Raw genomic sequence first — 64,442 nt, forward strand, 5'->3', positions numbered from 1 at the left:
TCCCCCACAATAAGGCAATGAGAAGGCTTGGATTCGGTTTGCCTGATAGGTCTTGTAAGTCCCCTGCAGGCAGAGCAGAGCATGCGCTGCAGGGCACCGAACACAGGCACGCATCAGCGCCTAAAAACCTCCTCACAACATGGCGAAGAGAGGACCCGGATTCGGTTTGCCTGATAGGACTTGTAAGAGCCTGTGGCAACTCTAGCAAGTAGAGCAGAGTGTGTGCTGCGGGACACCGAAGACAGGCGCGTATCAACGCCAAAAATAAAAAGAAAGGGGGATCTGTGGGGAGCAATCCGGACTAGACTAAGTTACTCGAATTAAGACTTATTCTATGCATCTGCTCTCCCACAATATGGCGCTGGGAGAGAAGTAAACAGCTTCCGCACAGCTGCCTCCAGTTCAACCAATAAACTGTAGGACTTGCTACTGATTGGAGGAGAGCAGCGTACTCGGCGTGTGGGCAGCCGAGTTGAGATTGGCAGAGGAGGACTATAAAGGAGGAGAGAGACGGCATGCATCAGGAACATCTATGGGGAACATCTAAGGGAACCCGTGCAGCCCCCGAGAGAACCGGCCGGCGGTGTGCCGCTCCCCTGCGGAAGTGGGGAATGTGGCCAGGGGGAACTGCCCTTCCACGGAGGTGGAAGGGATAGTAGCCAACCCGGGAAGAACCAGCAGCAAACCCGGGGTGGGCCGAGCAGACGAAAGAACAGCGCAGGGTCCTGTGTCGTTCCTCCACGAAGAGGGGGAGCGACATCCAGGTATCCTGCAAGTGGCAAGAGGCAGCTAGACCCACGTCAGGGCCAGCAGCAAATACCCAATACCCTTACTGTGAGCCCCCAACTTCCAGGTAAACCCTGACTCTCTCGCAGTCTCACTGTGTTGCTGCACCTTGGACAAGGCTGGACACCGTCCACTCTCACTCTGGACTTTGGCCTGGGACACTCCCTTGTATCCATGGGGCAGCACTTTCTGTAGTTGTTGGACTGAGAGAACAAACCAGGTTTCAAATCTTCTTTGGGCCAGAGGAATATGGAGGAGCAGCAGATGAGAGAGAGTGCAGGGAGAAGTGAGGACCAGGCTCTGGAGTCAGGTAGCAGGGAGCTGTGTTCTCACTGCCTCTGTTCCACACAGGGACATGCAGACGGCCCCTGTCCCCATCCCAGCCCAGAAAGCACAGTACACGTTGCTGTGGCAAGGGGAGGTTTGCATGTGGCAGTCAGCGCTGGGCTGAACGCCGCATGATCTGTTTCTTGCTCAAGTCCTACCTGGCCAGCAGGGGGCAGCAGGGGGCTCTGCGCCACACAGTCATTCAAAGGCGCAGGCTGATGGGGGAGCCACCATATCTGGCTGCGCTGTTGGAAGCTGTGGCCTTCTCAGTCACCTGGCAAGGGAGGAAAGAGCTAAGACGGGTCTGCCCTGACAACTGATCACTGAAGATGAGAAGGGACACTGTCACCGTCTGTTACACAGACATCCTCAGTTATCACCTGCGTACAGGACAGAACCAGATGTGGCCAGCACTGGAAAAGACTTTATTTAGGAGGTAGAGTTACAGGCAGAGAGAGGGAGGTCTTCCACCTACTGGTTCACTCCCCAGATGGCCACAATAGCCGGAGCTGCGCCAAGCCAAAGCCAGAAGCCAGGAGCTTCCTCTGGGTCTCCCATGCGGGTGCAGGGGCTCAAGGACTTGGGCCATCTTCTACTGCTTTCCCAGGCTGCAGCAGAAAGCTGGAACGGAAGTCGGGCAACCGAGAGTCGAACCATACAGGCAGAGGCACAACCCACTGTGCCACAGCGCCAGCCCCAAACTGTATTCATTTCTTCCTATGTATTCATTGCACCAAAATGTTGTAACCATACAAGGGAACTTCAGGCAGTTCATGGGGGCAGAAATGGAATTAAAAGACAAGTTTATTCTGATGCCAAAAAATGTCCTCCAAGCACAGTTTTGTGCATAATACACATTTTCATAAGCTTTTTGAAGACCCAGTATATGCGTGGATTTAAAATTTTTTGCACCAAAATATTTGTCATTTAATTTCATTTTTTCTGATCTTTTTGAGGCATTCTTGTCTAAGAAATGCAAGTGGGAAAGACGGCCTGGCACAGTCCCGTCAAGCAAACAAATCAACAGTTTATGTTTGCATTTTGTTCTCTCTCATTCTCTGTGTCAGTAGCCATGCATGGCCCATGTCTTTCCCCAACGTTGTTTGCCAGACCCTGCCCACGTGGCTTCCTGACATGCAGTAGCCTTACTCCAGTGACTGTCACCATTTCAATGGAGGGCTCCTCCTTCCATGACTTAACCGCCCCCGTACTTCCGGCACCGAGGGTTCGCTATCTACCAGGTGCAGCGCTAAGAGTTTTCCATCCAGGCTTCCCCTAACCATAAACACCATTTCACCCTGGCTTACAGGAGAGGCACCTGAGACTCAGAGATGGTGACGCAAGAGCCCAGCCTCTGGTTTATGAACGAGGAGCAGTGTACCAGCTTCTCTCTACCACGGATCATGCTACCCACCCAGCGTCACAGGCCACCAGCACCTCTCCCCTCGCTCTGCAGCCCCACAGGATCCCCACGCCCTGGCACAGGCAGAGCCTCCCTGGAGCACCAACAGCACCACGGGTCTTTCTGCAGGACTTCCTACAAGCGTGCTTAAATGAGTCTGTCTCTCCTCGCAAACCGTTAGCCTTCCTGGCAGCTGCCTGAAGTCCCCTGCCAACTCCCCCTTGCCTCTGCTTGCTCCCTCTGCCCCCCACCTCTGCTCTTCTCTGGCTACAGCCCTGAAACTGCCTGCAGAGTCCTTGCTCCTGACAGCCTGTTCGCCTCTGCTCCCCAGCCCCGCCCCTTGCTGCACCTGCATCCCAGTCTCTGCAGAGCAGCTTGCCCTTCTCTGGGCTCTCGTGCGCTCCTCTGCACTCCTCACTGGGTCTACACCCCACATGCCGGCCAGCTCTGAGCCCTTTCTCTGTGCTCCCTTGAGCTCAGACCCTGATACTTGGCTGTAGTCCCTTGGGACATATCTGAAACAGCTGGACACAGGCAGCACCCCCTTCCGTGGGTGACTGCAAGTGTGAGAGAGAGTGCCCTGGGCCAAGCTGACCCCTGCTCCCTGGACCCCTGTCTTGTCGGGTCTTGCTCCTTTGTACGCAGGCTCTTGGCGACCCAAAGCAGGCTCTCTTAAGCACTCTCTGCCAGCAGCCAAATGCCCTTAGTTCTCAGCTTGGCAGAACCCAGGGCAATGTTATACCAGGGGGCCAGCCACTCGGCCAAGAGTCCCAAGAATGTGACAATGTGACAGTGTGCTACGTCGGGCAGCTGGAGGTGGCAGAAACCACACCAGAGGAGGCGTAGGTGCTCGTTCTGGGAGTTGGGTCCCAAGTCCCAAGACGTTGAATGAGCTGCTTCCCTGGGCTCTGGGGCTGTTTCCCCATCTGCACACCAGGTCCCACGCTCTGCCCCCAAGACGACGAGGAAGACCTATGCCAGTGTGAGCTCGAGCAGCTTGCCCAGCTCACCTCCCTCCCTCGAGTGTCTTTGCTTAGGGCTAGGTCATCCATCAGCCCTCCCCAAAACACAAAGAGGGAACCAGCTCTCTCCAATGTCTGGGCTGCCCCACCACCGACCCTTCCAGCCCCCTGAGGCTGTGACTCAGCCTGGAGACCCTGGCCTGCCACACAGCGAAGAGACAGGAGGAGGAGCGACCCACAGGGGCCGCTGTGTGCTGTGTGCTGTGTCATCGGCGGAGGCAGGGAGCCCAGAGCGCAGGCATCCACAGCACCTCGATGTCAACAACGGCCAACAGCTTTCCCTCAAAAGCCGCCTCCTCAGCCCATCCAGGGATGAGCAGCCAATGCCAGAGCTGGCAGGAAGCTCCGGGCTCCCTGTGCCCTGGCCCAGGGGAGGAAAGGGGGAAAGAGGGAGAGAGAGAATATGCTAGGGGCTGACCCAAAGTGGTGGGCAGCAGGAGCCCGGTCCAGTGTGTTGCTTAGCTGGCCCTGAGGGTCTTTAACTTTCCTTCCTTGGGTCTACAAGGCCAGTAGACCCCCACCAGCCAAGGGCACAGCCAAAAAGGACAGAGCTGAGTGTTCCCTGGAGACTTTTCCCAGGGGCCCGCACCCCCTGCTCAGAACAGCAGGGGCTCAAGCCAAGACTATGACTCAGAGGGGGACAGAACAAATACCTCGCCTTGCCCTCGCGAACATGTCCCCTGGTGCCCAGAGGCAGATGATAAGCAAGCATGCAAGGCTGCAAAATGGCAGGGCAGAGAGAAGGGACAAATGTTGCAAAGCAAGGGATGTGAGATGGAGGGGCAGAGGGAGCTGCTACTTTGGGTGGGGAGATGGGAAGGGAAGGACCAGCCCAAGATCTCCAAGGAGAACCAGAAGCGGCAGTTGGTGCAAAGGCCGGGAAAAGGCTTCCTGGCTGTTGCTGAGTTAGAGTGGGCGAGGAAGGGGGGGTGGGGGCTGGCACTCAGAGCTCTCCGAGGTGCTGAAAGTGAGGTCAAAGGATTTTGCTTTCTTGGTTTCTTGCTTTAAAAAAAAAAAGACTTATTTATTTATTTGAAAGTTACAGAAAAAAAGGAGAGATGGAGAGAGATCTTGCATCCACTGGCTTGTTCCCCAGATGGCTGCAATGGCCAGGGCTGGGCCAAGCTGAAGCCAGGAGCCAGGAGCTTCTTCCGGGTCTCCCACATGGATGCAGGGGCCCAGGCACTTGGGCCATCCTCCACTGCTTTCCCAGGTGCACTAGCAGGAAGCTGGATTGGACGTGGAGCAGCCAGAACTTGAACTGGCACCCACATGGGATGCTGGTGTTGCAGGCAGCGGCTTTACCCGCTACACCACAATGCTGACCTTGAAATACTTTGCTTTCTGGGTGAAAGCAAAAACCACCGTGCCAAGCAGTGGGGCCTGCTGACCTGGGTTGTCGTGGAGTGACTCTGACCGCTGTGTGGAGAACACTCGTGTCCATGGTGTGCTTTGGCGCTCGTCGCTGTAAGAAGACAAAGAACGTGGGAAAGGACTCTGGTTCGAAGCTCTGGGACCACGATCCTGCCTGCCCAGACAACAAGCGCCTCTTGCATGCCTGGGCTGTCAGGAGCCTTGGCTTGGGAGGAATCTCAGAGGCCCACCAGGAGGCCTTCCCCATCCAGGGCCCGACTGGGGTCCCTCGCAGCTCCCAGCGGGGGCCGTGCACTGGTGATGCTTTGCAGATGTTCCACAGCTGGTTCAGGGATAGAGCACAGGACTCTGACTTGCAGCAGTTGCTGATTTCTGTGCTGCAAATGAGAGGGGACAGACACAGGACTCACCCAACACATGTCCATCTCCGCCTCCAAACCGGTCAGGAGCATGGAGCATTCAGATCCTAACGGGAGAAGATCCACTGTCGCCAACCTGCACGCCTGCTTGGAACAGCCCAACGCGGCCAGCAGGTGACCTTCCCGGAGTTTTGAGTGTGTCGTGTGCAAACAAAGGAACCGGGCCTGCACAGAACGCTAAGCCGGGTGCAAACCGAAGTGCCCTGTGCAGAGGGGGAAACCGCCACACCTGCCCAGTCCCATAAAAGCGCCCATTCTGCTCTCAGAGAGGAGCCAGTGGGGGGAGCCTCTCCCCACCATGTTGTCTCCCTTGCACGTGAGAGCACAAATCCCCCAGCACCCTGCTTGTGTTGCATGTTGGTCTCTTGTCAATTTCTACTGCCAGTGAGCGGGAGAGATCTGAGGTCAGCCACATCAATACTCACACCACAGCTAATTTCAAGCTCCAATGGCTTTTTTCAAAAGCTCACGAAATTCCTGAAAAGGTAACAATGAAGTTGGCTGGTGTGAGCGAGGGCAAGGTGGACAGAAGGCACCACTGCCCTTGAGCCTTCCTGCTGAGCTCCTCTGCACACAGAAAACCCACCACAAGGGGGCAGCATCCATCCCCTCCTGGGACCGACCCAGGGCTCCTTGGGATCCCACTATTAAGATGATAAATTCCTGGGCCTTCCCCAGGAATCAGGGGTTGGACAGCTAGAAGGACATGCCTACCTTGTGACACTGTGGTCCCAGGCACCTGTCACCTGGTGCATAGATGGTTTTGGTACCCAAGAAGGTACCAGGGGCCCACAAGTCAGATTCTGGGTTCCGAGCTTTGGTGGTGCCTCTGGGGCAGAGGCTGATGCCAACAACGATGCCTCCAAGCAGGACTGAGCAACTGGACCGGGAGTTGGTGCCACCCCAGGGATTCATGTCTGCCACAAAGAGGTGGGCGCCCAGGTAAGCATCAAAACCCAGCGAGTGAGTGAGACCCAGCCAAGCCCATTGATGGTGAGTCCTGTTTTCAGCTCTGGGCGTGACAGAGGAAGCAGCTGAGTTAACATCTCAGCCAGAAAGTCACGTCTATGAGGGGATACACAAGTTCCTCTAGCCCATTTCAGCCATTTCACAATGCACATTCGAAGAGGCTTCACAATCTCTCTGGGGAAATGGAACCCAACATGGTGTATTTTGATGCAAAAATAAATAAATAAATAAAAATCCAGGCATAGTTTTTTTCCACAATGCACATTTTCCATGAACTTTTTAAAGCCCCCCGGTTCTTCACACTGGATATTGGAGGCACTGAGCCCCCTGGGAATGGCTAGGACTGGCCCAGGTCCTCAGCACCCTTGGGATCAGCAGCAAGACCAGACTGCGGAAGACCCCGGGCACTGGCCTGCCTGCTCAGCCAGGGGCCAGGTGGGAGGCACAGGAGGGATGCCTAGAACTTACCTGTGGCTGAGAACTCCCATGATCCTTCCTGCCAAACACTCAGCCAGGATCTGGGCTCTCAGAATACGGAGGGAGAGACAGCAGCGTGGGGACAGCTGAGCCCGCCAAGATGCCAACGGACTGCACCGTAACATGAGGACCCACCCCCTGCAACCCAGGATTCTGCTTCTCCATTTTTCTAAATATTTAGATGACAGACAGTTATCAGTTCAAAACCCGAGCCATCCAGAAACATATAGGGAAGAAAGGAAAAAAATCACCTGTCGTCCCATCCCTCTTTTTTATATTTCCTTCATATATGATTCACCCAAATATTTCTTTATTCTGTACCTATAGCCATGTATAGATTCAGCTTTGCAGACATGGGCTCATCCTTTCTATGTGGCTTTGAAGGCTTCTTTTCTCCCTTAACAATCAGTCATGAGTAGTTCCTGTGCCAACAAGTAGAGAGTAAGTTTGTCGTTCGAAATAACCGTGTAGTTTGCCCCTCTGTGTGTTTTGCTAAGTACACCTGTAGCATCAGAGCTGAGAGAGTAGTGTCCGCAGAGAAATGGCGGGGTTTGGGTTCAAGTCCCAGTCTGGCGTTTTTCTGGCCACGAGATTTCAGACCAGTTGCTTAGCTCTGTCCCATTTTGTCTACTGTAAAATGGAGATTCTCACAGCTCCTTCCTAACTGTGAACTTGGTGCACATAGCCTACCGATGGCTCTTTTCCTCTCGGGTCGCCTGATTTATCCAGAAAAGCTTCCAGACTCCCAAGCTTACGACGACGACTCATCCAGACATTCACCTACAGTAAGTTCACTTACTCCTGTTCAGCAGTGGGTGCATGTGGGGAATCGCATCCGAAACCAGCGCCCCACCTCCCACCGGTGGCCGCTCCTACTCTGTGCACCCCACCCTTGAGTCGCCACCTGAGCACAGCGTGCCCTGCATGGCTACGCTGGGGCTCTTGGTCCTGCTTCCTTGGGCGGCCTGCTTTCACTCCGGCCACTTTGTGGTGGAGTCATGGTATACGTGGCCCAGCTCTACCCACACAGAGACCACAGCCTGCATTGGACCCAGATCCAGGATCCCTCTGGCCTGCCCGTGTGACCTTGGATGTGGTATCCCACCTGGCTTCCTGTTCATCGGTGTCTGCCTAACAGGGTGGTTATAATGAAGAAAATGCACTCACACAGCCAAAGGCCCTGGCTAAACAGGAAGTCCCCTGTCCGCGTGCTATTTTGTTAGAGCGCGCATGCACGTGTGTGTTCCTTCACTTTAACATCCAGGGCCCCTTCTGCTCCTCTTTATCGACATTTTGCTGCCTGGTTTTTTTTATCCCCCTTCCATCTGAGACTGAAAATCATGATGTCACGTTTGAAAAAAAAAATCCTACTTGAAGTTCAACGGCAATTGCATTGGATCAGCGAATACAGAAGGCACGATAGGGTGTCCGCCCGGCCCAAGCCCAAGGCCTGTGTCTTAAGAGACCCAAGTCCGCTGGAGTCCCCAGCAGAGAGGTGAAGTTAATTTCTTCCGCCAGATCGCCTTGCCTGACAAGTGTGTGCGCCCAGCTACCTACGGGTTTGCGACACACGCACAGGAACGCCGATCGGTAATCTGCCAATTCATCGCAAGCGGCTACGGTCCCCTCGCATCCTCGGTGTGCATTTTCCAGGCAGGCAGTGACACCCGCTGCAAACAAGAGTCGTCTTCCTGCTGCTTCCCAGAACGGGCACCACTTCAGCCCTTGCGCAATCTTTGCCAACCAGCTCCCGGTCCTGCCCCTAACTTTCACGGAAATGCCTGCCGCGGGCTGAGGGTACTGCGGGCAGACGCTCCGGGAGGCGGCTGGGGCTGCACGGTTTTTGCGGTGCACGGTGAGCGGAGTATGCGGGGCACGCTCCGGGGCGCCTCGGCAGCGCGCGCATCGGCTCCCGCGCCCGCTCCCCGCGCAGCCCACGCTCTGCCCCCCGGGGCCGAAGTTTCCGCGCGTGTTTCCGCTTGAACCGCGTCCAGCGGCCTCGCCTTTCCAATGCCAGGGCGGCCGCCGCTCGGCTCAGAGCCCCCGCTCGGCCGGCCCCGGTTCGCCCGCGCCGCCCGGCCGCTGACTCAGCCGCAGCCCGGGGCCGCCGCCCGCCGCGCCGGGCCGGGCCTCGCAGCCGAGCCCCGCGCCGCGCGCGTCCGGGACCCGCGCCGCCAGCACCGCCAGGGATCCGCGGCCGGAACCCCGCGGGCGCACGGGACGAGTCTAGCCGGGTAAGCACTGCGGGCCGGGGCGTCGCGCGGGGGCTCCCTCGGCGGCCACCAGGGGGTGCGGGAAGCCGGGGCCGGGACCCCTTTCCGGAGGCGACGCGCGCCGCCTGGAGGGCGACCTCAGGCAGCCTGGGGCTGCGGGGCGGGCGCCGCACCTGCTTCGCGCCGCTGCAGCCCGGGTCTGCGGCGGGCTTGGGTCTCCGCACACCCGAAGAGGCGCAGGCGGCCCAGGCGGGGATCCCGGCGACGCGGCCACGGCGGAGGGCTTCGCCGGAGCGTGAGTTGAGGCGAAGTTGGAACTCGCCGCGTCCCAGAGCCCAGAACGCCGAGCCTTCTCCGGGCGGCCGCTGAAGGTCACGGGCCGGCGCAACTTCTGGGGAAAGTTCTCCCGGCCGCAGCCTACGTGCAGAAATGGGCGGTCTCGCCTGCGCCTCGGCTGCACCTGCGGGGCACGGCCCCGGCCGGCCGTCCCCACCCCTTCTTCTCTGCCAGGGTGGCCTCTGGGGAGGTCTGCCTTGTGGGGCTGCTGAATTCGGTCCCCGAGCGGCTGCTGCCCACGGGGAAGATTCTGGAAAGGAGGTCGTCAGCAAGGCGCTGGGCGCCCTCCAGGGTGTCAGTGGCCCGGCTGGATGTGGCTGTGCCCAGGAGACTCAGCCTGGCACGCTGCCTTCCCCGGGAAGGGTCCTAGTAACCCGCTTGGCATCAGCTGGCAGGTCCCGGCCCTCCTGCGCACCTGAGCCTCCTGGGATTCCACCTAGAGGACTAGAAGCCGATTTGCTCCTTTCCATGAGACGTGGAGGCAGTGAGCTGGGAGGTCTCGGGCCCCATGCGTGGGTCTCTAACCTTGGCGAAGTCACCACTTGAGGTGAGCGCTCTGATGCGTGGTCTCTGCAGGACCCAGGTGGGCTCGGGACCGCACAAGACACAGGGGCGTGGTTTCGGCGGTGAATTGTCCACCAGGTTTGGATTAAGGCTACCTTTTCGGGGATGGCTCCGCATGCGGTGTGCCCCTCTGGAGAACAGCACAGGAGAGGTGGGGGTGGAGAACCGGGGAAGGCAACCCTCTCCCCTCCCCCTTAGGGAGGGAAACGGCACTGAAACGAATGGTTTTATATTCAGCCAGAGGAAATAAATGATGGGTGAGCCGTCCGCTTATTCTGTGGAATCTTCGCATTAATGCCTTCTTGTTCCACAGGATTAATTTCCCAGTCATGTTGTCCAGTAACGCTATTTATTACTTGTGAGCGACTCGCATGAAATGAATGCACGAGGTCTAATGTGTCTCTGAACTCAGATAAGCGTGGGGAATAATAGCAAGGCTGTGCCTGGTGGCCGTTGGAGATGTCGATTTAAATGAACGAGGTTAGGAGAGGACGCAGGGGTCCGTTTGGTTTGGTTTGGTTTGGTTTCTTTAGCCTGAGAAAAATAGTAACGAGAGGCTTGACAACGACGGCTTCTGAGTTGTGATTTGGAGAACTGTGGATCTTTCTGGTTTATTTCCTCCCCCGGGGTTAATGAGGGACGCAGCCATTCTGAATACACTGCCAGGCTAGTCCATCTTTGCCGGACAAATATTGACACTCCCAGGCACGCTGTGGCAGCGCAGCCTCGCCATCTGCAGCATCAAGGTGGTTTGTGTGTAGTATCGTGCAAGGCGGCCCTGCTCCTGGGACTTAAATGGAAAAGGGAACGGTATCGAGGGAAATGTCTTTAAATTATCCAGCCCGGGCCACAGCAGAAAGAGCAGCGTTGATAAAATTGACCAGATTCCAAGACTCTGAGGTTCAGGCTTCTGAGAAGTTCGGACGTGGAGGAAGGCCATGAGGACTCTGGATTTCTACCAGGTCGGTGAATTTTTTTAGATAAGCTCGCTGGCTGTTGCAAGTGACAATGTGTTCCAGTAGTTGAACTGTTCGGGTTGGGAAATCTCCCTTAAGTGTGCCCCTTGCTTCCTGGTATCAGAGAGTCAGCGCGTTCCCTGATGACTTGGGTTTAGTACCCTGGAAAACCGTTACGTTGCGTGCACCAGGACAAAGAGCCCTGGCTGTGCCGCTAGCCAGGGGACCTTATCCAGGTCTCTTATATGTAAAACCCCAGAATTGTAAAACCGCACTGTTTCAGCACTTGCTACATGCTAAGCATTTCATGGATACTATCATTTATCAAAGTAACCATTCTAACCCCCATTCTTGGGCTGAAGAAAACGAATGATCAGAGAAGGCGCTGGGTGGGAAGAGCCAGGGGAACAGGAGCTCTGGCTGGAATTGTCTGATGTTGCAACCTCCGTTCTTATCCCTGTTGTATGCCTGGGTGGGGCTGCTCGAAGGAAGACCCGTTCGACACAGACACAGCACCAGGAGCAAAGCGAAGCTGCTCTTAGCTAGGGGTGCCTGTTTCCCTCTGTGGGCATGGGAGAATTCCCATCTTGGGGCTCAGGGGGGTGGCTCCTCCCACCGCCTGGGTCATCCGGAAGCACCCGCAGCCTCAAGCTGTGCCCCTGCTGTGTGCTTAGGCCTTTTCTGTTGCTGTAACTCATTGCCGCTGTCTGGGTTATTTAGAAAGAGAAGTTGTTCATTTCTGACACTGCAGGAAGCTGGGGACTGGGGGATGGGGGGCAGAGCGGGGCGGTGGGGGGCAGGTACAGCATGGAGAGGCAGCTTCCTGCTGGTGGGGACCCGCTGCAGGGTCGGAAGCCAGTAGAGGGCGCCCTAGCTTGTCACTTGGCTCTTGCTTGCTCTTATACAGCACAAATACTGTCACCGGCCCCCACCCTGATGACCTCAGCTAACTGGAATCCCCTCCCGAACCCCCCCCCCCTTAAATGCCTTCAGCAGAGCCCTGTGCGGGCTGAGCTGCAGCCTGCATTTTGGAGGAGTCACACAGGCAGAGAAAGGCAGCCTTGCTGGCTGGGGGCCGTGGGAACTGCAGCTGGTCACGCACGAGAGAGAACTTCCCGCACAGTAAATGTTTTATAGGCACAGTCCTGCTCCATCCTCCTGGCGCCTGCCCCTGCCACCTCGCTGAGGGCCCTGGAGCTCAGTGGATCCCCTCCATGTGTCCTGGAATATGTGCCTAGAAGGGTCCCCGCTGAGCCCCCTGTGATTGACGCTCACAGCACCCCTCAAATGGAGCCCCCATGGGAAGCTCATTCCAAGGGGAAACATAGGAAGACAGCGTCATGGATGAGCAGAGATCAGGGTGGGGTCCCGAACCCCAGGATCCCCTGCCCCTACTTACCCTAGAGCCACGGGCTTCTGAGGGACCCCCATGTGCAGATAAGCACCCTCCTCTGTTCCCACTTCTTTGGTCTCAGGCCCCCGTAGCTGCCGGCCCAGGGCGGCGGCTGCTCTCGTTCAAGGTCTAGTGAGGACATAGAACAGGTGCCTCCTTGGGGCCCACATCACCTCCTCCCCACCACACCCCGGCTCTCAGGTGTCACCACTCCTAGGACAAGGATGAAAAGAAGGGGCTCTGGACCGGTGTGATGGCACAGTGCTTGCAACACCGGCATCCCGTATCCAAGTGCCAGTTCAAGTCCCGGCTCCTTGCTTCTGATTCAGCTGTCTGCCGATCTGCTTGGGAGGCAGCAGGTGATGGCTCGAGTGCTTGGGTCCCTGACACCCATGCGGGAGACCTGGACAGAGGTCCCAGCTTCTGGCTTCAGCCTGGCCCAGCCCCGGCTGTTGTAGCCATTTGGAGAATGAACCAACAGATGGAGATCTCTCTCTCTCTCTCTCTCTCTCTCTCTCTCTCTCTCAGAGATAATTACACCTTTCAAATAAAGAAATCTTTTTAAAAAGAAAAGCAGGGACTGTTTCCCACAGACACTGACCCTCCACCAGTTTTCCCCCTGAGACCAACGAGTGTGACAGAAGATGTGGCCGGGGAGTCAGGATGAGGCTCTGAGGCTCATATCCCATATTTGGTGTAGAGTTCTTCCTCTGTCTGGATGGGACTCTTGTAGTCTCCCCTTACAAGATCTGAATCCCAGTGCTGTGGCTCACCGGGATCCTGTGGGCTACAGAGCATCCCTGTCTTTGGACTGGCACCATGGGAAGGGGCTCCGAGTCTGCCCAGAGGTTGGAGCAGGGTCAGACAGACAGGGTCTTTTGGTGCTTTGTCTGCAGGCCAGGCTGGTGGCAGACTGAAATATGATCTTCTTCCCAGGGACATGAACGTGGACATGAATTTTCATGCTCTGGGGGCCAGAGGTGGCAGGCATGATGACACCTGTTTGTCATTCGGAGGTTGGCACTGAGAGCTGACAAGTGGCCCGACACCGCAAGGCCCTTTCCATCATTGGCTCTGCTCCTTCTGGCCACACTGGCTTCTTGGCTCGGGCAGAATTCCTGTGTTCTAGACGATGGTAAATAGATAGCATACATTTATCACGCCTCCCTCTTCTGCCCAGAGCAGACATCGCTAATCAATCACCACACTTTCCCATGGGGCCAGAATGAGGCTGCAGAGTGAATCCTTCTCAACAGTTGTCTAGAGTTGGTTCAGAAAGTGGCATCCAGTTGGGTACTGCAGGCTATGGGACAGCGTTTTCCCCAGTGCTGGCTCCTGGGGAGCACCTGCTATCCAAAATCCCAGCAGTAGTATAGCTGCTTGGCTTCCAAGATGAATCCCCTTGGAAAGCAGTCTGTTACTCTCTCTCTCTTAGTATCTGACATTTCTGAGGGGCGCCCATGCTGATGGAGCCAGCTGACTTTGGTCAACAAACCCTGGGCTCAACTCCCAGGAGATGGCCGGCATCCGCCAGCATCAATCGGGCTGCAGAACTGCTCAGTGACGGCCAAGTACGTGCCCCCTTCCCTGAGCGGCACTTCAGATATTACTAAATTCCTTCTCAGTGTCTGCAGAAAAATAGATGAACGCCGCCTCCTGTAGCGAACTGAGCTGTGAGACTTCTCTGCCTGTCCCCCGGGGGGCCGCGTCTCGGAGCCAACCAGGACATTATCGTTAATCAATAAACACGCCCGTGAAATGGGGCTCTCCTAAGATCTAACGCTGCTAACGAGTTCAGCTTGCTCTGGTCCCCGAGGATGCTCTCCAGGGCCATGGCAGGCTCCTGAGCTGCTGCGGGGAGGGGGTGCGGAGCGTTCCGCTGTCTGCAGTTCAGCCGCCCTCTCTCACGCCCCTTGGCCACCCCAGGACCACCCCAACACACACACACACACACACACACATGCACACTCAGAGGAGGATCTCCCCCACCTGCGATTCAGGCCCTCAGCTACATAGTGTTGGGTGAGGGCAGTTTAAAGAAAGGGCGCCTTGTGCATGGAATGCTGCAAAGCAAGAGCGACTGAGGATGGAGAGGGTGGAGAGGGGGCACATCCTGTCCTTGTGGACTTTGCTTGTTGGCCTCACAAACTGGGAGATAGTTCCCCCGTGGAGCAGAGGCCCTCTGGATATCCTTGTCCTTCCTTGTCCCCTGACCCGGCGGCTGATCTCAGCCCCTCCCGTCTGTGTGCCCGCGCACACAGCACCCTGATGCTCAGAGCTGCAGCTGCATCGCGGGTGAGGTGACATGAGGTTGTTGATCTCTTAGGCTTCAGGAGATGTTTGTGGGGGAGAATGCGTGAAGGTGGGACCCAGTAGAGTGCACCTGACGGCGAGGAGGCACCTGCAGGGTGACAAGCCAGGCAGTAGAGAATTCCCAGGGGGCTGGACACGTGGCCTGGGACACAGCAATGAGCCCTCCACCTGGGAAGCCCACATACAGCACGGAAGTGCCAGGGCTGGGGTTCAGATCCAGCTTCCTGCTGATGTGCGTGCTGGGGGTAGCGGATTAAATTCCTGGCTTTCAGCTTCAGCTTGGCCTGGGCTGGGCAGGCATTTGGAGGATGAGCCAGTGGGTTGAAGACCTCTCTCTCTTTCTCTCTCTTTCTCCCTCCCAAATAAAGTGAAAATACATAAATAATTGTTTTAAAGATTTATTTTCTTTATTTGAAAGTCAGAGTTACACAGAGAGAGGAGAGGCAAAGAGAGAGAGAGAGAGAGAGAGAGAGAGAGAGAGGTCTTCCATCCGATGGTTCACTTCGCAATTGGGCGCAATGGCTGGAGCTGCGCCGATCCGAAGCCAGGAGCCAGGAGCTTCTTCCAGGTCTCCCACATGGGTGCAGGGACCCAAGGACTTGGGTCATCTTCCACTGCTTTCCCAGGCCACAGCAGAGAGCTGGATCGGAAGTGGAGCAGCCTGGACTTGAACCAGCTCCCATATGGGATGTCAGCGCTTCAGGCCAGGGCGTTAACCCGCTGCGCCACAGTGCCAGCACCAATTTTTTTTTTTAATTCCAAAGGTTCATTACAAAATGCAGATCCGGGGGCCCTGCTTGCAAGCCCCCAAGCTGGAAGGCGCTCCCTGGCACAGAGCTGGCACAAACTCTGGTGCAGATTGCTAGTCACCATCCAGAGACCAGAGTGTGAGACCCGCCTGGCACAGATGAGCAGTCTGCACACCTGCTCCACTGTGGCCCCGAGTCCCCCAGGGGTCCACAGCTCACGCAGTCAGGACAGAAGAACGGATGTCTTGGCCCCTGCCAGGTGCAGCGCTCACGCCGGGCTTCGCCCAAGGGAGTTATTTGTCTCTTGCCTGCACAAGAGCCACGGCACAGCCAGCACCGCCTGCAACCAAGGCTGTATCCACAGGTGCCGATGGGGCCCGGTCTTTGCTGCTGCAACCCCACAACCACAGGCGGGCAGGCAGCAAAGCCGGCTCTGGGTCCAGGCGTCAGGTGGCCGCGGTGACCCTCAGCCCTTACTCGGCTGTGTCTAGGACCCTCTGCCACTCCAGGTTCCGTCTCCACCGCAGGGCGGTTCTCTCTATTCGTGTCTGGTCCATCTCAGGACGTGAGAACGTGAACGTGGGAAGTACAGACAATCTGCCACTTTGGGAAGACAGAGATGTTCATGGCCTAATAAATAGTCGTTTGGATTCAGAGTGAGAAGTATTCGCCATCTATTTTGTGAGTGTACTTTTTCCAGAAAATATCGTTTCCTAATTATGCAAGTTGTACGGAAGCTTGAGAACGTACTAAAAAACGTAATAGGCGGGAAGGACGACAATCCCAGACGACAGCTGTCAGTCAAACACCTCCTCCAGCTTTGTCTCCCTCTGCGCCTTTTGCGGTGTTGTAGTTTACTCGGTTTTGGGTTTGTTTTTTTTTTTTAAGATTTATTTATTTATTCGAAAGTCAGAGTTACACAGAGAGAGAAGGAGAGGCAGAGAGAGGTCTTCCATCAGCTGGTTCACTCCCCAGTTGGCCCCAACAGCTGGAGATGAGCTGATCTGAAGCCAGGAGCCAGGAGCTTCCTTTGGGTCTCCCACGCAGGTGCAGGGGCCCAAGGACTTGGGCCATCTACTGCTTTCCCAGGCCATAGCAGAGAGCTGGATCAGAAGAGGAGCAGCCGGAATTCAAACCGTTGCCCATAAGAGATGCCAGCACTGCAGATGGTGGCTTTACCCACTAAGCCACAGCTCCAGCCCCCTGGGTTTTTTAAAAAATTGGAATCTCTGGGCTGGCGCCATGGCTCACTTGGTTAATCCTCCACCTGCAGTGCCAGCATCCCATATGGGCACCGGGTTCTAGTCCCGGTTGCTCCTCTTCCAGTCCAGCTCTCTGCTGTGGCCCGGGAGGGCAGTGGAGGATGGCCCAAGTGCTTGGGCCCCTGCACCTGCATGGGAGACCAGGAAGAGGCACCTGGCTCCTGGCCATTTGGGGAGTGAACCAATGGAAGGAAGACTTTTCTCTGTCTCTCTCTCACACTGTCTATAACTCTACCTGTCAAAAATTAAAAAAAAAAAAAAAAAAAAAAGGAAATGAAAGAAAAATTGGAATCATCTGAAAAGGAACCCAGAGGCTGGGAGTGGGGAAAGGGGGTCTCCAATGGCAGCCTGGGGGCCCAGCCAAGCTGAATCTTAGAATGGAGTCTGATGGGCTTTGGACAAGAGGCAGGATTTGGGCAGTGGAGGTGGTGGGTGATGGAGAGTGGACCCAGGTCGCATTGCTGGTGAGAAAGGCTGTAGCTGGGACCCCCAGCCCAAGGCCTGGCTCCAGACCCTGCCCTGATCCAGGCGGGAACAGCTGCTGGAACACAGCTGGGACCATGCATGAAGACTCTTTCCGTGGCATCAGGTGCCTGGCAGCATCGGGGGCTGAACTTGCCCTTCTCCATGGCCAAGATCCAGCTCACGGCACTCCTGTGTCACCAGACTTCCTAGAAACCTCACTTCTGCTAAGCAGAGTGGCCTTGGCTCTACCTGCCGGGGGCAGGGTCTGGGCCCAATTCGCTTTCTTGTGGCCAGCGCTGTCCTAAGCCTCCCAGCTCTTGCTGACCAGCCCGCCATGCCTCACCCCTGCACGGGCTCCGAAGAGTCAACCCCTCCTGATTTTCCTGAAATAAGAGACCCTCTGGTCTCTTATTCTGGCCTTGCAAACACAGGGCCAGGGACTCACCCAAGGAGCAGGCAGCCCCAGGACTGGAGGCAGAGAGAGGCAATTCATAACCATGGCCCCCAGAACCACCATCCCTGTCCCCCACATCTTCGAAGGTGAGAAACTGGTCCTTTAATACACAGACGAGATGCAGGAGGCGGGCGCGGCTGGCAGGGGTGACTGAGTGGGGGCTCTGAAGTGGGCTCCAGCAGCGCCTGGGTCCTCCGTGCTCACAGACTCCCCAGCTTTCACTGTGTCCCCAGCACAGCTCTGCAAAACGTTTTCCTGTGGTCTAACTCCACCAGCCTGGAGATGCTGTCTGTGGCAGAGGGGACTCGCCCCGCCGGCGGCTGGTGGAACAAGCCCACCGTGAGGCAGCCAGGCCTGCACGCTGCCCGCCCGTCTCCCTGGCTGGCAGCTGGTGAGCAAGCTGTCCCCAAAGGCAAGGCGGAAGACGCCTCTGGGTGCGTCAGCTTTGCAAGGAAGGAAGACGGTGAGGCTAGCAGACTGGAGTCGCCTGATTGGTGTCACCACCCAGCCAGCCCCAGACAGTAACTTTGGCCGCTTGTCTCAGGCCTGTGTGGCCGCCGCTACAGGGTCCTGCCCCCCACCCCTCCCCTCTCACCCTCTAACAAGCAGGTCCTTGCACCTGGGCTCTCCCGTCTTGGGCTCCTGGGGCCCGGTCCAGAGGACGAGCCAAGGTGACAGTTGACAAAGAGAATTCCCCAGGTGGGGAGGCCTCTTGGTGCCCAGCGGGGGAGCTCCTTTGTGTCATCTACCCCGTGCCCCAAGTCCAGGGTGGGGAAACTCTTGCTCTGTGCTCTCCAGCGTAGGATGACTTACAACAGCCCCTCATCAGCTGGGCTCCAGGGGACCCCCTGGACACCCCCCAAGGCCAGGACTTGCTGGCAGCTCAGGAGCAGCAGGAGGGGGGGGCACAGCCTCTTTCCTGAGTGAGGAGGGGGTGACTCAAAGCCATTGAATTGGCAGCTCGTGTAGTCCCAAATCTCTCACACGTCCGAGGCTCCTGACCCTTCCTGTACAACAAAGGTGGGAGGTTCTACCTCTCGGTCTGTCCCTTTAAAGCATGGGCGGGGAGTGTGCAGCCCACACCACATATCTAGGGCCAGGGAAATCGGGTGGCGTGGCCCTGCCAAAGCTCCACACATCTGTAGCAGGCTGATTCTTAAGTCGGTAATTCCGTACTGCCCACGATCCATGTCATAAATATCACAGTGGCCCTTGGCAGGCAGAAGCTACCCCACCCCTGCTTCCAAGCAGCCCACGTACACAGGGCACAACTAAATGTCAACAGGGGCCGAGCGGGTGACACAAATGACCGAAGCGGCGGGGCCTGAGCGACAGGGCTCAGAGGGGACTGCGGAGCACCTGCCCCAGGCGCAGGCTAAAGGGAGTGAGTTGTCAGGCAGGGGTACAGCCCCCGGGTGGCCGGGCAACCTTCCAAACGTTATGTGAAATCATCTGGTGCTAACGCCTTCAGATTAAAATTAAACCTGAGTGCACCTGCAGGCCGCACATGACACAGCATCACCAACATCTCCCCGGGCGGTGTCTGTGAGCTTTTTTATTTATTTGTTTATTTTATTTATTTGAAAATCAAGAGTTACAGAGAGAGAGAGGAAGAGACAGAGAGGGATCTTCCATCCACTGGTTCACTCCCTAAAAGGCCACAATAGCCAGGGCTGGGTCAGGCTGAAGCCAGGAGCCAGGAGCTTCATCCGGGTCTCCCACATGGGTGGCAGGAGCCCAAGCACTTGGACCACCTTCCACTGCCTTCCCAGGAGCATTAGCAGGAAGCTGCTTGGAAGCGGAGTAGCTGGGACTCGAACCTGTGCTCTGATATGAGATGCCGGCTTCATAAGTGGTGGTTTAACCCACCGTGCCACAGCGCCAGCCCCTCTGAGCTGTTTGAAGGATGCTCTATGTGAGAAAAGCAGATCTGAGAGGCAAGAAAGAGGAAGGAAGGCGAGGGAGGGAGGGGAGTGAAGACCCTTCTGCCTGGAGTGCCCCCTGTTACGCCCCTCAAGCTCCACTCCCGCTCCCAGACTGGGGACACCCTCCTAGTTGGAAACCTGCTCATACGAGACCCCTGCCAGGCTCCTGCTGTGAGGTGGGAGTGGTCCAGGCCGGTGGTCACTCTCTGGGGACATGTGCCATGTCCTCCTTCCTGCTGGCTGGCCATCGCCTCCGTCTCGCCTGGTTTATAGTGCGGGGGTGGGGGGCACACGGCTTCCCTCCTGTGGCCATGGGGAGGGTGCCAGTCCCAGGAGTCTGCTCAGCGGCTAGTGCTCGCTGCACCCCAGCGGCTCCCCAAGCCGGGGGCTTCCCTCGGGGCCCAAGCAGGACGTCAGAGGGAGCTGCGTTTGTCCACGAGATTCTCTGGCTCCCGGAACATCCGCGCCTTGATTTGGATGCACACAGCTGTCTGCTTATAGGAAAATAACACCCTTGTTAACGGCTGCTGACGCCTTCATTCAGTAGATTTATTTGCGCTTAAATGTGACATTTGCCACCAATTTTTGTATCTTAGACAAAGTGTCTCCAATAAACGGATGCATTTTTAAGAGCTCTTATCAGTGAAACAGAATGAGCTTCTACCATCCTGTTCCCCACGGCAGATGTCTGGAACGTTCTCGGGGCTTCCAGAGGGGAACCCTCCTGGGAGACGTTTCGTGCTGCACACTGATGGGGCGGATTCCGTTGCTCAGAGCCGTTTACATGGTGGGGAGTGGGGTGGTGTCAGCAGGCAGCCCCAGAGCAGGCTGAGCGCGCAGCTTGATTTAACAAGTGGAGTAGGCTTGCAGGTCTGTTAAGTAGGGGGACCTGAGCCAAGTCCACATCTGGATGCCTGGCCAAACAGGTAAGACCAGTGAATAGTGGAGATAGACATGGTTCTTGGGAGAGCAGGTTCCTAGGCAATTTGGGGAGCCCCCTTTAGTAAAGTAACCCAAAATCATGGGGGCTGGTGTTAGCCGCCTGTGACAGCAGCATGCCGTAACAGAGCAGTCGTGCAAGTCCCAGCTGGTCCGCTTCTCATCCAGCTCCCTGCCGATGTGCCTGGGAAGGCAGCAGAAGATGGTCCAAGTGCTTGGGCCCCTGCCACTCATGTGGGAGACCCAGATGGAGTTCCAGGCTCTTAGCCCCAGCCTGGCCCAGCATTGGCCTTTATAGGGTTTAATGAGTGAACCAATGGATGGAAGACAGTGCAACAGATAGAATGAGAGGAAGAGGGAGAGAGGGAGAGAGGGAGAGAGGGAGGGAGGGAGGGAGAGAGGGAGAGAGGGAGGGAGGGAGAGAGGGAGAGAGAATCCATCTGCTGGTTCACTTCATAAATGGCCACAATGGCCAGGGCTGAGCAGAGCCAAAGCCAGGAGCCAGGAGCCTCCACTGGTTCTCCCATGTGGGTGCAGGGGCCCAAGCACTTGGGCCATCTTCTACTGCTTTCCCAGGCCATTAGCAGGGATTTGGATTGGAAGTGGAGCAGCCGGGACTTGAACTGGTGCCTATGTGGGCTACCCACATTGCAGGTGGCATTCTAACCCCCTACACCACAACACAGGCCCCCATGAATCTCTAAAAAAAGTTAATAAAAATTTATGAAAATGAGGCCGGTGCCACGGCTCACTAGGCTAATCATCTGCCGGCAGCGCCGGCACCCCGGGTTCTAGTCCCGGTTGCCCCTCTTCCAGGCCAGCTCTCTGCTGTGGCCCGGGAAGGCAGTGGAGGATGGCCCAAGTGCTTGGGCCCTACACCCCCATGGGAGACCAGGAGAAGCACCTGGCCCTGGCTTCAGATCGGCGCAGTGCGCTGGCTGCAACACGCCAGCCCGTAGCAGCCACTTGGGGAGTGAACCAATGGAAAAAGGAAGACCTTTCTCTCTGTCTCTCTCTCACTAACTCTGCCTGTCAAAAAAATTATGAAAATGAAAGCACCAAAGTGAGTATTTAAGATGAGAAAATTAGCACAGCAAATTACAAACAAAAATATTTTAATATTTTATTTTAAAAAACAAAAAAGTCACAAAATCTATCAAAAATCATTGTAATTGTTAAGTGCTTCATCCACTTGTATGATATTTGTCTTGCTTGAGCTTTCTGTCTGATTTTTGGTCTCTTCCTACACCAACTGTCTTCGTAAAATCATTTCCATGGGAAACAGGAATATTATCAATCTTCTTGCCTCATTGATCAAACGTTGACTTGTATTGGCTTAGCTTAGAAATGTTTTCTTTCGCTTATTCACTCATTGCTGGGAATTGCGTGTGAGTTCTCACTTCAAGTTCGTGTTCGAGCTGCAAGATTTCTAGGCATTTCCGCTTCTCCTGGGTTCTGACACATCCCAACTACTCTCTGAACTGATGGCAGTCCTTCCACCTGTGTTGGTGCCCACACAATACGGTGTAACGGGAGTTTAGGCTGTCTTCCTGGGTGTTAATCCACCACATCAAGCCAGTATGAGTGTCACAGGAGCCACAGAGATGAGGGGGCCCTTCCAGGCCAAGGGTCAAGTGTGGGCAGAGTCCGAAGGAGTGTGTGACCAGTGGGAGACCCAAAAGGGCCCTTGCCAGTGAAGGGTTCTAGAACTTAAGCCCCATTGTTTTCATATTTTGTGAAAAAGCACATTCCATGGGGCCAGCGCTGTGGCATAGTAGGTTAAGCCTCTGCCTGTGGCACCAGCATCCCATATAGGTGCTGGTTCGAGTCCTGGCTGCTCCTCTTCCCATCCAGCTCCCTATGGAGCTGCTGTGGCCTGGGAAAGCAGTAGAAGACGGCCCAAGTGCTTGGGCCCCTGCACCCGTGTGGGAGACCTGGAAGAAGCTCCTGGCTCCCGGCTTTGGATCAGCTCAGCTTTGGCTGTTGCAACCATTTGGGGAGTGAGTGCGCAGATGGAACACCTCTCTCTCTGTAACTCTGTCTCTCAAATAAATAGATAAAATCTTAAAAAAAGAAAGATTTAGGGGAAACACTTTTAGACATTGGGATAGACAGTGGTTTTGGGATAGGCCCCAAAAGCAAGACAACAAGAGCAACCATGGACAAATGGGGTGATCACTGAAGGACATCTCAGCTCAGCAGAAGACAAGATCAACAGAGTGGCGAGACAACGGACAAGGCGGGAGAAAATACTTGCAAACTATTCGGCTCACAGAGGACTATATCCAGAACACGTAAGGACCTTTAAAAAAAAGTCAGTAGCAAAAAATCAGATATTCCAATGTAATAATGGGTGAATGATATCAATAGAGACTTTTCAAGAGACAAAAATCAAATGGGCCACCCACTTATGGGAGAACGCTCAACATCGTTAGACATCGGGGAAACGCAAGTCAGAACTCCACAAGGTCTCATCGCACCCCAGTTAGAATGGCTGCTATCCAAAAGAGCGTAACAGTGCTGGCGGGGACGCGCAGGGAAGGGACCCTTACCTACTGTCGGTGGCAATGGAAATTAGTAGAGCCACTCTGGAGAACAGTATGGAGATCCCTCAGAATGCTAAGAACAGATCTGGGAGGGCTTTGGGCTTAGCAGGGATGTTGCCAGTTCAGATGCCCGGGGCCCACATCCGAGTGCCTGGGTTCCAGTCCCCTGATTCTTCCGTCCTCACATGGCAGCCTGGGAGGAGCAGCAGGAATGGCTCGGGTCGTTGGGTTCTTGCACTCACACGGAAGACCTGGATGGAGTTCCCGGCTCCTGGCTTTGGTCTTGGTCCAGCCTGAGCTGTCATGAGCATTTGAGGATAGAACCAGCAGATGGGAACTCTGTTTGTATCCATCTCTCTGCTCCTCAAATAATTTCCTTTAATTTTAATAAATAAAAGTAGATCTCCCACATGCCCCAGCTGTCTCCCTTCTGGGTATCCATCTAAAGGAAATCAAATCAACACATCAAAGAGATGCCCGTACATCCCACCGAGCTGGACGCCCGTCAGTGGGTGAATACGCACTGCACAGTAGCAGACTGTCACACATGTGTGATTAATAATTTCAGGAAGAAAACACGAGTATCTCGGGAACACTGATGGTAAAACAGCTAATCTCTCGGAACCTCCAGGTCAGAAATCAGCATGCTATTCCTGGAGAGGGCCAGGGCGGAAGGACTTTAGGTTTGCAGGCAGGAGGGTCAATTGCAATGACTCGAGTCTGTCTCTAGTACAGAAGTGGCCACAAACGTGGTGCAAAGTCAGAGGTTCGGCCACATCCTGGACCCTGAAAGCGGATTTCTTCTATAAAGAGATGTATTTATGGGGCCAGCACCGTGGCTCACTTAGTTAATCCTCCGCCTGCAGCACTGGCATCTCATATGGGCACCGGGTTCTAGTCCCGGTTGCTCCTCTTCCAGTCCAGCTCTCTGCTGTGGCCAGGGAGTGCAGTGGAGGATGGCCCAAGTGCTTGGGCCCTGCACCCCATGGGAGACCAGGAGAAGCACCTGGCTCCTGCTTCGGATCAGCGCAGCACTGGCTGTGGCAGCCATTTAGGGGGCAAACCAACGGAGGGAAGACCTTTCTCTCTGTCTCTCTCTCTCTCACTAACCCTGCCTATCAAATAAATTAAAAAAAAAAAAGAATTACAGTCTGTTCTTTAAAAAAAAAAAAGAGGATGTATTTGTTTGTTTGAAGACTGGAGCAACAGGAATGGGAAGAGAGAGAGAATGAGCGGGAAGCAGGGTGGGGGGGGCGGAGATCTTCCGTCTGCTGGTTCACTCCCCAGATGGCCACAGCAGCCAGGTCTGACCTGGCTGAATCCAGGGGCTGGAGCTCCACCCGGCTCTCTCACATGGGTGGCGGGAGCCCGAGCGCTTGGGCCACCATCCACCACCTTCCAGGCACATTAATAGATAGCAGAGCAGCTGGGACTCAGATCGGTGCTTTGAAATGGGATGCTTTGCGGGCAGCGGCTTAACCTCCCGTGCTACATAGCTGGCCCTGAAAAGTGCGTGTCCTACATTTCCGTGCCAACTACTTACAGACGTGGAAACCAGCCTCACCTCATGGGCGGGACAAAGAGCATGCACTGCTGTTAGCCAACCCTGCTTCCCGGTGTCCCAGTGCAGTAGGAACCGAGGGCACCCATGGCCAGGGGTGTTCCCCTAGGGATTTAGCAGCACCCCATGCCCCTCCCAGCTTGATCCATCACTCATGTTCTGGGACACCAAGAATTAGTATGGCTCCCAGCTTCGGCAGGAAGGTGTTTGAGGGATGTCTATGGGGTGCTCGCTACAGACCAGTCGCTGTTCTCAGCGCTTCGTGCGTAGTAAGCACTCTCAGCCCTCCCCACCAGCCCTGCCGCAGCCGTGGTCATGTCGCCACTTTGCAGATGAGCAAGACTGAGATTTGAAGGCAGTGACCCAGGCCACCCAGCCAGAAAAAGCAGGCCCCCATTCAAGGCTGCTGGAGAGAGGAAGGGGTTGGCACAGTCCTGTAGCCATGGGGGCTGAGGGGTGGCGGTGCTGGGTCATAACTCTGGAACCATACAGTGGCAACTGTGCAGATCCCCGGACAACATCCCGACAGGCTCAGCTACCAGGAGAACCACCAGGCGGCAGACCGGAACTGGGCCTAGCACAGCTGCCCCGCGCCCCTCCCAGCATGCCTCGCTGGTCCTGTCAACCCAGCCCGCGACCAGGTTTTGCAAAACCTAGAGTAAGTTAGGGCGAGCTCCTCCAGTGGTGCCCAGCCTAGGAAGCAGCTGTCCTGGTCCCCGTGCTGCCCAGGGGGCCTGTGTGCACCTGTCAGGGGGCACCTGCCCTGGGTCGATTCTACCGTTTGCCTTGACATGCAGCTTCAGGTACTGGGAGAGAGAGAGGCTTATAGGGCTCAGGATCTCCACCAGCTCCCTGCCAGCCCCTAAAGGCTACCTTCCAGGATACCCCAAACGGAGGAGCCCAGCTGTGCACTGATTCTGACTGCGGGAGGGGCGCCTTGCAGCTCACCAACCCAGCAAGTGCCAGAGCCCCTGCCCTGGCTTCCCCATCTCCCCACTACCCTCGCCCTGGAGGAGCTGGGGGGTGGGGAGGGCCCTGGCTACAAGGCACAGAGAGATCGTGCGACTTGCTCCAGGTCACACAGCCTGCAAGAGGCAGAGAGCCATCGCTCCAAGCCTGGGGGCTGCCCCCTACCCCAGCCCACTGCTCTCCACACTCACTGCCTCCAACCCTGCGGAGGAGGCCACAGCTGAGACACAAGGAAGGTTCATGGCCAGAACTGCCTGTGCAACTGCTCTGCGGAGCAGTGGTGGGGGAGACAGGCAGGCACCAGGGGCAGCAGTAGGTGATTCCCCACAGCACCCCCACAGAGCACGTCCGAAGTGTGGGACCACAGTTTTTATTCCCAGATGTTGTGCGTCAGACGTGCCCCCGTCTCATTGCCCTGACCCAACTCTGCCCTGAGCCGTGGCCATCCCTGACCCCCCAGCACCATGCCGATGCAGCACGAAACATGGCCAACAGTTGGTTGTCCAAGTGCCCCCATGGCCTCAGAGGAGCAGCTTTCAAAATCCATAATCAGAGGTTGGAAGATGCTTCGAGGAGGTTGTGTGGCGGCTGACCCTGATCTGGAGCCCTGCACCCACGGACTCAGTGCTGGGGGACAATGTGTGTCTCTGGCTGGCGGGCACCCGGCTCAGAGACGTCTTGCTCAAGGTCACTCAGCTGCACGCCAGCCAAACTGCTCCTGTCTGGGAGGCTGCTCCTGTCCTCTGTGGCTGAGGCTGGAGGGGCAGCAGGGAGTCCCGTGCTGGTGGCCCCCGGTCCTGAACACCCCCCCAAGCTTGCAGCACAGTCCCTGCATTTCCCAGGGCCACAGGCACTCACTCCACGGGGCCAGCCCTGCAGCTTGGGCGTGCACAGCATTGAAGCCGTCTGCATTAGAGCACCCTTTAATTGCAAGGTGAGTCATGCCTCCCCAGACAGCCACGTCCATGGCTTGCAGCTCGCAGCTTGCCTGGGGGGCTCTGAGTCACCTTGCGGGAGGTGGGCTTCCTCCTGGTCTCCCCTGTCCCCAGCCCCTGATGCCCTGAGGTCTGAGCATGGCCTGGTGCAGCCCCCAGCTTCCTGGGCTCCCTCTGGGTGGGGAGGCAGGAGCCTGGGGAGGCTGGAGCCGGGGCAGAAAAGACCAGAGGTTCTGTTCTGGGGAAGCCAGCACCGAGAGCCAGGCCCAGTTTGCAGCCTGGGGGACCGGAGCGTCTTGGCTCCTGCAGCCAGACTGGAGGAGGTGACACCTGTGGAGAGAAACCATAAACCCAGTAAGAAAGTACTGACATGCGCATTGAAGGGTTTGCTCTGTCATGCACTATGCTGAGCCCCATAGACGTATTCTCATTTATTATTCTCAGAGACCCAGCGGGATTCTTCGGGATATGATTATACCCATTTTAAAGACAAGGAAACTGAGGTCTGGAGTTCCCTTGCTTGGAGTCAGACAGCTGGAAACTGAACCCTCCCAGATGCTGTGTCCCAGGACGTACAGGAGGACTTCAAAGCATTCATGGGGAAAATGGAATTCAGGGGCTGCATTGTGGTACAATGGGTTAACTTGCTGCTTGAGACACTGGACTCCCATCTTGGAGGGCCGCCTTGAGTCCCGGCTGTTCCACTTCTGGTCCAGCTCCCTGCTAATGGCCTGGAAAGGAAACACATGACGGCTCAAGTGCTGGGGTCCCTGCACCCCCCTGGGAGACTCGGATGGAGCTCCTGGCTCCTGGCTTCAGCCAGGCCCAGCCCTGGTTATTGCAGGCATTTGGGGAGTGAGCCAGCAGATGAACGACCTCTCTCTCTCTCTCTCCCTCCCTTTCAAGTAAATAAAATACATCTTCCAAAAAAGAAAAATGTAAGATAAATTTATGTTGGCATGAAGAACTATAAAATCCCTGCATACGAGGGATCTTCCAAAAGTTCAGGGAAAACAACATATTATGAAAAACCGTGCATGGATCTCAAAATTCTGCTGCACTGAAATGAGCTTGTCTGTGAAGTTCATTTCCCTTGAACTTGGTGGAGCACCCCGCACGACCCTCAGTCGCTACGGCATACCCGCCTGGGTCTGTTAGCCGGGGCACCTCGGGCAACAAGTGAGCATTCTGCAGGTGCCTGCCTCTGTTGTCACGTGGGGAGTGCTCTGGCATTTGGACTGTTGCAAGGGCACGGGTGCCTGCGTACACCTGACTGTCTTACAGTACAGGAACTGCCCGCTGCGGCTGTGGGGTGGGGCGGGGGGAGTGCAGGCAGGGCGGCCCAGGTTTAGTGAGGCCTGTGCCTTTAAGGGGCTTGTATGAAAGGGTAGCTTGAGCGGGGCTCCCACCACCCATCTGTGCGCCTCAACCTGGTTCTAGTGTTTGGAGAAGAGAGACCGGTTCTTCCCATTGCAGTTGTGTTGTTGTTGACGGCGCTTTGCCAGAGGTTGGTCATGTAAAAGGGAAATAACTGGGTGCGGGCCACCGAGGACATTGTAGGCAGATTTAGAACCACAAGCTTGGCCGGCACCGTGGCTCACTAGGCTAATCCTCCGCCTTGCGGCGCCGGCACACCGGGTTCTAGTCCCAGTCGGGGCGCCAGATTCTGTCCCAGTTGCCCCTCTTCCAGGCCAGCTCTCTGCTGTGGCCCGGGAGTGCAGTGGAGGATGCCCCAAGTGTTTGGGCCCTGCACCCCATGGGAGACCAGGAGAAGCACCTGGCTCCTGGCTTCAGATCAGCGCGGCGCGCCGGCCGCAGCGCACCAGCCGTGGCGGCCATTGGAGGGTGAACCAACAGCAAAGGAAGACCTTCCTCTCTTTCTCTCTCTCTCTCACTGTCCACTCTGCCTGTCAAAAAAAAAAAAAAAAAGAATAGCATTAGAAACACAAGCTTGATTTGCCAAAGCCAGTTTGGCCACTGGTGTGGTCTGAGATGGGCAGCTGTCTCCAGACACAGCAGACTCTGCAGATGCCCCCTCGGAGACTCCAAGGGGAGGGAGGTGCTCAGAAGGAGGGTCACCCCTCTCGTCCCCTGCTTTGCACGATCGCAGCACCACTGCTCAGTTCACAGCCCCCGGCCCCTCTCTGCGGGCTGCCCCTGTGCAGTGCTCGTCCTATGCCCCCTCATTCCCAAAGCCCCGCTCCCCTCATGCCCACCCCAAGCCTTTCTGTCCAGCCACAACCAGGACAGTCATTGGTCCCCATGGCCAGGGCCCGCTGCACCCCTGAGCCTGGGACAGCTTTGTGAGCCCCTGTACCCTGATAACCACACAGTCCGGGCGCCCGGGACAGTGAACCTCTCTAAGACACAAGTCCCATGCAGGTGCCGCAGCTGCCACGCTCGGTGGGCACCGACCCGGCTGCAGTTCAGGGAGGTACGGGCTTTTGCTTGCTCACTCCTGGTGTGTGACCCTGAGCCTGGTTCACCCCGGGCGACAGGCAGCCCTGAAGCGGGTGAGACGGCCCCAGCGGCCATGCACGGAGAAGGACCCCAGGACTCCACACTCCTTAGCATTGAAGTGAATGTGATTGTGCGGCCCGATCGCAGCCTGGCGAGCCAGGGCCTTTGTCCTCCAGCAGGAATGTCCCCGATTCCCTTGTCCCCTTCTTCATTTAGCGTTTCACAAGCCAAGTTGGAGGCGCTGGCTCATAAATTTCTCCCGTGGTGTAGAGCCAGGCTCGTGTCCTTAATGAGCGATTAGCTGCATGCAGGACGAAGCCAGTGCAGGGCCGTTTTTAAATAGTGGTGCAGGGGACAGGGAAGAAAGCAGAGGGAGAAAGGCAACACCCTGTCTCCTAATTCCTCTCCCGGCTTCGAGGTGATGCAGGAGATACGCTCAAGAGGCGTAAAGGGCTGGGGGGTCCTTGACCAGCGGAAAGGAAAGATGGACCCGGGAGAAGCAGGCAGGAGAGACCTAGGCACAGAGAAGCACTGGTCCGGCCACCCCGCGGGAGTAACCAGGTATCCGTGGCAGGAAGAGAGCCAGAAAATCTCGCGATATTTGGAAATGAAGCCGCAGCCTTCTAAATCTCAAGGATTTAGAAGAAATCGCAGTATAAACTGGAGAAGACTTTGAGCTTGGGGGTTATAGAGCTCTATGTAGAGGGTCATTGAGGGCTCCCTCTGCACTGAAGGGAAGAAAGGTGTGGAATTGGTGATGATGGGAGCCCGCAGCTCGGTGAGGTCGGAAGAATGGCAAGTTAAACCCAAAGGCAGGAACTTGGGAGGCCAGGGAGAAATCAGCTGAATAGAGAGCAGGGTGGCTCAGCAGGTTAAGCCACCCTTGTAATGCTGGTGTCTCATACTGGTGAGCCGGTTCCGGTCCCGGCTGCTCCACTGCCAATCCGGCTCCCTGCTACTGTGCCTGGGAAAGCAGCGGAAGATGGCCCAAGTGCTTTTGCCCCTGCCACCCATGTGGGAGACCTGAGTGGAGTTCCTGGCTCCTGGCTCAGCCATTTGGGGAACAAACCAGCAGGTGGAAGATCTCTCTCTCTCTCTCTCTCTCTCTCTCTCTCTCTCCTCCTTCTCCTCCTCCTCTCCCTCTCTGTTGTTCTGCCTTTAAATAAATCACAAATAAATCTTTTCAAAAAGCAAACAAACATACAGCAAACTCAAGAACTGATAGTTTTCAAAGCTTCATATAACTGACAAAGCCAGGAAGGAAAAGGCCGCTAAGAAGGAAGGAGGGAAGAAGTCACCATCAGGAATGGAAAGAAGGCATTGCTACATTAAAATAGAAAATCAGTCCTACCCACAGCTTGATAGCAGCTTGATAGCACCTGGCAGCTCAGGTGAAGTGGACACACGCCCCACAACACAACGGCTTAGCAGCATCAGCGGTCAGAATGAGGCTGGCACTAGGCTGAGCATTCTCAAGCTGCTCCTGGTTTCTGTGTGGCCACTGAGCCGGCACAGGGCCTCCGCACAGGCATCACCAAGCCTGGCATAAGGTGCAGGGCCACCAGGGCCAGATGGAGAAGAGGCAAGAGGCCCCGACTACCAGCCAAGGAGCAGTGGTGAGAAGCCGTATCAACCCAGGGCAGCCAGCAGCTTGCACTGTGGGCCACCCAGGCCACCTTGCCCCAAGTGCCACAGGACATGAAAGCCACATACCCTTCTGCCCTCAAAGCCCGACTCCATGTTCAGGAACGAGCAACAAGGAAGGCACTGTGCTGAAGACGGCACCCTTCCTCCGCCCGCTCCGATTAGACACTTGCAAAACGATTGCTTCAGCCATCGGCAAAATAATGACCTTGCGGTTCGCTCTGCCTGTCGGCGGGCCGAGGGGCTTTCCGTGGCAATGCCTCACCTTGCTTCCTCCGGGCCTGCCGGAGTGTCCGAGCATAGTTCTCAAGAAGGGAAAGTCTTGACCCGCATGCAGATGCATTGCGCTAGAGTGGCCGAGGTGGGACACCACTGAGCCGTGCGCCCACCCCAAGCATTTGTCCTTTATCTGCAAATGTATTTCCTTGTCTGTTTCCAAAAATATTGTTCTTCAAATTAACCTGCAGGCTTCTGCACCGCACACCCTGTCCCATAAAGGTGTTGTAGGCAATCGTACCCCCGGAAGGCGCTCCCCAGCCTGGGAGAAATCCTCCCCTTGGTCAGCTCTCTGTGTGACGTCCGTGCTTTCGTGGAATACCTGGGTTCTGAAGGCGCTGGGCTTGTGTTTTCTGGCCCAGGTCGCTCACCTCCTGCCCCCAGATACACCTGCTATGAATCTTTCTGCTCTCTCTGTTGCAGGGGCGATCAAAGGGAAACTTTTGGGGTGATCTTTGCTCCCGGGTTAAACTCTTGGCAGTGCCAGGAGATGCAAGCCATCTGTTTTTGGCCGGCCAGCTTCATCTGCCCTCCAGAGCAGGGCAGTCATCCAGGCCACAGTCGGGAGCAGGTCAAACAACAGCACAGAGCCCAGAGAATGCAGCAGTCCCAGGTCGGGCCCGCCAGGTACAGGCACACCCAGAGAGGCACAGCTGGGTCTTGTAGAAATCCTTGCGTCCCACGTCCAAGTCTTGCACAGTTTGTCCTGATAGAGTGAGTGTGCGCCCCTGTGTGTGACATTTGGAGGTTGTGACTATGTAAGCAGTAGGGACTGAATGAACTGACTCTTATCAATGGAGACACTGCCCCACCCCCGCCACCCAAAGGGGCTTTTTGCAGGCACCATCCCACCGCCCGCCAGCAGGACGCCATTCAGTTACACTGCTTTGGCTGTATGCAGTCCTATCAATTCAAAAACCCTAGACAGTCCTTCCAGGAACTCATCAGTCGATCTGGGAAATGTCTATATAGCTATCTAGAAAATAACTAACCAAGCCTTATGCATTAAAGAACATTGGGGAGCTGGCATTATGGTGCCATGGGTTAAGCTGCTGCCTGAGACACCAACATTCCCATCTGGGTGCTGGTTCAAGTCCCAGCTGCTCTACTTCCAATCCAGCTCCCTGCTAGTGCACCTGGGAAAGCAGCAGAAGATGGGCCAAACACTTGGGCCCCTGCATGCATGTAGGGGACCTGGAGGAAGCTTCTAGCTCCTGGATTTGGCCTGGCCCAGCCCTGGCCATTGCAGCCACCTGGGGTGTGAACCAGCTGATAGAGGACCTCTCTCTGTGTGTCTTTCTATCTCTCCCTCTGTCTCTCCGAATTTCAAATAAATAAATCTTTAAAAAGAAAGAAAAATCAAAAGCAAATTGTAAATTGCACTCAGTAAAACTCAATAAGCCATGATGCCTGCCAATAAGATATGAACACTAGACAAGTACATGGGCAGAGGAGCCGAGAGATGGGGAAAATTTTGTCCATTTCCAAATAGTAAGATGTTTCCTTTGGTCTTCCCTTTACTGAGTTGCTGAAATTACCCAATAAATTTTTAAAAATAAATAAATGCAGACGTCTGTAGCAGTGCTGGTGAGGCTGAAAAGCACAGGCATTTCTGGGAGACCTGGTGCAGATGGGTTCAGACTGTGCCCAAGGTTGGCCCCTGTTGACAGTGTGCAGCTGTCCGTAGTGGCGCAGTGGAAGATGCCCCCTGCAGGGGGCGATGTTGAGACACGGCTGAGCTGCAAGGTGCGGGGCAGCTTGCCCCTTGCCACTTGCCACGGGCCTCACGGCTGGGCTGCTGGGGAGCGCCTGACCCAGAGAGAGGGGCCCGTGGGAGAGAGAGGGGCCCGTGGGAGAGAGAGTGGCCCGTGAGAGGCCACCAGAGCAAACATGGTGCTGGCGGAGAGAGGGAGGAGGGTCTTACAAAAGAAGATCCTAACACTTTGAACTTCATTGGGATTGTTTCTTTATTTCTGGCTACGACATATCTCCAGCCTAACCCAAACCCTGTCTTCAGACCTAAGTATGGCATCTGGCACGGTGGCTAGGATGCTGTTCGGGTCTCCTGCACCCTATATCCGAGGGCCTTGTTGGAGTCCTGGCTGCTCTGCCTCTCATCCAGCTTCCTGCTACTGTGCACCCTGGGAGGTGGCAGGTGACGGTGCAAATACTTGTGTCCTGGCACCCACAGGGGTGACCCAGATGGAGTTCTGGGCTCCTGGCTTCAGGCCGGCCTGGCCCTGACTCTTGCAAGTATTTGGAGAGTAAACCAGCAGATAGAAGATTCTCTCTCTCCTCTCTCTCTCTCTTTCTCCTTCCCTCCCTCCCTCCCTACCTCCTTCTTTCCCTCCTTGCCTCCCACCTCCCTTCCTCCCTCCCTCCCTCTGTCTCCCTGCCCATCAAATAAAATGAAAATGAAACAGTAAACAGACCTCAGGGACAGAGTCTAGAGGAGAGAGTAGTTTGAGTGATGCTTATCAGAGAACAAGCAGGGAGGCCTGAGCCCGGGCCCCCCCAGGGAGCAGCCTGCCAGAGCAGCCCCGATCTCTTGTTATTGGCTGCCGCTGGGGTTCACCTCCACAGTCACCCAGAGCTACCCACCTTAGCCGGCAGGTGGGGTGAGAGGAGGAGGAGAAGGTGAACCCCTCCTATTGTTCCTGGCCCGAGCACCCACCTCTGGCGCCCACCATGCCCGGAGGGTCCTTGCCTGTGGACAAGATGGCTGGGATCTCAGTAATCAAGGCAGTTGCTGAAGGAGCTGCCCGTGGGCACTGAGTCTACCCCTTCATTTATCCAAGGGAGCAGAACAAACAAATCCAAGGACGCGCCGCATGCCAGCGAGCCGCGCGCTTAGAGCAAACGGCCTCCAATGATAAAGGATGGTGGCGGAGGGAGGGACAGCAGGGAAATCATGTGCTAATGGGGACGCACAGTGGAGCGGATTTCACGCAGTGCTGAGACGACATTTCCGAAGCAAGAGCAAGCCCTGAACCGGCCGGCAGTTTGAGAAGAAGGGCAAAGACCTTGGAAGCCACAGCAAGCAGGACAGAAGGGAGAGACCCGCAGAGGCGCTGCGTAGCAGGGCAAATACGGTTATTGTGAAAGGACAAGCACAAGGAGAGAGGTGTGGGGGAACGCAGCCTAGGAGAGAATTTGATAAGAGGCCCGGAGGACAGAGCCACAGGCTCAGGAGCGGCGTAAACGACGCAAAAAATGGTGAAAGAGAAAAGTAGGAATAAAATTCGCTGGCCTGCAGGATGGCTTGGGTGTTTCAATCAAACGTGCTCACCTGGCTGAAGCCTGGAGTCAGGAAGGCCATCAGGGTCTCCCGGGTAGATGCAATAATAAGAAGGAACTTCAGGGGCCGGTGCTGTGGTGTAGCGCGTAAAGCCGCCACCTTCAGTGCCAGCATCCCATATGGGCGCCGGTTCACATCCCGGCTGCTCCTCTTCCCATCCAGCTCTCTGCTGTGGCCTGGGAAAGCAGTAGAAGATGGCCCAAGTCCTTGGGCCCCTGTACCCATGTGGAAGATCCAGTAGAAGCTTCTGGCTCCTGGCTTCGAATCGGCGCAGCTCCGGCCATTGCAGCCATCTGGGGAGTGAACCAGTGAATGGAAGATTCTCTCTCTCTCTCTCTCTTTCTCTTCTCTCTCTCTAACTCTGCCTTCAAGTAAATAAATAAATCTTTAAAAAAATGAATGAATGAACTTTGGATGGGTGCAAATATATATATATTTCCTTAACTGGGTGGCAAAAAGTACACGGTGTGTGATTCCATGTGAATGAAACTGAAGAAGAGGTGACGCCCACCTATGCTGATTCCCCCATGTGTATGTGTATAACAGATATGCCTTCGAAACATTCTCCCCATGAGTGCTTAATCTGGGAGCCATTCAAGAAATAGCATAGAGAACACAGTGAAATAAAGAAATATATAAAAATTCAAACCAGAAAAGACAAAGGGCAAAGTGAAAAGGATTAGATAGCAAAGTGGCTCTACAGAAAAAAACGAAATATCAGAAAGCTTAGTGGAGTCACCGGCGTTGAGAAGACTACTGCTATGCACGGGCACGAAATAGCTCCAAGAAACCGACCACACACACGCACACGCACATGCACACACACACATGCACACACACGCGTGCACAGGTACACATACAGGAACACATGCACACCATGCAATGCCAAAATAAGATCTGCACAGACCACGTGCCCTGACCAAGGTGCACGGGGACTGGAGATGACCAGTAAGAAGAGACCCCAAATAAAAATTTCCTTTTTTTTTTGACAGGAAGAGTTAGACAGTGAGAGAAGGAGAGACAGAGAGAAAGGTCTTCCTTGCGTTGGTTCACCCCCCAAATGACCGCTACTGCTGGTGCTGTACCGATCCGAAGCCAGGGGCCAGGTGCTTCCTCCTGGTCTCCCATGCGGATACAGGGCCCAAGCACCTGGGCCATCCTCCACTGCCCTCCCATGCCACAGCAGAGAGCTGGACTGGAAGAGGGGCAACAGGGACAGAATCCAGCACCTCAACCTGGGACTAGCACCTGGGGTGCTGGCGCCGCAAGCGGAGGATTAGCCTAGTGATCCGTGGCGCCGGTCCCTAGTAAAAATTTCTATTCAATAATTTGGAAAAATGTCTTTCCAAGCCATAAATCAAAATAAAAGCTAGCATGTATAGCAATTAAGAAAATGGTTTCTAAAATATGTGGAGTGAATAAATGTGAGACTTGGAGAAAAACTCATAGTCTGAAAAATTATTTTTCTAGGAAGCAAGAAAGATTTAAAATAAACTTTTCAAGCTACCACCTTGAGAAGCCAGCCAAAGAACAACAAAGATTACTAAAAGGAGAGCGGGGGGACTACAGGTAACACAAGCCTACAAATGGCCGTTGTTTCCAGCTGAAAGGTTGGTGCTACAAGGAACAGGGTGAGGTGCCCACTACGTTCCTTCCACTCATCATTTTGCTCAGGATCTGAGCCAGCTTAACAGGAAAAGAAAAAAAGAATGAAAACAGAGAAAGAGACAAAACTGTTCTTTGTAGACACCATGACTTTCTAAACAGAAAATACAAGTTAATAAGAAAACTCACTAAGTTTGCTTGATTTAAAATCCACAGAGGGAAGTCCATATTGTCCTGTGTGTCACAACAGCAATGGCTCAGTATACAATGTCAAAGAGAGAGAGAGAGATCTGAAGACCTCAACATTCAACCACAAGGTACCTGGGAATAAATAAACAGAAAATGTGTTTTTTTTATGTAAAGAAAATTATAGAACGTGATTGACGGACATGGATGGGGTCTGAGTAGCTTTCTCATGAATGTGAAGACTGATAATTGTCTACAAGTGAAATTATGAATTCATTGCAATTCCAGTCAGCTTCTCAACGGAGTTCTTCATGAACCCAGCGAAGTGTTGTGTATCTCTGAAGTTGAGGATGCAAGGTACTCTTGAATAAGAATCACAGGGTGGGCGGAGGGAACTTGGACTGGCGTGTTGCAAGATGTACTATGACTCCTTCTTCATGCAATTTAAGACGGAGTGGGACTGGCACAGAGCTAGAGAGTAAGTAAATTTGAAAGGATTGGGAGCCCAGAAACGGATGCTTGTGTAGGTGGGAACCAGGAGCACATCACAGATCACCGTGAAAAACGGGAAGGGGATGATCGCCAGTCCTCGCGGGGAGGCAGAAATCTAAACCCTGTGGGGAAACTCACTCCCGGATGGATTCCAGACCTAAATGTGGAAAACAGAATTTCAGAATTCTGGAATATACATAAAGGAGAATATATTGATGACATCTGGGCAGGAGAAAAATTTAAGAAACCACAAAAAGCATACATTATAAAGGAAAAGGTTAATGAGGCATACACAGTGCATTATAATTTAAAATGTCTGAACGAGAACAAATAAGATTTTATGCAGAAAACTGAAACTCACAGTCAGACCAGAGAAGGAAGGATATTTAGAACAGAGTGCAGAAAACAAACAGTATCAGCCCAATAAGCAACAATGCAAAAGGGGGGAAAATAAATGCCCAGTGCAGTTTTGCAAAGGAGCTCAACAGCCTCGGAAAGCAGAGAAACAGAAGTTAGATACAAAGTAACACAGCGTTCACACCTCCCAGGATGGCACCAGAGCCCGGTCCTGCCACGGTTGTGAAGTTCAAGGGCGTCCAAGGACTGCTGGTGAGGGTGTGGATGGGAGGGAAAATTGGTGAGATCTCATGTCTTAATCTACGACAAAGTGCCTGATGTTGGGTGACTTAGGAACACCAGGGGTTTGTTTTGGCGTCCCATGTGGAGCCCAAAGCCATGGTGCCAGCAGTTGCCCCGCGTTTAGTGAGGGCCTTGTGCTTCTTTGACCCATGGCAGGAGAGAGCAGGGCACACAGGCACCTAACCTGTGCTTAAGAACCACATCGACTGGGGCCGGCGCCGTGGCTCACTTGGTTAATCCTCTGCCTGCGGCACCGCCATCCGGGGGAAAAGTCTCCAAGTCGTCAAAAAAGTTTGCAAGGTGATGCAAATGCAACCATAGCATTTATTAAAAGCTTTAAAGATCATAGAAAATAATGTTCACCGTGGTGTCTGAATAAGGGTCCTCAAAAGCTCATGGAAAATGGAATGAAAACATAAGATTATTTTGGTCTAAAAATGTTGAATAAATGTGTGCATAGTTTTTTGCATAATAAGTATTTTCCTGAGCTTTTTGAAGACCCCTCATATGCATGGGTTTCAATGTTCTTTGCTCCCGGATAGACTTCTCTTTGAATTCCATTTTCCATGAACTTTGGAAGGGTCCTGTAGAGCAGAAAATATAAAAATACAGCAATGATTCTCATCAACACCGTGACAGTCACCACCTGGGGTGAAGGGAAGTGGGCCGGGGGTCCGGCAGGAACATGTCCTAGGCTTCAACTACATCTGTTCTCTTTCTTTTTTTTAAAGATTTATTTATTTATTTATTTTAAAGTGAGAGTTACACAGAGAGAGAAGGAGAGGCAGAGAGAGAGAGAGAGAGAGAGAGGTCTTTCATCCACTGGTTCACTCCCCAGATGACATGACGGCCGGAGCTGCGCTGATCCAAAGCCAGGAGCCAGGAGCTTCTTCCAGGTCTCCCATGTGGGTGCAGGGGCCCAAGCACTTGGGCCATCTTCCACTGCTTTCCCAGGCCACAGCAGAGAGCTGGATCAGAAGTAGAGCAGCCAGGACTTGAACCAGCACCCATGTGGCACTGCTTTACCCGCTATGCCACAGTGCTGGCCCCTCTCTTTCTTTTGTAAAAGAGAAACAAACATATCATATAGTAGAAGACGTTAAACCTGGATAATCAATATACAGATATGCCCCATATTCTGACCTTTTGTGTGTTGAAGGATTCTATCAAATACTGACAGGGAAGAGACCACAGATAATATTGGGAAAAGATGAAATCATAATTGATTCTAAGAAAGTAGCTCACTGGAAACCCCGCTGGGTCTCATCCTGAGGAGTGTCGCCTCAGTTTTCTAGAATCTTCTTTAGCTTCCAGGGCTTGTGCTGCTGGCACAGCTGCACGAGGCCCTGGGAAGCTCCGGGAGCGAGGACTGATTGACTCCTCCCCGTCTCCCCAAGAATCAAGGGACAGAAATTGAACTCCCTATGCGAAGGCCAAAGGGAGACAAGACAACATGACAGAGCACCTGCAGTGCGGTCGCCGTAGGGACGCAAGGCAGTAGGGGCGGGGCAGGTCCTGGCTGTGATTTGAGTTCTCTCGAGAGACGGATGGTTCCGGATGGCTGGTGCTACCATCCCATGCTGCCACCCTGGGAGCTAGCAAGTGTCCCAGCAGCGGGGCCCACAGGTATAAGCAAAGCGAAGGAGATCTGACACCAGGAGCCTTGGCAGATGGCTGAGGAAGGCTGGGAGGTCGCCTCCCATGCCCTGAAGGACCAGTCACTCAGAGCCGCCGGCCAGGGGCTGCCAGGCAGCTTCCAAGGCCAAGTGTCAGCCTCTGTCCTCGGGGGCTGTGCCATCTGGCAGGGGTGAGTAAGCGGGCCCCTTCCTCACAAGCTGGCACCACACAGACCCCTGCAGTTGTAAGAAAAACTCAGGACGGGGGATCCTGGTGCATGAGCCGACTGATGGAAATATTCACAGGAAATGCACCTACCACCAAACTAGCAAATCGGCATGGGCCAGCGAGGAGGGCGCGGCGGTGGCCACCAGGTGCCCCGAGGTCTCACCACGAGACAGGCAACCCCACCGCTGCCCAGGGTAGCTCTAGCTGGAGGCCACAGTCAGCTCCATGGACTTGACCTTGGTCCGGCTGTGGGACTCCAGCCCAACTTGGACCAAGTTTGCACTCTGGACAAGCAGCCCAGGAAGATGGCATCACGGGGGCTCCCCGCTTCATTCTCGGCCAGTCGGGCCCCTCCGCCTCTTTCGAGAAACGCATACCTGCCGTGGAAGTTCTCGGGGTGTCGGGGGCATTGTCCAGAACTCTGCCGCCTCGTGGCTTTCATTTCTGTGCCTGGGTGGGGGGTCTCCCTCATCTCTTTCCTAACAGCGCAGGCTTACCTTGGCTCATCGCTTCTAGATGGACCCTGCTGGAACGCTGTCCGGCTCAAGGTGTGCCAGAGAACTTGCTCTAGGGCTTCTTTCGCATTCCGTCGATGTCGTCGACGCTCGCATTTGTCGATGGTGATTTGCTCAAGTTCTCTCCTCTGCAGACCTCGTCTTGCAGATCGTCCTCATGCCGTCTGTCTAACACCCTTCTTTTTCTGCATGTAATCCCCTTTGTTCCCTGATGAAAGATGTGATTTTGCTCCCGAGTGCGGCGAACAGCTGTCACTCACTTCGCTCTGTGAGTTTTTACATGCAGTTGCTCATTGTAGTGATTTTCCAAGCACTCTATAATTGCGGCTTCATTTTCTCACTGACTCGGTAATTATTTTTTAATGTTGTTTAAATCATGAAACGTATGGGTTTAAATCCTCCGTGGTCAGAAATTCACCATTCCTATGTTTTCACATTTATGGATGTTTTCTCTGCAAATCTATATTAAGTCAATTTTTGTAAATGTTCATGAACATTTGAAAATAATGTCTATTCTCTGCAGGCAAGGAATTTGTCTGTTCAACTTAGCAATTACATGAACGTACTTCAAGAAGTTTATGGACAAGTGGAATTAAAAGATAAATTTATTTTGATGAAAGAGATTTTGAAAAACATGCATAATTCCTTCATAGAAAATAGGTCTTCTGGAAAACGTGTATTATGAGAAATCTACACGTGGGCATCAATACTTTCTACACTAAAATAAACGTCTCCTTTAATTCCACTTTCCCTGAGCTTTTTGAAGTTTTCTCATAGCCTTCAAATATTTTATGTAATTTGACTAGTACTGCCTTTAATTTCCAAACACATAGACGAACCTATGCTTTTGTATCAATATTAAAATAGACAAGTTAAACGTTATTTAAATGAAATATTGAATGGCATCCCTCAACTAACATAAAATCATACTCTAATTTCCATCCACCTTTCCCATGATTGATTTTTTTATTGGAATGAGATGGAATTTTAGATACAAGTTATTTTTTTTTTTTTGACAGGCAGAGTGGACAGTGAGAGAGAGAGAGAGAGAGAGAGAGAAAGGTCTTCCTTTTTCCATTGGTTCACCCCCCAAGTGGCCACTATGGCCAGCGCGTTGCAGCCAGCGCGCTGTGCTGATCCGAAGCCAGGAGCCAGGTGCTTCCTCCTGGTCTCCCAGGCAGGTGCAGGGCCCAAGGATCTGGGCCATCCTCCACTGCACTCCCGGGCCACAGCAGAGAGCTGGACTGGAAGAGGAGCAACCAGGACCAGAACTGGGCGCCCCAATAGGAACTAGAACCCAGGGTGCCGGCGCCGCAGGCGGAAGATTAGCCTAGTGAGCTGTGGCACCGGCCAGAGACAAGTTATTACTACACAGCCTTGGTTATGTCAGCCTTATTGATGACTGTTTTACCGTCCACAATGTTTTATGCCTGCTATAATTACTTATGCAGATTATTGCTTCGTTGTTACCCTCTGCCTGTCGCTGTCTCCCTTAACATCTTCCCTTGGGTTGGTCTGTGGGTGACAGAGTTCCCTCTTCAGGCGATTTTTCTTGCTGCAGGGTGTGCAGGTGTCTCGCACGCACGGGGCGGGTGGTTCAGATCTGGAAGTGTCTGAAAGTCTCTCTGCTGCCCTCGGAATTGATCCTCCCCTGCAGAACCTCCCAGCCACTGCCACTCTGCCAGCCTTGGTGCTGCAGAGACCGCAAAGCCGGCCCGTGCACCTTGCTCCCTTCCCCTCTGCACAGCATCCATTGTTTTCTCTTTCTCTTGACATCCTTATTTTGAAACCAGAGATCCCCAAGACAAACGTAGCTGAGGGTCGCTCTCCATTAACAATGCCTTCTATTCGGTCAGTCCTTCTACCAGTCAGCTTGTTGCTCCTGTAACAAAATGCCTAAGGCAGCGTAGCTTGACAGAGAAAAGGGGTTTTGGTTCACGGTTCAGGAGGCTCACAGCCCAAGATCTGGCGTCCCCAGCCTCTGATGACGCCGCTCCTGCTGGGAGAGCCCAGAGGTTGTACAGAGCATCCCCCGCGGTGTTCAATCGTGCGGGCCCCGCCCAATCTCATCAATTCTCCAAGGCCTCTCCTCTGAACACCATCACTGGACCAACTGTCCGCCCTCTTCGTACCACTGACATAAGATCTACGGACTGCAAATCCCAAGTTTGGAGGGACAAATGTTGAGATCATAGGCGTCCTTGCAAGCTAGAAATGCAAACTTTTCTTCAGCTTCGGGAACTTTTCTTCTATTTTTTGTCTTTATTATAATCATGTCTTCTATCCTCTTCTCTCGTCTTGAAACTCCTGTTCCAAGTATAATCCTTGTCCCAGTTCCCAGTTGCTTGAGCAGTCAGATTCATCTCAAGTTTTTTTTTTTTTTTTTCTATTTCTGGGGTAAGAAGGTTTCTCTCTCCTAGTTCCAGGAAGCTTGAAAGTATCTGAGGCAGGCTGTGGACAGGACACAGCCTTCTCCTCCCAGAGGCCCGAGTTCTCAGGAGCTCTGTAGTCATCCTCCCCCCTGCAGAGGGAAGAGCAGGCTGCAGCCTCCCTGGGGAGGAGTCCGGGATGGGAAAGATCAGGGAGACCCAGGGGCGAGGGGCCAGTGCAGCGTAGGTGGGGTGAACGGACCCAGAAGGAGCTCCAGGGCCTGGCGTACACCCAGGGTCCCTGAGCCCTTGCACAGGGCTTGGGGACAAGCACTGCTGACAAGCAGAGGGGAGCCCCCAGGCAAGCTGAATCCAGCAGAAGCAAGTCCCAGCATGGGGCCATCAAAGCTGGCGAAACTGGGAGCTGGCAAGCAGGCTCGGAGCAGGCCAGGGGGGACCTGAAGCTGGGAGTGACCGGGTCCTTCCGCTGTCGCTCCGTCCCTGTGCCAACGGGGACAAGCTGTGGGCGAGAGAAGACAATTTCCCCATGAGTCAGGTGGAAACCCTTCAAGACGGGCATCAGCGGCCCCATTCTATAGTCGAGGAGGTTGAGGCTTGGTAGAGGCCAGTTTTTCACCAGTGCACCCGAGATTTGAACCCCTGACCGTGTGTGTGCCTCCTGTGGGTTTTCCCAAGATAGCACATGGTGTTTCACGGCAGGCGATGTTATCTTGCATTTTCTTACTGCTCTTTTTGTTTTTTAAAGATTTAATTTATTTTTTGAAAGGATGAGGGAGGGAGAGAGAGAGACAGAGAGAGAGAGAATCTGGTACTTCAGTGATTCCGCTAGGGATCAAAGTTCGCCAAGGCTGCCCCAAGTTTCGCTCCAGGGACGAGCCACAGCCTCCCTCTTCTCTCACGGCCTCCACGGATGGTTTCGATGTGACTTCTCTCCGTGCTGCCCTTGCCACCACCAGGGCTGGGACTGCACGCCCAGGTAGACCAGCAGGTCGGGAAGAGAGGGCTGGACAGCTCCTGTGTCACCGTGGTCCCCGCCTCAGTCCTCGGTGCTACAGCCTCAAGGAGACCACTGACTGCATGCTATCTGTATCTTTGTGCGCCGTCTTTCTCTGCTGGCTGGCTCTGTGTGACAGAATCCATGCTCAGAGCCCGGGCACAGTGCTTCCACGCTCGCTTTGGTTTTTGTCTGACAGCAGCAGGGAGCCGCGCTTCACTGGTAGTAGACGCCATGCATCACCTGTGGCTGCAAGAATCCAGAGAACTCTAAAAGCCCACTAAGCCCACTAAGCCTCTCTCTGTGTTCTTTTCCTTCTGTTCCTATAACAAATCGCCACACACTTGTGTTCACCCCATTTCAGGAGATCAGGGGTTCACAGCGCATCCCAAGGAGCCGAGATCAAGGTGTTCCGAGATCAAGGTGTGCTGCAGTCCAGGCTGCTGCCCTCCGCGGCTCCAGGCTGAGAATCCGTTCCTGGCTTCTTCCACTTCTAGAGGCTGCCGGCATTTCTGGGCTCCTGGCCACACCCCTCACGTTGCCTTCTCCCGTGCTGTGGTCAAAAACCTCTCCGTCTCATTCTCATGAGATCACATTTCACAGGATGCTATTTAGTGCTGCCAAGGTAACCCAGGACAGTCTCCCCATTGCAAGATCCTTGAGTTAATCATATCTGCACCGGCCCTTTGGTGGCACAAAACCACGTCCTTGGGTTCCAGTGCTGAACTGGGGACTGATAGGAAGGGCCCAGTTGTTCAGCCACTCCTTGCCACTCCCAAGAGATTCGGGTCTGTCCTGCACACGCGCAGTCCCTTCCAACGTCGCCCAAAGTCTTAACATCCAAATTCTGAGTCATCCAGACCAGGTGTGGGTGAGACTCTGGGAATGAGTCACTGGAGAGGTCACCCTGGAGAAATCCATTCCCACGTGTCGCCCTGGAAACAACGCACCTGCTCCAGAAACGCACAGGTGGTATGGGCCTGGGATGGCAGTGCACGCCGTCCTGCCTGAAGACAGACAATGCAAGGAAGAAAGGGGTCAGCAGTCCCAGGAAATTTCAAAGTCCAGCCAGACAAGCTCGATTCGTCCTCGAAGCCCCGGAAGAACCCTCCGGGGGCCCAGGCTCCACCTCCTGTGCCCCCGGCTCTGCCCTCGGAGTTGAAGGGCAGCCAGAACTTGTCGCTGATGGGCTTCATCAGCATGTTTTATGCCTGTAAAATGCTGGGAGTCCGACAGCCTCCCACGGACAGGCCTGCTAATTGTTCTGATAGAGGAGAGAGGCTGCCTGGTGCAGCCCCGCGGGTCGGTGTGACCGCGACACTGGGTGGCTCCTCTGTCCTGCGCCAACACCATCCACTTAACCCGTGTGTCAGCAGGGAGGTGGCTACAACGACACGGCACCCTTCCTAATGGCTGCACTTCTAGTTTTAGAACCGGCTGATTGTTGCGTGCGTCAGCTCTGATGCTAGCCACTCCAGCGAGGCCCCGGGGCGCTGCAGCCGCTGTCTGTCCCCACCGCGGTGAGCGGCTTTGCTGTCTCTTCCCCTTCATCTCCCTACTGCGAAGGCCTGGAAGGAAGCAGTGAACAACCACCAGTCCTCATCTTTGTGACATTCACTGGGAACCTGCCTAACAGGTGTGGGCCAGGTGAGCCTGCCTAACAGTCGTTGGCCAAGGTAGTAGTACTGGGTAGTGCTGGTGCCCCCGGGATCTTACTGCTGTGGCTTGAATCGTGACCTCACCTTCAAAATTCCTCTGTTGAAGCCCCCACTCCACAGTGTGACCATATCAGGAGATAGGGCTTCTAGGAGGAAGTTAAGGTTACACGAGGCCATCATGGTGGGTCCCAACCCAATAGAGTTGGTGGCTTTAGAAGATGGCGCCCACACCAGGGAAAGGCGGGAAAGGACACAGCCAGAAGGCAGCCATCTCCAAGCCAGGATGAGACCCTCACAAGCAATTAACCCAGCCCGCCCTTGTGCTGGGAGTTACAGCCTCCAGGACTAAATGGGCATTGTTGAAGTGCCCTAGTCTGTGGGACTTTGTTGCAGCAGCTCAAGCAGATGGGTACAGAAATAAAGAAAAATGCTGGCTGGTGTGTGGCACAGCAGGTCAAGCCACCACTGGGGACACCCACGTCCCATAGCACAGTACCTGCTTTGAATCCCAGCTGCTCCGCTTCTGATCCAGCTCCCTGCTAATGGGCCTGGGAAGCAGGAGATGATGGTTCGAGTACTTGCGTTCCTGTCACCCATATGGGAGTCTCAGATGGACTCCTGGATTCAGCCTGGCCCAGCCCTGGCTGCTGTGGTCATTTGGGGAATGAACCAGAGAATGGTAGATATGTTTGTCTGTCTTTCTTTCTTTCTTTTTCTTTTTCTTTCTTTCTTTCCTTCCTCCCTTCCTTCCTTCCTTCCTTCCTTCCTTCCTTCCTTCCTTCCTTTCTTTCTTTCTTTCTTTCTTTCTTTCTTTCTTTCTTTCTTTCTTTCTTTCTTTCTTTCTTTCTTTCTTTTCCTTCCTTCCTTCCTTCCTTCCTTCCTTCCTTCCTTCCTTCCTTCCTTTTTTCTTTCTCTCTCTCTCTCTCTCTCTCTCTCTCTCTAACTATGCAAAAGTAAATAAAAAATATTTTTAAAAAAGAAGAATGTTGTGGCACAGAAGGTGTGGACTCGCTCAGAGGTTGGGTGACCTTGGCCTTGACCCATCTTCCAAGCACATCACCAGCCTCCACAGACCACAGAGCTCTCAGTGTTTGGTTGTCTCGTTACATAAGTGCCCGAGGAAAGCCAAGTGACACGGCAGAAATGGAGGCAAGATGTGGAACCGAGAAAGCAAATCCTTGTCTTCCAAGGCCAAGTTTGCTGGCTGAGGGAGGAAAGAAAACTGTGGACCGGGCAGCACCTTCGGGTCCATCCTGGCTTGAACCAGCAGAGAGCAGCTGGCCAGGGTTTTACTCCACAGAGGGGAGACACACTGAGTGAGCGCCGGTACTCACCGGCAGTAATTCTGCTATCTGTACTTGAGACTGCACTTCAATGCACCTGCCAGATGGTGCTCAGCCTCACAGCCACCTTGCCCCCAGAGAATAAAGACCAACAGATAGAGAGACAGCGAGCAGGTGGACCCAAGGAGATTCGTGGCTGACCTGCCGGACTCGTCGTGCTGGGGCTGCCAGATGATCGGGAACCAAATTCCCACAATGAAGCCAAAAAGCTGAGGGTCTTTTTTTGTTTGTTTGTTTCTTCTTATTTGCTTCCAGCAGGTTTCAAATCTAATGTTTTCTTAATTGAGTTTGAGTTTGATAAATTGTGACACACATGCTTTCATATATATATATATATTAAGTTGTCTTTTTTTTTTTTTTGGAAGCATCATGTTGCCCAAATTGGCATTTTAGTGTGACCCAAGCTGTGCCAAGCTCAGGCTCACCCAAGAAAAAGTTGCAAAAGACAGAGGATGCGGTGAGATCTTCAAATGGCCGAGCCCCGGAGAGCAGCCCAGCCCCAGCCTTGTGTATCTCCACCTCCTTTGAATCGTGACTGTCTTATTTCTTGTTTTCCTCCAAAACCCAGAATCCTTGTTTCTCGTTCCTGTAATCGGAGACGTCCTGTGTCCCCTGGCTTCTCCACAGCAGTTGGCAGGGCTCTGTTCCACTTGAGTCCGCTACCATCCAACCCCCGAATCCTCACGCTTCCCCAAGGACGCTGAGTCAGCCGGGTCGGAACCCCTGCATCCAAAACGAATCCACTGCCAGCCTCCCCCAGAAGGTGGCAGATGGAGCTCTTGGCTTGCGCAGGCTCCGTGCTGAAAGACAGCACGGTTTTGTGGGGGCCGGCAGAGTCGGCCTCTGAGAAGGGCCACAGCCCAGCTCCTGGGGAGCTACCGCTGAGTTCACGGCCGCCTTCCCTCCTTAGTGTCACGTGCTCAGATCCAAATGGGACTTGTGCCCGCCTGGTGATTAAGGTTAATAACCACACTCCATCTGGAGGGCCTAAATGCAAATCTGTTCTTTGGAGTTCATGCTTGGCATTCATCCCAGCCAGGAGGATGTGCAAGACACTGATAACGCTCCCCTGGGATGATGATGCTAGGTTAGGGGGCCCGGTCTCTGTCCCAGGCAAGACAGGGAGAGGTCTGGCCCATGCAATCAGTGCAGGGGAGCTGATGTTCATGGAAGGTCGGCCTATGTCTGGGATTTCAGAACCAGTGTGAGAGGCCAGACTGAGCCCTGCTGTGAAACCCAGACGGCTTCCTCCCGCCCTGAGCAGCACTCGGTGATGGTGTGGGGTCTGTGCTGCCAAGCCCCAGGCCCAGGTGTGGGCTTAGGAATGCAGGTGCCGTGGTTTCAATGGGATTTGGCCCCAAACTCATGTAGATGCTTGAACCCCAAAGTCATATGTCAATGGTACTAAGATGGCAGACACTTGGGGCTGGAGCTCTGGCACAGTAGGTCAAGCATCCACCTGCAGTGCTGGCATCTCATAGAGACACTGGTTCTAGTCCCAGCTGCTCCACTTCCAATCCAGCTCCCTGCTGATGGCCTGGGAAAGCAGTAGAAGATGGCCCACGTGCTTGGGCCCCTGCACCCAGCTGGGGGACCCAGAGGAGGCTCCTAGTTCCTGGCTTCAAATTGTTGCAGCCATTTGAGGAGTGACCCAGCTGATGGAAGACCTCTCTCTCCCTGTCTCTCCCTCTCTTTGTCTGTAACACTGCCTCCCTCTTGAGTAAATAAATACACCTTAAAAAAAAGATGGCAGACACTTACTCCAGTTGGGGTATTGAGGAGGTGGGGGGTCCTTGGGGTGCAGGGACCCTGCCCTGGGAAGGCAGCTCCCAGGAGAGGGTTGGTTATAAAGCAACCTTGGAGCCCAGCTCCTCTGTCTGCTTCCCGGCTCGCCATAGGAGCACCTTCCACACTGCACCCTTGCTGCCCTCATCAGAAGTCAAATCAGGGGGCCACTTGGTCTTGGACCGGAACCTCCAGAGCCCTGAGCGAAAGAAATCTTTCCTTCCTAGGCAGCTGCTCAGAGGCACGCCGCTGTAGTGATGGAACCTCAGTAACGCAGTGGGCTAGCTCCGAATTCAGCTGTGACCGCTGTGAGCAAATCCTCCCTCTCCCAACCCTCCAGGCTCCTCCTCTGTGAGGCAGATGGAGGTGGGCTGGACCTGCTTCCGAAGTGTGGTGCAAGGACGCCCAGGGGTGCTGTGAACACCCAGTGTGGGCAACGTGCCCCACATTCAGGACAGTGGCACTGCCGGAGAGGGGAGGTGAACGGTTCTGAGAGTTAGGGGTTACAGTGAGGATCCATTTCTTACAAAAAGAAGAAGGAGAAGGAAGAAGGAAGAAGAATAATGGGAGGGGGAGGGGAAAGGAGGGAGCAGGAGGAAGGGAGAGGGGGAGGGGCAGGAGGAGGAGGAGGAGGAAGAGGAAGAGGAAGAGGAAGAAGAAGAAGAAGAAGAAGAAGAAGAAGAAGAAGAAGAAGAGGCAGGATGATTAGGCAATAATTGCAAATTCTGTGTGATGGATATGCACATTTTTTATACTTTTCTTATATTCTTTTTTTTAAAAAAAGACATTTATTTATTTGAAAGTCAGAGTTACACACAAAGAGAAGGAGAGGCAGAGAGAGAGAGAGGTCTTCCATCTGCTGGTTCACTCTCCAATTAGCCGCAAGGACTGGAGCTCTGCTGATCCGAAGCCAGGAGCCAGGAGCCTCCCCTGGGTCCCCCAAGCAGAAGCAGGAGCCCAAGCACTTGGTCCATCCTCTACTGCTATCCCAGGCCATAGCAGAGAGTGGGATCACAAGTGGAGCAACCGGGACTTGAACCGGTGCCCATATGTGATGCCGGCACTGCAGGTGGCAGCTTTACCCACTACGTCACAGCACCGGCCTCTACTTATGCTCTTTTAAGCCTTAACTTTCTTAAACAATAAGACCACTCAGGAGCAAGTCTGGATCTAGCAATGAGCAGAGCAGCAGTCCTGACCCAGCACTCGTGCTCGTGGGAATGTCCAGTTTCTGAGTAGTTTACGTAATGATTGCCCTTAACTTACTTTTCATGTGTGCGTGTGTATGTGGGTACTTGTGTGTTTCCTTTTACCTGCCCCAGCGTGTTCCATGACACATGGCAACTTTAGCCTTTCCATCATTGGCAGAAATTAATCTTGCTCCCAGGTTCCCACTGTTACAACAATGTTGCAGTGAACATCTTTCAAAAATCCCAGGGCAAAGGAGCAGCAGAACTTTTTTTTAGATTGTAGTGATTCTTAGAAGATAGAGTCGCACATGGGAACCCACTGCCTGGCACTTGTGAGCTATGAAAACTACATTTCCTGCAAGACTCAGCTTGAACTCCTCCCTCAGTATTTGTCTTGCACCCCGTGCGTTCCTCCACTAGAGCAAGCATCAAACTCTGCTGTGAATGTTTGCTGGATTCTCCACGCTACTGTTTACCTTGCTGGAATTCAGGGATGCATTTATCTTCCAGACTATACCTGCTGCACAGTGAAGACTGGATAAGCGCATCTGGTTTACTAAAGGAATCAGTCGAGGGAGGGGTTATGGTATTTGAAAGGAAAACCAGCTGGTTGGAGTAATAGATCACCAAGAAGCAGACGCTGACCAGAAGAGCTAAATATTTTTCCCACTTCTGTTAATAATTACAGAGGATGTCAGTGGTCAACATTTTTATTCATTTGCAGCAGCAAAACTTTAGCCAGACACCTATTTCTCCATCCCGAAGGCTGTAGCTATTGGCTAACAGCCAGTGCTGTCAAGTTCCATGCTTTTGTAAACCACAGTGCAGAATCAAACACCAGTTGCCAAGTAATCCTAAATAATACCCCCACAGACACACACACATACACACACAGTTCAGGGGTCTTGAAACACTGCAGGGAAGATCTAGAACTGGAGATCTGCCAAGGAGCAGCTAGAAAAACACCCCATCATCATGTCAGAGCTCTGGATGTCAGCACCTCAGAACATTGAGCAATCAGAGCTACACACTAGGTTTGGTCCCAGATGTGAACCCCACGCCCACTGAGATGTCTGCCTGCTCTCCCACTGGGAACCCTCTCTGCAGCCATGTAGCATCATCCAAGGCAATAGCCCACATCAATGTCCAGGAGCCCACTGAAATTTTATCAGATGTATCACAAAACTGAGCCAAAAGAGGAAACAGACACTACAAGTAGACCCATAGATGTCCAGGTGTTGGAGTTATCGAATGTGATAAGTATGTTCAAGAAAGTAGGTAACAGGTGGAAAATTTCACTGGGAAGTTAAGAATTGTTCTCGAGAGTCAAATGGAACTCCGAAGATTCAAAAGTATGGCTGATATGAAGTTTGAAGAGAAAGGTTTCACAGCTGGTTAGACACAGCAGAAGGGAAGCTTAATAAACTGGAAGTTAGCTCAATAGAAAATATTCAGACTAATGAAAAAACATTCAGAAAAAAGCATAACTAACAAAATGTGACATAGTGAAAAAGTGCCAAGTGTACCATAGAGAACGAGAATGGGACAGGGGGGAATATTTGAAGGAGAAAGGGCCAACAGTTTCCAAAAGCTTTCAAGACGTCAAGTGAGATTCCAGAAGTGGAACAAACACTAAGTAGGAAAATACAGAGAAATTCACACTGCAACACATCCATAGTAAGACTGTTGAAAACCGAAGATGCAGAGAAAATCCTTAAAGCAGGCAGAGAAAAATGTGCTCTCACTTCAAAGGGCCGGCAGTAAGGCCGCAGGAAATATTACTCCCGTGAGCCTGCCTGAAGGATGTGCTGGGCCATGCGCTGGAGCCACAAGGCCACAGTGCTCCCCTGTCCCGTTCCTCAGCTGTCCACTGACCCATTCTTATCTGCTGAACAGAGTAAGGGGCAGGCTTTGGGACACATAAAGCACTTCAGCACACACATCAATGAGTATAACTCAATTTTCTTATATATTTTTAAAGATGAAATGTATAGGGAAATGCAAATATTAACTGCATCATTTTTGAAATTTGACAAATGCATGCATTGTAACTCTGAGGGTAGCTTTAAGTTTTAATTAATGAAGGAAGTTAGACATCTTTCCATATGCCAACCACCCATTATGTTTCCTTTTATGTGAATTCTATTAATTTCTCCTTTCCATTTTTCTACTAGATTTTTGGCCTCTCTCTTTGTTGGCCTTGGAAGCAGAGAACTGAGATAAATACACTCATTTTCTTCATTTGATTTTTATTTTATTTGTGTTTTTTCCTGAATCTCTGACTTCCACTTTTATTCCTCTTTTTCTCTTTCACTAATGAGTTCTAGTTAGTAGCAGTAGCTTTCTTATTTATCTTTGATCTTGAAAATGGACTTCAATTGAACAGTTTGTTAATAGCTGTAGAATCTGGGTGTTGGATAGGCATGAATTCACGATACGATTCTTACAGCTTTTCCATGTGTTTGAAGATGTTCATTAAAAAATGTGAAAGGGGCCAGTGTTTTGCTACAGCAGATTAAGCCACTGCCTGTATGCTAGTGTCTCCTATGCGGGATGGTTCAAGTCCTGGCTGCTCCACTTTCCATCCAGCTCCCTGCTAGTGCGACAGGGAAAGCAGCAGAAGATGGCCCAAGGTATAGGGCCTCTCCATCCACACGCAGACCCAGAAGAAGTTCTTGGATCTTGGCTTCTGCCTGGCCCAGTCCTGACCATTGTGGCCATGGGGAGTGAACCAGTGGATGGAGGAGCTTCTCTCTCTCTCTGTGTCTTTCTATATAAATACAGTTACATAGTTATAGATATATAGATACATATCTTCCTCTTCCTTTCTCTTTTGTAACTCTGCCTCTCAAATAAATACAAAATTTCTCTGGGCAACATTTTCCCCCCAAAGTGATAAAAATTTAAAAAGTGATAACCTTAGTTTCAAAGTTGAAGGACAACAGATCCTCTCAACCTTGGCCAGCTCATATGGGTACAGCATCTCTAGAGAGTAATACAATTCAGAATTTATATGTATTTGTCCTATAACACAGCAGTTCTACTTTAGATATCTATGGTATATGCATATGATGAAGGTAATACAGCTATTAAAAAGAAAGTGGGGGGGCCGACGCTGTGGCACAGTGGGGAAAGCCGCCGTCTGCAGTGCCGGCATCCCACGTGGGCACAGGTTCGAGTCCTGGCTGCTCCACTTCCGATCCAGCTCCCTGCTAATGGCCTGGGAAAGCAGTGGGAGATGGCCCGAGTGCTTGGGCTCCTGCACCTGCGTGAGAGACCTGGAAGAACCTCCTGGCTCCTGGCTTTAGCCTGGCCCAGCTCTGGCCTTTGCGGCCAACTGGGGAGTGACCCAGCAGATGGGAGATCTCTTTGTTTGTCTCCTTCTCTCTATGTATATCACTGTGCCTTTCAAATAAATAAATCTTTAAAAAAAAATGGGGGCCGGTGCTGTGGCATAGCGGATAAAGCTGCCACGTGCAGTGCCGGCATCCCATATGGGCGCTGGTTCGAGTCCTGGCTGCTCCACTTCTGATCCAGCTCTCTGCTGTGGCCTGGGAAAGCAGTGGAAGATGGCCCAAGTCCTTGGGCCCCTGTACCAGCGTGGGAGACCCGGAAGAAGCTCCTGGCTCCTGGCTTGGATCAGCACAGCTCCGGCCATTGCAGCCAACTGGGGAGTGAACCAGCGGATGGAAGACCTCTCTGTCTGTCTGTATCTGTCTCCTTCTCTCTCTGTGTAACTCTGACTTTCAAATAAATAAATGTCTTTTAAAAAGTGACAACTTTCCATAACTGATATGCAAAATATACACAGTATATTAACCAGAAAATTCAATAAGTAGAATAAGCTTTATAAGAGGCATGCTTTCATACGAAAACAAACACAAGGATGCCAGCGCTTTCGTCTGCGGTATAACACCTGCATGTGTAATGACCTAGCAACAGTGGTCGCTTCTGCAGATGACCTGCATTGCTGAGAAGCCTAGTTAGAAAACTGGTTTTCAGTTTTTCCTTTTTTGTGCTTTTTTGAGCTTTTCTTTTTAAAATTTTTTTTTAATTTGGGAAGCAGAGTTACAGACAGAGAGAAAGAAAGAGACAGAGGTCTTCTGTCTACTGGTTCACTCCCTAAATGGCCACAACAGCCAGAGCTGCGCCGATCCAAAGCCAGGAGCCAGAAGCTTCTTCCGGCTCTCCCACGTGGGTTCAGGGGCCCAAGGACTTGGACCATCTTCTACTGCTTTCCCAGGCCACAGCAGAGAGCTGGATCGGAAGTGTGGCAGCCGGGACTCGAACCAGTGCCCATATGGGATGCTGGTGCCACAGGCAGAGCCTACACCACAGCTCCACCCTGCCTTCACGTTACGACAGCTGTCCCCACCCTGAGCAATGTCCTCTGAGAGGCCCACCTGTCCCGTATGCACGACGTTGTTGACCAGAGCCTGGTGATGTGATTCCCAACTTCGCTGTGTAAGCTGCACTTCCCTGAGGGACCGAGAGCCAGGTGCACAGGGCCAGAAAGGTGTAGCAGGCTGGGGCCGGGGGCGGCGCTGATGAACGGGGGCAGAATGTATGTATGTCTTGCAAGACGGAGGCTTCTGGAGAGGATTGGTGGTGATGACGTGAGCTTACTTACTGTGCCTGGATTATGCACCCAACACGGCTAAGACAGCACATTTTATGCAACGTCTGTTTTAACACCAGGCTTTAAAGTCTTTATATGGAAAAGAGAGACAGAAGGAGAAAGCTAGTATTGGACCACAGAGCGTGGCTGCTGCCAGCCCCACACCGCTCCAGCAGCTGCCCGGGCCAGCACAGGCTGCGGCTGGCACTGGGAGTCCAGCAAGGTGACATCTGTCTCCTTCTGTTTCAGCTGCAGCCACCCCGCCCCTGGCTCCCCCTGGGATTTCTGGCAGCTCCTCCTGGCTTCTGAAACAGCCTGACCCAGGGTCCTGATGAAGTGGTGACCTCTCCAACCAGCAGGTCAGTGCCCCCTTGACGTCAGTGAGGACAGACCTGAGGTCTAACAGAGGGGAATGCGCCATTGTCGGGAGGCGGAGACCTCGGGAAGTCATGTCCTTGCTGCATACCTCAGTCTCCACATCTGTAAAATGGGCCTATCAATGCCTGGCTAACTGAAACTGTCACAGGGTTTAAATAATAAACTGAATGCATAGTGCACGGCTCGAGGGCTCTGCAAATTCCCTGGTGAGGATGAGGATGGTGGGTACATGAGGAGACAGCAGGAGCCGCCCTTCTTCCTGGAACTCTGTGTCTCCACAGCTGGGCCTGCGGGGAGCTGGCCCGCCTGTCCTCACCCACCGCAGCTCCTATCTGATCCCAGAATGTCCCGGCTCCCCGCCCAGGACCAGGCCTGGTGCTGGACTTTTGGCAGGCGTGATGGCATGTAACCCCCATACCCTGTGAAGCAGACGGCTCAGCTGTCCTCAGCAGGGAGAAAAAGCCCAGGCCCGGAGGACTCGGAGAGACACCCCAAGACAAGAGAGTGGTCTGCGGGCTGCTCGCAGCCCCATGCAGCCCCTGACTTACCCAGGTCTGTGCTGCACGCTGGTGCCCGAGCCGGACTCCTGGCCCCGCCTGCGGGAGCTGCTCCTCCCACCACACCTGCAGACCGCGTCCCTGGGCTCTGCAGAGCCCCTCAAGGGTCCCTGGGAGGCCCCCACGAAGGGAAAGAGGGGGCAGACCCTCCGTGCCTCCTGCCTGTGCACGCGGCAGCTCCTCTCCTGTCCATCCACCCGGTGGTACCTGGCGTTCAGTTTCATTGGAAGCGCAGCTTCTGTGGTTTTAAAAACTGCTCAGTGTCTGAGTCTTTCCCATCCTCCCGATACCCTCAGTCCACGGTGTGAGTGGAAAGTGCCATCCCAGCTCTCTTCCTATAGGATTAGGGGTGCAGGCAGCTGCAGGGGCCCCCCCACCGCCCAGGGGTCTACAAGGCTGGGGCTGTCACCCTGGGGGTCCCTGCCAGGGGTGCTGTGTCCCCTCCCCTGCCCCCTCTTGTGCACGGGGAAGGGGGGAAGGTGAGAAAGAGGAGAGGTTGCTGTCTCACACCCTCCCCAGGCAAGCAGCCATGAGCCTCCCATCCCCACTGCGGGCTGTCTCTGCAGGGGTGGAAGATGGTACCAGCCACGCCCGAGCCGGAGGAGGAGCCCGCAGTCCCTGCTCCGAGATGGAGGACGCCACACCCGAGCCCGTCTACGTGGACGTGGACAAGGGGCTGACCCTGGCCTGCTTCGTCTTCCTCTGCCTCTTCCTGGTCGTGATGATCATTCGCTGCGCCAAGGTCATCATGGACCCGTACAGCGCCATCCCCACATCCACGTGGGAGGAGCAACACCTGGACGACTGAGCGTGGGGGCGGCTGGGTGGGGACCGAGAGCCCAGCCCCCTGGGTAGCAGCGTCCCAGCATGCGACCCTGCGTGCCCTGTGGCCTCGCCCACGCCTGGGTGCTGTGGGGGTCACAACCATGGGACAGCCTGGGGAGAAGCGTGGTGGGCTGGGACTCGGGGGGCCAGGGCTCCAGTCGGGGAGTCGCTGGGAGACTGTGGGAAGTCATCTTTCCAGGCCCCTGTGCACCTGCGGAACTGGGTCCTGAACAGATGCCCCCGTGCCTCTCACACCTGCAGAAGACCCCGCCCCTCAAATGCAAAATAGCACAGGGAATCTCCCGGTGAGCCCAGGCTCCTCCCCCTTAGGGACCAGCGGTGGAGCAGGCAGAAAAGCATGACAGGAGGCTGAGGGAGCCACACCGGGGGAAACTCACAAAAGGCACATGGCTGCCGCCAAGCAGCACTTTTTTTAAAAACTAAATACAGAGGGGTCTATTTTTCCTGTGAGAAATGAAATGTGCATTTTAGAAACTTGAGAAAATGCAGATCAGTGGATGAACAGAAATTATACTTATAATCCCGCCTCCCCAAAACCACCATTTTAATATATTTCCTTCCAGCTTTCTTTAAAAAAATGTATTTATTTATTTGCTCTAAAGACAGAGAGAGAGAGAATTCCCACTCACTGGTTTATGGCCCCAAATGCCCACAACAGCCGGGGCTGGGCCAGGCTGAAGCCTGGAGCCAAGAACTCCATCAGGGTCTCCCACATGGGTGGCAGGGACCCACGTCCTTGAGCCGTCACCTGCTGCCCCCCAGGGTGTGCATTAGCAGAGAGATGGAATGGGGAATGGAGTTGGGACTCGAACCCAGTCCCAAGCAGTGATGTCTTAGCTGCCACCCGGAACACCTGCCCCATTGCACCTGCACCGTGTGGTGGCATTCACACCGGACGCCCGATGTTGTACCAGACCCCAGGAGAGCACTGTTAGGTCCCCATCTCACCGCACAGTCATCTTTTGTGCCGACGGCAGACTGTTCCACCTTGTGCTTGCCCGTCACCTCCCTTGGTTGCACCGTGAATTTTTTCCGTGAACTTTTCCTCGGTTGACTTATTCCACCCAGTGACTCCTGCAAGGTGCATAGTCCATGAAGTACTTACTGGACCAGGAGACCAGGGTCCCAGTCCTGTGTGGCCCAACCTTGTCGCTCCACCTGCTGGTGCCTCGGTCCCCTCCCTCGAAGAAGGGGAGGAAGAGCCTTGCCACTTTAAATGTATTATTATTGCTAATTATTACATATACCTCACGGGCGTGGAAGGACAGGGGCATCGCTAAAAATGTCTCATTTCAGGGCCTCCCTGCTGCCTCCTCTTCCCACCCTTACACCCCACCCCCACCCCATCGCCGACATCTGTGACCCAGCAGCAAGAACACTGGGCCGGAGCCCACGCTCCTGGTCCCAAATATTCTGCTTCCACATTGTCTGACCCTGGGCAACTCCGTCTCTCTGAGCCCCGGGTTGTCTGTGCACGCACCTGACAAGGTTGTACAGATGAGAGCATACCGGCAAGCAAGCATCAGTACCCTTTCTCGAACCCCTCGTTCCCAGGAGAAGCCAGGGGGTTGCTCTGCGAGGAGTTAGAGGTTCTGGGTTCCCCCCTCCCAGGCTCTCCTCAACTCCACAGGGCCACTCCCTGCAGAACTGCTCCCCTAGCCAGAACCACTGGTCATCGCTTGCATCCCCGCCGCAGGTCCTTACCCCACCCCGGGTCACCTGGGAATCGGGTTTCCGAAGCACAGTCACAATAGGTGACCCCTGCAAGTGCACAAGGCCACGGCCATTCAGGCAACATTCCACAGTGACCCACTCTTCCCCCCAACACCGCGTGGGATGCACAAAGGGACGGCTGGGAGAGGCGGTGGACCGGGCAGTGGACTGGGAGAGGATGTAAAGCCAGAACCTCGCTCGGGGACTTGCAGCCCGGCTGCAGCCTTTGCTCAGAGGCCTGCTCTGTGGAAATCCCATCCGGAGGGACCTGCAAAGCACAGCAGAACCAGCTCCCAGCTATCGGCAGCAAACCAGGAGCCGGGAGAGCTCCTGGAGGCTCGGAGCTCTCAGGAGCGGAAAACGGGGCGGGGGTGGGAGGTGGGGGGGGGGGGAGTCGGGCAGCGCAGCCCACACCGCGGGGGAGGACAGACAGCCCCTGTGATGTGGGCAGCTGTGAGGATCCAGAGTCAGTCCCACAGGATCACAGTCCCCGGGCTGGGGCGCACGAGGCCACACTGTGAGCTCCCTCGGGCGACCTGTGTGCACGCCAATATTTCAGGAGCACCGCGCGGGGGTGCCTGGGTCTCCTTCACTCTTTCCCACATTTGCAAACACTTGCCACCACCTCTCTCGACATTTTTGCATAGAAAGAGGAAATAAGGATGTTCCAGAAAGATTGGAAAACTGAAAAATCACTTCCAACCCGAGAACCCAGTGAAACGGAGGTTTTTCCACTTTGTGCATCTATGCATCCCCTTGCATCCTTGTCCACGTACAAGATGTTGGGTTTTCCTAAATGCTGTTCATTCTGGAACTTCCCGGGATGCTCTGTCTCCTCACATAGCCCAAGCATGCGTCCAGGTTGCTGCTGCGGTCTTCATTGTTGTCATGTACGTGGCTTTACAACAGGACATCTGCTGTATGCAATTATGCAGAGTCCGGCTATTAATTACTTGAATTGCATTCATCTCCCTATTAAATATGGACAAAGAAAAAAAAAAGAGACAGAGACGAGGGTCGCTGGGTGTTGCTCAGGAGAGCAGGGACTAAATATTCAACGCACGCCCTCGCCTACCTGAGACAGCCTTGGGGACTCCCGAGCTCTGTTCGTGCTTGGTGTCGCTTCGAGCCTGGAGGAGATGGGCGTCCGGGATTGGAGCTCCTCAACCAGTTTCTGGCTGGCAGATGAAGCTGAGGGTGTGGTGAGAGACAATCCAGCGGAAGTGTGCAAGACCAGAAGCTGGCAGAGCAGCAAGGGAAAGCCATTGGAGGAGAGGTGGCCTTGCTCCAGGACAAGGAAAACGTGGCTTGAGAGAACCCTCCCCGGCAGAGAAGAGGAGGACAGATTGCCCAGAGGGCGGTGTCTGGTGGCCGGGTTTAAGGGGTACCTATGCTGTGCTGTGGTCCTGTTGTGTTGCCGCCAGGAAAAGCTGGTCACAGCCCCTCTCGTAGGGATGCTTGGGACAACGCAGATATCTCTGGGTGGTGGGGAATGCAGCTGGAACCCCAGAGAAAGGGAAGGGGGCAGGTACAGAGATTTGCAGACACAGAGAATCCAAGGGACAGCCACTACAAGAAGACATGGGAGCCCTGGAAGGTTTAGGCTGATTTGAAGGAACCTACAGCTTGGCGTATCTGTTCCCATCACAACTGTTTGATGTTTGCCAGTGAGTTACTGAAACCACGTTGCTGAAACCGGTGTCTACCTGTTCCATAAAGCTGTCCCAGAATTCTGGAGGCTAACTCTTTCCAAAAGGGGGAGACAGAAAGAGGAAAGCATTGCAGAGCTTGGGGTGTCTGCTAGTGTGGGTTCATGCCCCTCGGTCTCACTGCCGAGGACTGGCCCTGCCATGCTCCGAGGATGATCACCCACAATGCCCTCTGTGGTCCACAGTGAGCTCCCGGAGTCCAGCCACAGTCCTGAGGGACAGACAGCCCATCGCCAACGCGTAGGTCCTTGATGGTCATCAGCAAAGGTTCCCTCTGTCCTGGGAGGAATGGCTCTGGGTCCTGGCACACTCAAAGCACTGATTGAAGAGAATTCAATGGGAGAATGCTTGCAGGGGTTGAGCAAAGAGAAACAACAGAGAATAGAAAACATGACGCCATGAGCATGTCAGCGGAAGAAACAAGGAGAACAGACTGCCCCCAGAGCAGCGAAGGCTGTCGCAACAGAGGAAGCGTCGGCCCACAGGAGCTGTGGCCACAGGTCCAGGATCAACTGCAGCCCCACAGGATGGGAGTCGGGGGAATAGACATCTTGACCTTTTGCCTCCCGCCCTCCAAACTCCTGTCTGGATTTCCCATTGGCCAAACACTACAGAAACAAGAGCACAGAGCGGCCCAGGGTGTCACAGCCCACACCGGCCAGTCTTCTAGAACAAATGAAAACCAGCGCCATCCTCCCCATGCCCACTCAGCACCCATTCATGATTCACGAGCTTGGCTTGGACGGGGGACGTGTGCTTGTCTCTGACACAGGGAAGACACAAAGTCCCATCAGGTACCCTATTGTCCAGGGGTGGGTGCCAACTTAGTCCCACTCCTATGGAACTAAAATTTCTGTAGCGTAGCCTCCATGGCCCAGGTGGACCGATCTCTGTGGAGCAGGGCGGCTGAGTGTGCCCTGCTCTCGCTGGTCCTGTGGTGTTGGGTGGTGACCTCAGCTTTGTGTTCCTGCCGCCCACTCCACATCCTCTCTGTGTTCAGGCAGTCCCTTGGCTCTTGCGGTATTTAATCTGGTGGAATGACCCAACTCGCCACCCAAATTCTTGGAGCCCTGTCTTTACTGAGTTGCCACGGATTCCACAAAGTCCCACAGTTCTTGAAGAGAGAGCTTGAAGGTCTCAGCTGGAAGCACTTTGAACAGGTGGACTGGGGCGGTGCTCCTCAAGCCACTGTCCCAGGGCGGATCTCATGAGCCTCTCCGGGAAGGTTCTTGGAAATTCAATTCATGTCGAACATAGGGTATGGAGAGAACCGTGGAGCAGCCAGCCCATTTCCCTTGGGGTTCTAGGATAAATCACCCTGCCAGGAGCCCTACCTGGCACAGGACCGTCTGAGCCTCCAACTTATCAGACCCATAACTATATTTCTTTTGGGAGCATTTCTTCTTGGGCACTAAGGGTTTCCAAACCCCTCAACCCTATAAGAATAGAAAACAAGATTCCATGTGTGTATGTGTGAGTTGACTTTTCCCAGGACAGAAGGTCTATTTCAGCTCATGGTTTTGAAGGTTCACAGTCCAAGATCTGGCGGCCGCGTTGGATTAGGCGTCTGTTAAGGCCAGAGGACAGCAGAGGGATGGTGAGCCAGGAAGCAGACACAGGAAGCCTGCTGGGCTTATGTCGCCAACTTGCTCCCTCCCTAGGGCGAGCTCCCAGGGACCTAAAGACTTCCCACCAGACCCATCTCCCAAACGTCATAATTAGGTCAAGTCTTCACCCTCAAACCACCAACATTAATCCAGTGACCATTAGCATAAGACTTGGGGGTTACACCCCTGCCAGGTTCTGTTCAAGCCACAATAGTGGAGTATTAGGTGCAATAGAGGAGTCAGTCTCACCTCCATTCTTGGGTCCTGGACTTGCATCTGGAGGGAACACGGCCTCTCGTGTAAGCCAAGTGCTGTCTCCTGTGGGTCAGCCGCCGTAACCGAGCCCACCTGAGCTGCTTCAAGCTTTGGGTCACACCGACTGCCTCTGCTGATGAGGCAGGGGGTAAACAGGGAAGGTCATGGGCACAAGGCCACTGCTCTACTTGCTTCCCAAATGAATTCCTTGGTGCAAGGTCGTGTTGGTGATCTAGGCTGAGAAGAAGGGGCTGCCACTGGAATGCATCTCCTACAGTTCACATGTTGGAAACTTGAACTTTTGATGAGACATGATTAGGCCACGAGGGAGTGGGACTTCCATGAAATGGGGAATTTGGCGTCTCTCTCTCTCTCTCTCTCTCTCTCTCTCTCTCGACACTTTCCACCAGGTGATCACTACATACCCAGCCCGACCGTGGACTTCCCAGCCTCCCTGTGAGCCAAATAAATATCTGTTCATTATGAATTTCCCGGTCTGTGGGATTCTGTTAACACAGCACGGAACAGGCTAGGATGAAGGAAACACAGCACATGGCGGGAGGGCAGGGGTGGCAGGGTGAGAGAGAGAGAGACACATTCAGAACATGTGTCTACTCTGCCGCCCTCTGTGGAAGGAGTCTCCCAGCACCCATCCCTGGGGCATGGAGCCATGTCGGGGGCTGGCGTTGGTCCCCTCCACCAGCAGGTTGTGTATCCAGAACTGACGGGAATTGATGAGCTGTGACGTCATGAGCTCATGGGTAAGGGGCCCCCAGACAGCCTGTGGGAAATACGTGGTATGAGGAAACTATGGATTGCAAAACGTAGGCACTACAATCTACCCTTTAACTGCATCCACGCAAATGGTTTATGGGACCCTTGCGTAGCCTCTGTCCCTTCCACTATGGTCACCGTGTTCACGGTGCTACTGAGCAAAGCCCAGAGTGGACAGCGGAACAGGCAGACGTCCACAGCAATGCCTCTTGGCAGTGGACGCCCTCTGCTGGGCATTTGGATGCCATGTGAAAGTCTTGGCACTCGGAGCCCCTTCAGAGATACCCTCACAAACATCCCCCAGGCTGTCGTGGGTCCTCTCTTCCAATCTTGTGCACCAAGGACACTTTCATGACCACTGAGTTTGCTGGGTCTTAAGGCACCACATGGCACCTGCTGTCATAGCCCAGACCTGTTCAAGAGCTTTCTTTTTTAAAGATTTATTTATTTGAGAGGTAGTGTTGCAGACAGAGAGAGGGAGAGACAGACAGAAAGGTCTTCCACCGGTTCATTCCCCAAATGGCTGCAGTGGCCAGAGCTGAGCCGATCCAAAGCCAGGAGCCAGGAGCTTCTTCCGGGTCTCCCACGTGGGTGCAGGGGCCCAAGGACTTGGACCATCTTCTACTGCTTTCCCAGGCCACAGCAGAGAGCTGGATCGGAAGAGGAGCAGCCGAGACTCAAACCAGCGCCCCTATGGGATGTCGGTGCAGCAGCAGAGCCCCAGCCCTGTATACACGAAGCCGGCCCCTTCTAGAGCCTTTTAGCACGTGGTGCCCCATCAAAGCCAGCAGTCTTAGGACATGTGCAGTAAACCCCTCAGAGAGGCACACGCAAACGAGAACCCTCAACCACTCAACTTCTTCCTCTGTGGTGAACAAGGCAGTACAGCAGTGTGTCTCACCCAGAGGGGACATCCCCACACACTCCAGACTCCTAGAGCTCAGGAAACCACCTAGTGGCGATTGCCTGGAAATGCACACCGATTGCTCTCCGTTTTGGCAAGCAGGTGCCATCCACGGTGTTGACCAGATCCAGTGAGCACAATGCCTTCAATGCAGCAGGCACTCATGAGACTCTATGGGTTGTCAAGACAACCAGGATTCCCCCTTAAAGTGACAGAGAGAGGGATAATGGCAGACCCCGGAGGTAATGCAGTGAGGGTGACCCACAGTCTGACAGGTGACATCAACTCCTTCCAATGACCTTCATTTTTTAAAAATTTTATTTATTTTTATTTATTTAACAGATAGACAGTGAGAGAGAGAGACAGAGAGAGAGGTCTTCCTTCCATTGGTTCACTCCCCAAATGGTCGCTACCGCCGGAGCTACACCAATCTGAAGCCAGGAGCCAGGTGCCTCCTCCTGGTCTCCCATGTGGGTGCAGGGCCCAAGCGCTTGGGCCATCCTCCACTGCCCTCCCATGCCACAGCAGAGAGCTGGACTGGAAGTGGAGCAACTGGGACTAGAACCCGGCGCCTATATGGGATGCCGGCACCGCAGGCGGAGGATTAACCAAGTGAGCCACGGCACCGGCCCCCAATGACCTTCGTTGATTGAAGTGCAACTTTAAAGAATTTTCTAGCACAGGGATTCTCGTATATTCTCACCAGAATCTCCTGAACAGCTTGTACTCACACAAGTGTTGGGTTCCAGAATTACTTTCAGCTTGGTTGGTCTTGGGAGGAGCCCCATAATCTGTGTGTCTAACAAGTTTCAGGGTGATGTTGAAGGTACTGACCTAGGGAACACACTTTGAGAACCGCTGCTCTGGTAGGGCACCAGTCTCTCCATGTTGGGTGCATAACAGCGCTAACAGGTGCCAGGGAGTAGGCGGGCCTTTCCTAATAAACATACAACATCCGGAACATCTTCTAGGACTGGGCCAGGCCACAGCAGGAGCCCAGAAATGCAATCCAGGTCTCCCACGTGGCGGGACAGGAACCCAGTCTTTTGAACCATCGCTGCAGCCCCCCAGGCTTTGCAGAAGAAGAAGCTGGAGTGAGGAGCCCAAGTGGGGTGTTGAACCCTGGTATTCCAACATGGGATGCAGGCTTCCCAGCTCGTGCCTTCGTGGCTACCCCCACTATACTTCCTCATGCCCCATTGAAGGCATTGTCCTAGGGCCCTCTGGTGAGGTTTCTTTAGGGGTCAGCATCCCCAGCTCCCGGAGCCTGCAGACTCCTCCCTCTGCCGTGTTCCAGGGAGCTGGGGTTGAGTTGTGTTGAGTTGGGGTAACTCAACCTCATTCTCTGATGACCCCTCACTGAGTTTATATTTCAACCAAGAAATGAGCTTCGCAGATGGTTAATGCCACTCCCAGGGGCCCCAGGCAACATATTAAATCCAGAATCCTCCATTAGCGCATACACAGTAATAAATTCCTGCCTCATACCTTCCTTGGTCTAAGTGTCTTGGAATCTATTGCCATACGTGTTCAGCAGGCTCAAGGGTCCTGAAGTTTCTCCCATGTTGATTCTGAAAGCCTTGCCCTTCTCCCCCAGCCCATGCTAAGATCTAGCTCTAGTCTAGTCTAGTCTGTCTGGAGACAGAAAGGGTGTGTTGGGGGGAGGGGTGGGCCCTGCACCTGTTGCAGGTACACTCACTGAAAGATTTTAAGCAGAAAGAAGCTGAGATCCCTCAGCCAGAGGTACACAGGGAAGGGCCAGGAGGACTTGGGAGTTCAAAGTTGCATCTGTCCAGATGTCCCTGTCCCCAGTCTCAGGCTCTCCCTTAGCCACTGTCCTCCCGTTAGGTAAGAGAGCTGTTAAAGACGACACGTCTCCCTGCTTTGCAACCCAGACCTGAGCCAGATCCTGGGCTGCATCTGTCCTGTGGCTGCGTGAACTGACTACTGCTGCCTGGGAGCTGTCTGATGCTCCCCCTGCAGCTTGGGGTACGAATTCAAGGTGGGGAGTTTCCCTTTGTATGTGTCCACGCTCCGGGCCCATCATGAGCAGTCGGCCCTCCTTACGGTCTGTGTAATCCGCAATATTCACACAGCTGCAAGCAAGCGCCCACGAGTCTCACTCTTGTAACTCTTGCCCTCAACGTGCCCTCGGTCCCGTGCCCCCACTGGTGCTATTTTGACAACTGTGCTATCGCTGCATGCCACAGGTTACTAGAATCTCAGGGGCCCCAACAAGGACGCCACCCCTCCTCTCATCCGCAAGCCCAAATCTTAGCCTCAGTCTGTTCGCTGCTCCCTGTCCTGATACTGATGACTTTACTCCAACTGCACCTGCCAAAGATTCACTGCGGAGGGTGTACTGCGGGACTATTTGCAAATCCAGGACTGACCTGACCACAAGC

The 64,442-nt window shown here is 54.0% G+C and overlaps 1 long non-coding RNA gene across 1 annotated transcript; it reads left to right on the top strand.

Moving 5' to 3' along the window:
• Positions 1-7,204: 7,204 nt before the first annotated feature.
• On the top strand, positions 7,205-57,148 carry LOC103345795 (cortexin domain-containing 1 protein). Its single transcript, XR_011381070.2, has 3 exons — positions 7,205-9,010; positions 53,544-53,653; positions 54,796-57,148. It is a non-coding gene; the product is annotated as a cortexin domain-containing 1 protein (long non-coding RNA).
• The last annotated feature ends 7,294 nt before the right edge of the window (positions 57,149-64,442 follow it).

Source organism: Oryctolagus cuniculus, chromosome 12 (genome assembly GCF_051225735.1).
Source record: "Oryctolagus cuniculus isolate XC-2025 breed Fujian yellow rabbit chromosome 12, ASM5122573v1, whole genome shotgun sequence".
Classification (NCBI taxonomy): Eukaryota; Metazoa; Chordata; class Mammalia; order Lagomorpha; family Leporidae; genus Oryctolagus; species Oryctolagus cuniculus.